The 72089-nt window shown below is 45.8% G+C and overlaps 1 protein-coding gene across 4 annotated transcripts; it reads right to left on the reverse strand.

Annotated features, from left to right (window-relative positions):
• Positions 1-915: 915 nt before the first annotated feature.
• Positions 916-49353, reverse strand: PPP4R1 (protein phosphatase 4 regulatory subunit 1). Of its 4 annotated transcripts, none has more exons than XM_070361780.1 (20): positions 49219-49353; positions 49082-49126; positions 30393-30477; positions 29465-29571; positions 25740-25882; positions 25146-25292; positions 22467-22574; positions 22274-22339; positions 21473-21631; positions 21002-21129; positions 13831-14342; positions 11173-11321; positions 10272-10370; positions 8707-8892; positions 7563-7724; positions 5266-5366; positions 3408-3528; positions 3189-3323; positions 2732-2873; positions 916-2011 (listed from the first exon to the last, which is right to left on the reverse strand). In XM_070361780.1, the coding sequence occupies exons 1-20, from the start codon at positions 49223-49225 to the stop codon at positions 1848-1850; spliced, it is 2766 nt and encodes a 921-aa protein (XP_070217881.1). In that variant the 5' UTR covers positions 49226-49353; the 3' UTR covers positions 916-1847. The 4 variants fall into 4 exon arrangements, with proteins under 4 accessions (XP_070217881.1, XP_070217880.1, XP_070217879.1 ...); XM_070361779.1 differs by having other exon boundaries at positions 13831-14339; positions 30393-30528; XM_070361778.1 differs by having other exon boundaries at positions 10272-10367; positions 30393-30528.
• Positions 49354-72089: the final 22736 nt, after the last annotated feature.

Below are 72089 nucleotides of genomic sequence, written 5' to 3' on the forward strand. Positions count from 1 at the left end.
GAGTCGGTGATGCCACCCAACCACTTCATCCTCTGTCGTCCCCTTCTCCTCCTGCCTTCAATCTTTCCCAGCATCAGGGTCTTTTCCAATGAGTCAGTTCTTTGCATCAGGTGGCCGATGTATTGGAGCTGTGGTTTCAGCATCAGTCCTTCCAATGAATATTCAGAGTCGATTTCCTTTAGGACTGACTGGTTTGATCTAGTGTAGAATTCTAATTAATTTACAGAACTGAAATGGGGGGGGAAGGGACAAAGTATATCTTTATAGCCTAATAGCAGAGAACATGCATCTCAGAAACTAGGCTGACATCAAGAGGCCTTACCTCCTTCCGTCTCTGCTCTTACACTGACTCACAGATGCATTCCCCTAACGCCTGCCCACCACCCCCATCACTTTTTACTCTGTGGCTCTGCCCTTATTACCTGCGTCACACATTACCTGTGTGTTTACTTTTTTGTTCGTCTCCGTGAATCTGTCCACACACGTTCCCAGAGCACAAACATCCGGTTATAACGAAGGAGGAGGAACCAGAGGCTCATCTGTAATGACAAGCGCAGGAAGCAGCCTGTGGATCCCTGAGGTCTGAGGTCACAGTGGGCTCATGACATGCCTGGGGAGTCCCCACCAGCTGAGAAGACAGAACCGAAACCACGGGAGTGCCGCAGCCACTTGAGTGAGCATCTCTCACAGCCTTCACGAAGCTTGTCCACGCGGCGTCTCACTTGCCAGACGCGGGGCGGGCAGGCTTCACCATCCCCTCGCACGCACAGACCTGGGCTCAGAGGCCTTTCCTGGGAGTGAAGACCCCCCCAGGTGGTGGGAGGGTGGGGACCGGGGTGCATACTCGCCTTCGGAGGGGGAGGCCCCGCTACCAGCCCAGGATGTGCACAAGTTTCAAAGAAGTTACCAAACTAGTTAAAAGACAAATATTTTAATCCAGTTTTCCCATTTTATACTAAAATCATTAATACAGGTCACAAATTGCATTTATTCTAGAAAGCAGTCAGAAGTGTGTCCGTTTCTGTATAGATCTTAGTAATAAATTTTATTTGGACAAGAGAACTTGTGCACAACAGTCCAAGAGCATGATTACAGACTGCGGCCCTCCCCGGGGGCACGGGGTATACAGTATGTGAGACAAGTTGCACCTCAGAGCCGATCATGATCAAGTTAAAAACACCTGACATACAGAATACGTGCTAATAAATTTCCTCCGGGTCATGACCAGCATGAAGAAACCAGGACACAGACGCTCGGCAGACTCTGTGAGTGTGCACAGCAATATGCTGCATTTAAGAGTCACAATCAGCTCCACGTAGTGTTAGCATTGAGCCCTCAGGAGAAATCCAAAAAATATCTCCTCCCCGTTTATGCACGGCTAAACTAGTCACACTTTGGGCTGGACGGGGCGGCGGCCACAGCCCCTGCAGGGCCCTGCCCGGGTGGACACGGCGAGGCCTGGTGCTGGCAGTCTCCACCTTCTGGCTGCGCTTCCGTCTCGCGGAGGTGAGATCAACCAGCGGGAAGCAAAGAGGCCTCGGCGTCGCATCCCTTCCAAGGAGAACGCTGGGCAATTCAAGTTTCGTTCAGTCAGGAAGACGGAAGGATTTAAGGCTTCGGTGACGATTATAATCCTCTGAGAAAAGTGTTTTCCCTTCAAGTCAAGACGAAACAACGGCGTTGACTGTACTTTCTCTTGACTCTGAGAATCCCTGGAATCGGTGTAGGCAACTTGCACCTGCAGCCGAGTGTCGTGGGAGGACGGGCCCCAAGGCTGTCCCGGCCACGCGTGGGCGCCAGTGGGACCTCGGCTCCCCGGGAGCGGGAGGCCCCCGGGACCACGCCAACTAGTAGGTGGAGGAGGCCGTGCTCAGGGCGTCTTCGGAGATCCTGGTGCTGGCCGGGTGGGTGCTGGCGAAGTACTTGACGTCACTGTCGCGGTCCATCTGCAGGGCCATGATGGTCTGCTCCACGGCTTCCTGGTGACAGCTGGCAGAGGTCAGGAAGTGCTCTGCAAACAGGAAGTGCAGACAATCAGAGTTAGCTTTGTTGGATGACCAACAGTGACCCAGACTGACTCAAGTTCTACAGAAGAAACCCGAATGTAAGAGAATCAAAAATTTACCTTGTTTTTGTAACAGACTAAATCTTTTGAGATCTAATGGCAGCAATGCTAATAAATATATTAAAACTGGTGCTTGTTACAGCCATTACTTGACTTAGGTAGAGAAAAAACTTTTCCAAATACAAACTACCTACACAAAGAGAACCAGAGTCTTCTCCAAGCATTCAGCGATGAATTCCCAAGGAGAGACAGGGAGCAGCGTACAGGCCCCTGTGTCCTATTTCAAAGTTTGTCTACGCAAAACTCTACCTGTCCCCGATCATGAATCCAAACGTTCAAGGGACAGTTACCAGGCCTTTGGGTGGGGGCAATCTAACAGCTTGAGTCTCGAGGGAGGAGCTTACAATCTGCAGCAAAGCAGACACTAAGGGCACGTCCTCCGCCTGACACACATGCGCCTCCAGCCCTGACGGTGAGATGGAGGTCAGGTGGGTGCCGAAGGCATGGTCCTCGCTGGGTACCCAACTGGCCACACTACTGAGTTCAAAGTATGAAGACAAAGTCACGTGGAACAAGCGGGTGAAAGTTCAGCGTCCCTCTCCTCGCCCCAACTCGGTGTCAGACTCTCCTACAGCCCCAGCCCTCCCGCTCAGGCTGCCGGCCCACCTTTCTCCAGCAGAGTCTGTCTCAGTGTCTTCGCGAGCAGCACGCGCACATTGGGAACCCTGTCATTCGCCAAGGTGAGCAGGTGTGGCATCAGCTGCACGGCAAACTGGTCCATGGGCAAGCAGTCATCCTCGATGACGGTCTGGGGACAGAGACCTGCGTCAGCTGCTGGCTCCATCGACCAGGCCGGAATGTCAGCCGGAGAAGCCCTTCAGAAACCGCTGAAGTGCCTCATAGTCCTGCGACTACCTTTAAACTAATACCCCGGGCACTCAGGAACTCGGCGTGACACAGTAAGTCCCCGGGAGATGCACAGCAGAGGCCTGGCGACATGTTCACCTTCACAGACCCGGGAACTCCACGCACCAATGGCCGCTACTGGGAGCTCGGGGGACAGGGAGCCCAGATAGCAAAGCTCTGCCCTCAGGGACAGGGCGGGAGTGAAGGGGGCCCTCACCTGGCAGACGAAGACGAAGGCCTGCCGCCCGGACCACCGCGGACAGCGGCCGAAGCTCTCCACCAGCTCCTGGATGAGGTCCGCCCCGAAGGTGGGCGGTGCTGCCCGGTGCAGCTTGCGCACCATCTCGCTGACCTGGGGGGACACGCGGGTGAGCCACACCGCTGTCCGACCTCACCGAGGCCGCTGCTCCAGGGCTGTAATAACGCGACCACCTACCAGCTTGTAGGAGATCCAGCGCACGGAGGACACCTTGTCCGCACAGAGGTTCAGGGCGATGGGGCGCAGGTAGTCGTACACATCCCGGGGGCTGTACAGCTCTAGGAGCAAGATGAGTTGTCTGCAGAGTGATGAGAGAGACAAAAACGTAGTCACAACCCCTCAGCCAGCACGAAAGACGGCTGCTCGCCTGCAGCACACGCCGTCCTGCTGGAGTCTGAGAGTGGAACGCACGGTGGGTCATGTGTGCAGTCAGGTAAACAACAAAGTGGCACGCAGACCCCGGGAGAGGTGCCCTGCAGACCCTGTCCAGCCTGGGAGAGTGGAGGAGGCCATGCCCTCGTGAGCAGAAGCCTCAAGCCCCCAACTCCATGGAAAGGCAGCAAAGCCTGTCAGCACCCCACCTGGAAGCTGGCCTGGAAGGCCAGATGGAGCCTCCTGAGCCGAGACCCCTTGTTGATGCCAAGCAAGAGTCTTGTCCTGCTGGAGCGCGGTGGGGAGCACTGCCCAGATGGAGCACAGATCCAGGCAGTGACACGGCCCCAGGGAGGGTGAGGCCTCCCCAGGACTGAGGCCCAACCAAGGGGGCAGAGGGCCTCCCTTTGCCCCGCACTGGGCAGCCTCCACCATGTAGGTGGCAACCCCAGCCCAGGGCTGGGAGAGCTCCAGGTAGAGCCCTCAGCAAAACGCAACGGCAGCCCATGCTGTGTAAAGTGCCCCGGGCACAAAGTTGACATGGAGACACCACCTGATGTGGCGCTGCTGCCTGGACGGACGCCCCGCGTCACACCAGCTGCAGAGGAGGAGGCCGGTGGGACAGAGCCCGGGTCAGTGACCCTGGAATGCGCTGAAATAAATACCCCAACCCCACACCCAGGCAAAGGTGTCTTCTGAAAATGCAGGTGATGCCCAGAATCCAGAATATTTAATAAAGACCTCTGACAATGCCCAGCTGAAAAACAAGCAATGGACTTGAAGAGACATCTCTCCAGAGAACAGGTACAAGTGGCCAACAGCATGTGAGAAGGTGAGCATCACTAATCACTGCGGAAACACACACCAAGGCCTACGGTGCTACTCTACACCTGCTGCGAAACTGGCTACAAGTAGAAAAAGAGGGAAGCGTGGAGAAATGCCCCCCTAACCCGGGCACACCCGTCACTGGTGGGGGTGCAAGAGCCGGCACCCGCTGTGGAAACAGCCACGCGGCTCCTCGATCAAATGAACACACAATCACTGGATGGCCCAGCATGTCCACCTCAAAAAACTGAAACCACCTCCTACCCACAGGTGTTCACAGCAGCAGCGCCCGCACCAGCTGAAACGCAGAACCCACTCAGGTGCAACGGGCTGACCGGTGGTGTGTTCACCAGAGCGGTGCACACGCGTCACAAGGAAGGTCATTCCGACAGCTGCCCCGCGATGAGCACGACAGCACGGCTGTGTGAAGGGGCTGCACACGCGCCTGCGGCTCACGCGGTGCCCCCTGGAGGAGATGCTCTCGAATGTACGGACACGGCGGACTGACTGGGCTGCGGGCGGGCGGAGGGTGGCCGGGCGTCCTTCTTGGATGAAGAGACGCTCTAAACGGGAGGGGGGAACACTGCGCCAGCGGCAAAGGTGCTTGAGTGTATTTTACCACAATTAAAAAACGAAGGTGACAGAGTCTTAAAAAAAAAATCTGTGAGAACCCACTGCCAGTCAGACCCCACATCACAAGCCGCATGAAAAGAGCTGGACACCAGACAGAAATGAAGATCCACGTGGTGACGAGGAAGTAAACCCACGGCAGGCAGAGGGGGAGCAACACCCCCACCCCCTCAAACACCCCAAGGGTCGTTCAGTCGTGAGGACTCACTCGGCCAGCTCGGCTCGGAAGCGCCAGTTTCTACTGTTGTCAGTCACCAAGAACTCCTGAAGCTGATACAGATACTCTCTTCTTTTGTCGATGTGAAGAAGCTGAAGAAACAAAATAAGCGCGTTCACGAGGACGAGGCAGAGACAGTTTCCCTCACCTGCTGCTGAGCAACTGTAAACCATGCGCCAGTCCTGGAGGAGGACAGATGCCGTCTCCAGCGCTGGCTGAGGCCCACCTCCCCTGATACGCCACCCACCATCAGGAGGCAGTCTCTGCTGCCTGGCCCAGCGTATGGCCTCCTTTGGCCTCCGCTGCGCGGTGCCCCCACCCCGCCCCCACCCCAGGGCCACCCCCGAGGAGGCACCGTGCTCCTGCTCACACATCTGTGCCCGGTGCATGGCACTGTAATGGCACACAGTAGGTGCTCATAAATACTTGAGTGAAAAAAATTAATTTATCCCAATAACTGTTCTGTAAATATTTGAAAGTAGCTTCATAGTAAATGAGGGGCAACCTCTAAAAGTTGATGTGTCTATTAGTCGTTCAGTTGTGCTCGACTCTTTGAGACCCCATGGACTGTAGCCCACCAGGCTCCTCTGTCCATGGGATTCTCCAGGCAAGAATGTTGGAGTGGGTTGTCATGCCCTCCTCCAGGGGATCTTCCTGACCCAGGGATCAAACCTGGGTCTCCTCCATTGCAGGCAGATTCTTTACCATCTGAGCCACAAAGAAACAGTCTAAGCTTAAACTCAGTATTCTGACTCTCTAGCTTCACGGAGTACATTCTAACGACAGTGTGCTAAAGGAAGTCCTGACCACTATGTGGCTGGTTTCATGTTGACTTATTATTGGAGCAATTCTGAAACTTTTTCATTTGCTCAACTAAATTAGCAAATGACTAAATATGGTAATGATGCTAAAAAACAGAGCTTTTACCACAAGAAAAAGTGTGAAGAAAGGAGAGGAAATGGTATTGGACTGGAAGTGAAGACACCATATAAACTAAATGCCTTTTCAAACCCCCTCCCCAAGCTCTTGTCCCCTAAGAACGAGGGCCTGGAGCTCAGCTCCAGATGCCCAGGCTCCCCAGAAAGGACCAGGGCTGCTGGGTAGACAGGAGAAGCCGGGCCTGAAAGTGAGACGTGCCTGGACATGAAGGGCAGAAAGGACAGAGGAGGTGGCTTCAAGGGCTTTCAGTTGCCAAATTCATGCTTCAAACAAACAACAGAAATGGATTATGTTACACAGAATAAAAAGGTAATTCTGGAGCCCACACTGATACTATTAAAAAAAAAAAAAAAAAACTTCCAAAAGGCAGAGGAAGAGAAGAAAAAGGTTATCTTTACAGGAAATACTAGTAAATACAGAAAGAGTTATAAAAATAGAACACTGGTATTTTACAATCCACACAGTCATAAGTGATTCGGGGGGAGCTGGGTACAGACGCACGAGTGCAGAAGCAGCGGGGAGAGACGCTCAGAGCCTGAACGCACTGCCCACTGAGGAGGCGCCGACCCATGACCAGGAGCCTGGACTCAGCACCACCGGGGCCCCAGGAGCCCACACCGTGTTACCCCTGAGAGGAGACCCGGGACCCATGCAGAGAGGCCGTGCCCCTGCACGCACCACCTGTGAAACTAAATCTGACTAGTTGACAGCGCTCAGACATTTCAAACTGGGGACATTTGGCAAGATCACCGGCCCAGTCTCTTCAAACAGGCCCAGGCCACTGAAGGTGGGCGTAAGGGAGGCTGATCTGAAGAGACACTTCAATTCAACGTGCGATTCCCCACTGGGGTCTGAGTCGAGGGGACAATCCAGGACAGTCTGAGAAACTGTGATTATAATTCTCCTGCACCTCAGACTTAGGACTACGGTAGCTGCCCAGGGCTGAACCATTTATGGTCAGTGCTCTCCTACTGGAGAGCACGGTCCACATCAGAGGGTGAGGACAAGGGGGCCTCTCGGAGTTCCCACACACCACAGAAGGCTGAACGTCTACGGGATTTTCTGTGTTCAGTTCGGTAATGTTTGAGAAAAAAATGTACTAATGTTTGTAACCATGATCTAACATCATTTCCAAAGGAAACTCAGTGTGATTTTTAAATTAAACACTAAAGTGACACCAGCAAAACTGATCAGAGTGGGACTATTTTCTCAGTCACCTTTTGCCATCAAGCTCATGGCGACATTTCTCACGGAACACACGGGAACCTATCTTGATGGCAGCGTGGAGTCAAAACTCTAAATCTACAGTGGAAGTCCAGTGTTTTACTGTAAAAGGACTTAAAAGTTACCTTCAGAAAGTCGTGCAAGTGCTTCAGGACACCTATCCTGACTTCATCGAGGTCTTTTAAAAATCCATTAAAAATTGGGACCAGGTCTGCAGCTGTGAGCTGGTCTCCCAGGATGACGGCGAGCTCGTGGATGGAGAAGGCTAACGTTCTTCGAACCTTCCACTGCACGAGTGAAGACAACGGCATTAGTGAGCTGAACACAAAGTCCTGGTGCTTTAGCGTCCGGACAATACACGAAGGCTAATTTATATCTGAACAGTGTTATTAACCTCAAGTGAAATCAAAATAAAATAGTAATAATAGATACCCAGTTTAAAATGCTCACTTTCTATCAAAAACTGGCAGAATAACATCAAGTCCCTCAGAGTATGTATCATTCCCATTTTCACTGAGGAAGGAATACAACGCTTGGCGAGCTCAGTGGAGGGGACCCGACTTCTCAGTGGTGTCCCCCTCCTGACTCCACACGGTCTACCCTGGATTAAAAACAGCCCTAAAACATATTCTTAAGGAACTGGCCATTAAAGAAACACAAGATTGGGGAAATCTCTTGAAGGCAGCCCTGGAAAAGAACCACTGAACAGGAATGCCCTATAGGCAACTTTATGTCAAAAACTTATTTCTCTTCATGTGATCTTAACTTAAAAATTTACTTTGTTATTTTGCTTAAAACTTTACTTGCTGAGAAGCTGGTTAGGACAAGGGGTTTATCCCCATTCCCAAACACCAGGACCTCTTCCTGAGATAGAACGCTGTGCCCACAGCAATGTGCCCCCAAGGAGGAGGACGGGGTGCTCGGAGGAGCCCCCGCCCTGCTCAGAGCCATCCCGTCACTGTCACCACAGCTACTAGAGGCCGGGGAACAAAGGCGGAGAACCGCTCAGACAGGGCCACCAGCCTCTGCTACTGTTTCTGCGGGAAGGGCCTCACTTTCTTAAGAATTAATCTGCACATACATTTCAGACCACAGCGCCAGCACCTCTGTGAGTTGGGGATGTCGGCAGTTCAAATGGGAGTCGGATTTTAGGGGTTTAGTCCAAAAGAAGGCGCGATGTGCGAGTGGAGGGAGAGCCTGGACCCGCAGGGAGACCCTCTGCATGCAGCCCCGCGCCCCGGCCCCCAGGTTTGGCCGGCGGCCCCGCACCTGCATGTCCGAGGCCAGCGTCTCGTAGGTCTCGCGCAGGCAGTGCCAGTTCTGGCGGCCAAGCGTCAGCGCCACGCCCGGCAGGCTGTAGGCACAGTGCTTGGCAATCTCGGTGTCCACGGTCTGTGCCCGCGAGGGGTCGGTCATGGACAGGTACTGGTCGAGCAGGGCCTGGGGCACCACGTCCTACACGAGACAGGGTGAGACTTTGTAGATTAGGTACGCTCATGTTAAATATCTGGATTTAATGCAGCATCTCATACAGCAGGAAAAACCTGTCTCCACGTCTCTAATAACTGAAAGATGAGAAAACACGCAAAGGGAAATACATGTATCAATGAATAAAAGTACCTCTAGGACAAAGACGACAAACAAGACCTTAAAACAGAAAACAGCTTAGACGACGATGAGAACTGTTGACTAAATTTACAAGATGCCAGAAACAAGAGCAGGTGGTTCAGTGCTGGCAGAGATTACAGAGTCTGGAGTGGCCCAGAGACCCAGAGGAAACGGGCCTGCTCCTGCGCCGTCACCAGCCAGCATCTTAAAACCACCACCACCACCTCCAGAGGGGAGTTTTAGCAAGTATGGAATTGCTTGAAGTGTGGAAGCAATTGGAAACTTGAAGTGTGCACACCTCTAACAACCTGTATGGATGATCTTGGGTGATACAACTTGGCAAGGAGCTGTAAGATAAAGGCACAACTGCTGCCTTGGGTGAAAAACCAAGTGGGTGCTGGAGATAACTGTGAAGGAAGCTCAGTTCTGAACTTTGTAAACCTATTCTCTACTTTTAAAAATAAAGTGGAAATTCATGGAACCAATGAGACAGTCTGTATGTACTGGCTTGGAAAGCGTGCTTTAAAACACTGTGAATGTGGACTCCGTTTTTAATCAACAGAACAAACAAAAATCAAGGATTTTCCCCCTCTGGCCCAGGCACCATCATGATGCATGGGCTTCACCTGTAATGTCATTGCACACCTGCACACCCGCCACAGCCCTGCCCACATTGGGGGGGCAGGGGGGGTTGTTGTGCTGGGGTTGGGGCGGAGGTGGATCTGTGTTCCTGTGCAAAAGAGCTCAAAGACACGATGTTTTTAAAACGAAAAGAAAAAAAGGCACCACCACACCCCAGCGGTCCCACACTTGAAGCCTCTGCCGCAGGTCACCCTGTGGCCGACGGCACCTCATGGCGGCTCTGGCCCTGTGTCCACGTTCTCCTCTCTGAAACCCAGCTCCACCTTATAAGCCACACAACCCAGGCATGAAGACCAGGCGTGAAAGCCTGTCTGTCTCTGAAAGACAAAGGTGCGCACACATGTGCTCATGTGCCCGCAGACACGCTCTAAGGAAACAGAAGGAGGGTGGCTGTGGTCACCCTGGGGGAAAGGGGTCATGGTGTGAGACCTCTGTCTCTGCTTGTCCTCCACTCCACTGCTTGAATCTTCTCATCAAAAATATGACACACAAGCACTCCTTTCCAAAACATTATCAGAAGGGCCAAATTCGGGGAGAAGTGGGTTGAAAAGCGGAGTGAAAGTAACATGTTTGGGGTCACTGACCTGGACTTTAGCTCTCCTTTCTTCATCGGGGCTGAAGCCACTGCTGGTGCCCGAGTCCGAGTCATTGTGAATGTAGTGGAGGGCAGAGTCCATGGTCTGCTGGGAGAAAAGTCACTTAGACAGCCACCCCTGTCAGGCAGCTCCCTGCTCTTACACCATCTAAACTGCTCACCTTTCATGACCTCCAAAAGACAGGAATGCATATAAAGTCTTCATGCTTTTCAACGTTTATTAACAGATGTAAGACCTCCTAAGAGTTCTCCTGCCTCAAGTCAAAACTTGCAGAATAGGCTACTTAAGGTTTAAAAATAAATTCCAGAAGAAATGTAATTGAAAAGCAAATTCAGAAGTAATTTTGAAAAGGCCCAAGTATCTAAAATTAGCAATCAATAAAAACAGTACTTAGACGTACTACAGTCGACTCTTCTACGGTATGTCATGTGCAGTTTTTCTTCTACTGTTTCTATTCCTGGCTATTTCTAATTTCACAAATATACCTTTTTTTCTTGTCACAGATGACACGGTAGCATGGGGAAAGCCAGTGCAGGACACAGGCTGGGGGCCAGCACAGCCCACACCCACTCCTGGCCTCAAGTCCCGATCTTCGCTCAACACCATGCTCGCTGCAGGGAGAGGCCGGTCAGAGACCCAGCGCCTCTCCAGAAAGACACGGGAGGAGTTCGTCACCCCTACAGAGAGCTCTGCCCCCTGCGGTGCCCTCACCTGGGCTGCGGTGGGCAGGTGGGGAGTACGGACCAACTGCTAACTCCAAGTACCAGCAGTGACCCTCGGGTGTCACAGAGATGGCACACGGTGACTTTATGAAGAAGGGGGGCACTAGATGGCCGGGATGAGCCCCATGGCCACCCGCGAACATGTGCCCGCCCTGCAGCACCCTCACCTCCTCACTGATCAAAGGCCCTGCGGCGTCATGGTCGAGCCGGCAGCTGGGGAGCTCGTCCTGGGGGGCCCTCAGGGGGGCCTCGCCAGCCTCGTCACCGGCGTCCAGGCTGGAGGCGCGCAGGGCAGCAGCCAAGACGTCCACCTGTGCTGTGGGCGGAAGGACAGCTGTGAGCAGGGCCGCTGTGCGGGACTCCCCCTGCGCGGACGCTGTTATGGGCTCAACGAGGCGCAGTGTTCTGGGGACACTACCCTCGAGAAGCTGGAGAGACCACTACTGTGGTCAATCATTAGTTTTCCCAGGGAAGAAGTAGAAAACTAATACGCTTTCATGAGATTAAAGTGTTTACCCGCTACTGTGCATTATTCTGCGTTAGTATGAGAAGAGGTGCTATCTAGTCAATTTCAAGGTCAGTGAACTATGTTTTGGGGACCATGAGCGGGACTGGCTTACTTACTAAGCCACCTTAGCAGGAGAGCAGTCACACAGACCCTGCCAACATAAAACACGGGAATTACAAAGACGTCTGTGGCAGTCACATTTAAACATCTCACATCTTACTCTGGTTTATTTATATTTTCCTCTAATATTTTTAAGTGAAATCGGTGACTTGCCCCAAACACAGGGATCCCAAACAAGCACTGTCTTGCTCTCGGGAAAGCAAAACAACAGATCACCCAGCAGCAGTGCTCAAGTCTGATACATAGCATTGTCTACAACTTTTGAGTTACATCTTCTGTATAATAATCCACTTGGATGCTCAAAACATAGGAATTTATAAAGTTTAACTGCAAATTTACTTAGTACAAAGATGAGAAAGCGGGCTCCTGCTCTACTTAAAGATGATTAAAAAGCAATCAGCATTTTTTAAGATAGCCTATTACCATGCTACAGCATTTATAAAATTTACTATAAAGTTTCCTGTAACTGGCAGCAGAGACACAGGAAATGTACAGGATGACGAGCTGACTGAACACATTACACTGAGGTGTCCAATCGTGAAAGCTTACTCGTGGACTGTATCCCCACTCTTCCAGGAATCTCAGCGGCTATTTTTACTAATCCTTTAGTCACTTCTGCTCCCCTTTTAGAATCCTCTGAGTTCCCACAAGGAAACCACTGCAGTAATAAAGGAGGCCAACTGTCCGGTCCATGCTCTGGACTGGGCAAGTGCTCTGTCCCCGGTAGACACGGCAGGGGGGGTCTGTGTCCCTGACCCCCGATGACCCTGTCCCAGGAAGCCTTTCACAGAGCATACCTCACACAGGCAGCCTGCTCCGCAGGGCGCTCTGTACACGCCTGCTAGTCAGCCAATTCTCTAACACCTAATAAACATTAATGGGAATATCGAATATGCTACTTTAAATGCTTTTTAAACAAATAAGCTAAAAGTAATCTGTGTAGTTTGCTTTTTGAAAAGAGCTATATGGACATATGAGTTTCATATGTGTGTTTCCCATCGTCAAACAGTGACTAACACTGTTTGACTTAAAATTTACAGCCTGTAATTGAGATTTTGGTACCAATACTATATTACGATTTATTTATTTCTCTAATTCAGCTCTTAAACCTGCTACAATTTAAATGTGTCATGCCATTCTTTCTGTCCGCAATGCTGATGTTTCATAACAGTCGTTCATCGACTAAATCATCCAGCATCCCTTACCCAGCACCTTGCATGTGCCAGGTGAGTCTTCCAGACAGTGACCATATAGTGACAACAGACGCCAAAGCCCAACGAAGACAACTGCTGACCTCACCTCCACTGGTGAAATTTCCCAAGTTTAAATGTAACTAGATTTTGTGTGTTTAGAAGGACACTGAAGGTATGGCTCTGTCTGCTGCAGGGATCTGCTAACACTGGGCAAACTGACAGTTTACAAAGAACAGAGAAGCCCACAGAAGATCTGGAGACTTGCAGCTTGGGGATTTTTCAAAACTGCTTTCTGTTTTACGGTGACATTCCAGATTGCCCTGATGGTTAGCGTGGTCAGGAACCCTGATGATGCTCTGATGTCACCGGCGTCAGATGCCCACGCTCAGACCGTAAACCACTCCCAGTACACACCCCCTGAATGGGGCAGCCTGGGCCCTCTCCCCACACCCCTATTCCACCATGTGAGAGCAGCTTGCTATTTTTACAGTCACACACAGCGACCTTCAAGGCTGCCTTTCACAATGGCAGAACCCAGGTGACACATGTGTAACCCACTGGGAACAAGGGCTGAACTGGGGCACGAAAACGCCAGGGTGACCCTCACCCATGAGCACCGCATCCTGCTTCACAGGAAGACGGGCATCTCATCCCCGCTAACAGGTCACGGGCCTTCCTACACAGTCCTCCTTCTGTAAAACAAAGCACTGTCTATTGAGACCCAGGGCAGATGAGTAGAGGCAGGACTCGAGGTTTAACCCGTAGACCAGTGAGTGTGTGTGAACACATCAGAGCGATCTGTGAACCAGGACACTGGAACCTGCTCCATTCAGACAATGACAAGGTCCTCTAAAATTTACTCCCTAAAATGCAGACCAATCATACTCAAGATAAGAATGCATGATGACAATGGTTGATAGCAATTTTTAAAAGGTAATCTTTCTGGCAGAAAAAAATCAGAAAGTAACATTTCATCAGAACAAAGAACCAACTCCCTCCCATACCTTTCACATCGGGGTCGTCAATGTGTGGCTCCAGGTTTTCTATCATCTCCTCCAGCTCCTTCCTGGTGGCCATGGTGATGCTGGCGGAGCCGGGGGCGGGCACTTCGGGCTCCACATCCAGCCCCTGTGGGCCAGGCTCGCTCCCGGAGCCCTGCTGCAGCTCCACGTCCAGGTCTATCTCAGGGAGAGGAGTCCTCCAGAAGTGGAAGGAGTTGTACAGCTCCTGGTCCAAGGGAGCTGAGTCCTGTGCACCGGTGCCCGCCTCTGGCTGGGACGCTAACCCGCAGGCGCAGGGCTCTCGCTCCTCCTCACTGCCAGCCGCGTCTGGGGGAGGCTCCGGGGACAACCGGAGAGGTGAGGAGCTCTCCGCGGGAGTGCTCAGTTCACCCGGCGGCTGCCTCAGGGTCTCAGCACCTTCCGCCAGTGTCTCTTCCAGGTGGACGCTGGAATCGCCCCCAGTGGGCCTGGCCTCTATGTCCTCTGGAGCATCTGCACCCCTGATCTTTTCACTGCTTCATTTGGGAAAAAGAGAGTCAAAGTATCAAGATAATTCCTGAAGAAAACCAATAAAAGATACTACTTAAAGCTTTTAGAGTTAAAATTAAATATTAAAGATTTTTATTTTTAAAAATATTAACTTTAAACATTAAATACTAAAGATTACAAATTATCCATACAAATTCAGCAGTTTGTGTATATCACTGATGATGCTTCTTTTTCCATCAGGTGTTCTGTGTTCAGAGAAGCAAACATCAGTTAAGTCTAGATATTAAACTACCAGGTATTAGTTGAAGAAGGTAATTAAGAACTGTGATGATACAATACCATGCTAATTTCAATAATAAACTAAAAAGGAACAGTAGGAAGATAAATTCCCACAGGGCATTTTAAGCTAAATACATCTTTTAAATTATCTGATTTTTAGGATTGTTCCAGTGACATACTGACAAGCTGAGAATTAAAACCGCCTTGCCCACACTGAAAAGAAACAAACCCCTCCATGCAGCACTAGAAAAGATCCTTATTTACTATCTTACAAAATACATTCAAGTCCACTTAAGTGTAAATACAGTTAATTCTACTTCTTCTGCACTTTCAGCTCTACTCCCAGATGTTTCCCCCAAGTAGGAGTCATGACCTAATTGGTAGAGAGATGGTACAAGCCACTAAACGTAAAGCTCATTAGTCACTACATCCATCACTGGAGTTAAGTTTATCCCCTAAAGTTTATTTGACTCAATTACATTTAACAAATGTGTACTGAGCACCTACTAGGAGCCAGGAGGTGACATTGTACTGAGGATCTGTGTGTGAATGAGACTCAGGTCCTGCTCCTGAGGTTGTAATTAGAGGCAAAGAGCAACAGAGCAGGTGACCACCGGCAAAGCAGTGCATACAGAAGCATACCCATGATCATAGGAGGCGGGGATGGGAGGAAGGCTTCAGTGGAAACAACAGGAATTGTGTCTGAAGAACCAGTCAGCGTCTGCGATGCTTGAGGGGAAGCGAGCTCAGACGCTTTCATAAAACAGAAATGCGAATGTGATGGCTGAGAGAGGAGACTCTGCCGTCTGCATGGGCCGAGTTGGGATCTACATGCAGTTCCGGGTGGTGACGCCCTGGGAGAGTGGTCAGACCCTGAGCCAGACCAGAGGGGACTCAGGAGGATGAGCGTGGGCTGGGCCTGCGTGTCCACACACCAGGCGTGCAGAGTAACCAAGAGTGCGGCATTCCTCTCGTACAAAAGGGTGCGTGAGGCGCAGGGAGAAAAGTCTGAAGAGATGAAGAACTGGAGATGCAGGAGGCTGATGGAATAGCTGGCAAAGCCACGTCTTTCTCGGGAGGACAGACGGGGGCTGAGAACACAGGCGGGCAGATGAGACAGGTGATGAGACACCTCTCTCTAAGAACCATGACAGGGAGGTGAGGATGGACACATGTCAGGTGAGTGTGTGGGGGAAAATTAAAGGTGCTCCCCTGAAACTCAGACCCTTGAATATACAGAATAAAAGACATTACACAGGAGGCTCCCCGGCCTGCACCCTGGCAGGTGACGGCACCACCTACGTGATACCCTGGCCACTGTGCGTGGTCTCGGGAGGTCACCTCTTCCCGGATTAGGTTTTGTCTTGTAGGAATGTTTACACTGTTTTCAGAAACGATTTTCTGAAAACAGCATGATTGTTTTACAAAGCGGTTTTAGATACAGATACAAACATTTTAAAAAGGCATCTGAAAACAGACCACACAGTGACAGCATTTAAAATTCTGGTGCTTCTCCTCCGTTCTGATAAACCATAAACCAGGCCACGTGTACATGCAAGCTGTGTGAGCGCGAGTCTCTCCCTGCACGCACACTGCGGGCTCCACGTGCACACCCTGCTCATAAGGCGAGGGGCTGGCTGTGAGGCCTACAGCACCTGGAGCTCCCCACCGTCCTCCAAGCCAGTGCTCCCATGTGTAACAAACGTCCTCCGTGTGCGTATGAATTGCATGACGTTTTTCCAACCATCTTCTCTATTAAAGATATTTTTTCTTTTGTTTTAAAAAATGATTGGGATAATTGGTAATATTTGAATGAAATCTCTAGATGACAGTATTGTATCTATTTTAACTTTTCAATTGTGGTAATGAGACTGTGGTTATGTGTTCACGTCTGTGTGTTTTGAGGAAATACAGAGTGAAATATTTAAGAAAGAATATCATGTCTAAAACTTATCTCAAAGAACTCAGAAAAATAATAAAGCAACTATGGTAAAATCTTAACATTTGAAGAAATCTAGAAGAAGGGTTTATGGGATTCTCTGTGCTATTTTACAGCTTTTTTGATATTATGCAAACTAAATTTTAAAAATCAAAGCAACAGAATGTTGCTTGGTGGGGGTGGGGAGCAAATGACTGAAACTTCAGACGTCATCTGTTATCTGAAGAACTTAATAAATTTCCATTTAAAATTCACAAACAGAACCCAATTCAAAGCCAATTAGTTTGGAACACTATTCCAAGGGCCTGAAGCTCCTTTATCACTGCCCCATCTTGGCATTAAAGTTAAATTTTAACATTCTCAGAAGGAAAAGCAGAGTCACCAGCCAAGTCACTCTATCTGCTAATGAAAAATTACTAATCTGTCCTGACTTCAAACTCCCGCTACAGTTTTCAAGAGAGAAAAACATCTTCCCTCACATGAAATTCTGCAAATTATTAAATTCTGTATGAATACCAGTTGACTCAAACTGTCAAAAATATAAATTCTCTAAATATGCTTTTTCCTGAAGCTGAGTAATAACCAGTGCACCATCAAGCTGCTGAAGATGGTCAGGATTCTGACCTTCCTAACAGTCTTGCAAACACTGCCATACATGCAAACGCCGTTCGGAGAAAGGAGGAGAGGGGTTGGCACAGTGAGCAGAGCACCCAGCTCCTCGGTGCCAGAGGGTCAGCCAGGAATGCGTCTCCACCAGCACCCACGTCCCCTCGGCATCTACACTGGCTGACAGTTAACATCCGTAGGGTCCAGGTGAGCCAAGACCCTGGCCTAGGAAAGTGACTGGGGAACCGCTGGTCCCAGAAGTGCATGGGCATGCGGGGCAACAGCAGACACGGACTCCACGTGCTCACTTAATGGAGTCTCAACATCAGTGAAATACTTCCAGATTTAAACCAATAACAATCAATTTTACTTACACAAAGTTAGCTTTACACTAAAGGGACAAAGACTACCAAAAACGATTCAGTTACTTAAGGCTTTTGGGATAAAATCCATTACTTTCTTACATTAACTCATTTGAGATTTATCACGTGCTGAGCGCATGCCAGGGCTGGTGATGGTGTGAGAACACAAGATAAACCCAGGCTACTGCGCAGGGGACCTGCAGTCTGTGGATGTTGTGTGCGAGCACAGGATGAGGAGACAGGCCCACATCAGCGCTTGTTCTCCAGCGCTCAAGACAGGATGAAAACGCTCTGGGTTTCCTCCAAGACACTGAGGTCGTCCGTCCAGACAGCTCTCTGTTAAATGAGGTGTGGGCAGAAGAAGATGGCATCCCAGACAGGAAGAGGGAGACCCAAAAGGCAGCAGCATGTGCAGAGAGTAATGTGATATTAATACCTGGTTTAGCTAAATGGAAGACAGGGTGCTCATTTCAGATAACAGTGCAAATCTCAACACTTAACCACTCTGGAAGCACCTTTCTCAACACCTTCAAAGAAGCCTGATCCAGGGAGAGTGAGAGAGAAACCTGGCATTTTATAAAGTCAGGGGTTTATAATCAATACATGCTTCAAAGAGTAGTAAGTGATATTAAGTATCTCCAGGATCAGATGAAACGATACAAACGAAATAAACAGCAGTGGGAATACATTGCCAAAAACTTGTTTTGTAAGACATCTGCTTGAGAAATCTGAATTCTAGGAAACTCAGAGGACCCTGAGAACAAGAACCAAGTCCTATGTATCTGGCTACAGTCACTGGTTCATAGTAGGTGTTCAATTAAGTTTTGCGAAATCAACCAATCAACCAACCTTAAAAAGCAAAACTAGACTTAAGGCAGCTCAACACGTATTTAAGAGTGGGCCATCCAGCTAATGGCTCTGAGATGAATAATACATGGAACTACATGACGGTTTACAATATCTAACAAAACTCTTTGCAGCCAGGAACTGCCTCCTCCCTCCACCAACGTCATTAACACAAGTCAACAAAGTCTAAAAATATAGCAGAAGTCCAATGCTACAATAGCACTGACCTGACACTAAGACAGACCTCATTACAATGGAAGGGGAGTTAAGGTTTGTAGCCAAAAGATAACTAACAGTCTTTAAACAGCTCTTCCAACAAGATCCTATAGAAGCAGTCCAGCAAAATCACCAGCCATGTTTGGCCACACCAATGTTTTTGTCAATAAAGTTTTATTGGAACACAGTTGAGCCCACACACCACGGACTGTCTGCAAAGACAAGGTGAGTAGTTCTGACAGAGACTTAAAGTATTTACTGCAGGTCTTTTACGGGAAGTCTACTCATCCTTGTCCTATACGATTCTCTGTAAATTTACATTATCATTTCCTAGACCTTTTCCAGATTCATAAATAAATAAAAGCTATGCAACAGTCTTTATACAATTAGTGCCACTAGCGAAAAGGTTGCTGATGTTAACACTGAAGAGTAGAAAACCCCCACCGCCCATCATCACTGAAAAACGTCCTGCAGCAATGGTTTTCAAAAGAAGTGACTTTCCTTGCTAGGAAGACAGCTTTAGGGTGATTTTTCTTCCTTCACAGAGAACAGTACCTTGGGTTTGTTTGACTATTTAGCAGGACAGGAGGAGAACGGGCAAAAAGGTAGAACAAGGCAGCAGAGAAGAAAGGAAGGAGTGCCAAGTCACAACATCAAGAGAGGAAATGCCACAGAACCAAGACCTACAGAAGAAAACGACCATTAGCATTGTGACAAGGGGGACGGGTGCCCAGGGAACTCGGCCCAAGGGCACACCTGTCAGAGTCTGTGTGTGTTTCCCGTGCACTAAGTTAAGTTAGGTCTGGGCTGTTTTCCCCCAAGGATATACTAAATCGTAAAAACTAAAACTCAATTTAAAATTAAATGCAAAAAAAAAAAAAACATTTTTAAGTAAAAATCAGAGGTGTCCTCTAAGCTTTAAAATTTGGTTGCCTTATTGTTGTCATTCAATCTCTAAGTCATGTCTGACTCTTTTCCATCCCATGGACTGCAGCATGCCAGGCTCTTCCCTGTCCTTCATCAACTCCCGGAGTTTGTCCAAACTCATGTCCATTGAGTTGGTGATGCCAGCCAACCGTCTCATCCTGTGTCCTCCCTTTCTCCTCCTGCCTTCAATCTTTCCCAGCATCAGGGTCTTTTCCAATCAGTCAGCTGTTTGCATCAGGTGGCCAAAGTACTGGAGTTTCAGCTTCAGCATCAGTTGTTTCAATGAATATTCAGGGTTGATTTCCTTTAAGATTGACTGGTTTGATCTCCTTGCTGTCCAAAGGACTCTCAAGAGTCTTCTCCAGCATGATCACTTGAAAGCATCAGTTCGGTGCTCAGCCTTCTTTAGGGTCCAACTCTCATATCCATACATGACTACTGGAAAAACCATAGCTCTGACTACATGGACCTTTGTCAGTAAAGTGGTGGTCTCTGCTTTTTAATATGCTGTCTAGATTTATCATAACTTTTGCTTCCAAGGAGCAAGCGTCTTTTAATTTCATGGCTGCAGTCACTGTTTGCAGTGATTTTAGAGCCCAAGAAAATAAAATCTGCCACTGTTTCCACTTTTTCCCTTTTATTTGCCATGAAGTGATGAGACCAGATGCCACGATCTTAGTTTTTTGTCTTATTAAATGCTCTTAAAAGTTGATATTTCAGTTAATAAGTACACCCGTGGTATGTGGTTTAGTGGCTAAGTCATGTCTGACTCATATGATCCCATGGACTGCAGCCTACCAGACTGCTTGTCCATGGGATTCTCCAGGCGAGAATACTGGAGTGGGTTGCCATTTCCTTCTCCAGAGAATCTTCCCAACCCAGGAATCAAACCCAGGTCTCCTGCATTGCAGGCAGATTCTTTACTGACTGAACTATAAGGGAAGCCCCAGTAAGTACACCAACTTAGAGCTTATCATTAAAATATTTCCCCCTCAATTGACAAATAATTATGATTACTGACATAGTCATTATTCTGCAGACAGAGAATTGAAGATCCAAAAGGAAATTGACTAAAGAGGAAAATAACGGTAAGAAACTGACTGTATAGTAACACATACTCCTAAATTAGGTTTTACTCCTTGAAAAACCAAACCCTTTAAATTGTATAACCATTACTTTATATTCTTTGTTAAGTGTTAACAGATGGTTTACTAGGTAAATTAATTATTAAATAAACTTACTCAAAAATTATCGACTATCACGACAGCTTTCTATGTGCCCAGCACCGAGCTAGTTGTTACATGCATCTTCATCTTCTCATTTCAATACACAATTACCCAAAGAGATGCTTAACAGATGTGTTTAAAATAAGATTCTATAAAAAAGTTACCAACTTTTATAATGAAGAGAAATAATAAACTCTCCAAAAAGAACATAATAAAAGTAGTGAAAATGAAAAAAATTTCTCACAAGCAGTAAAACTTGAAAGCAAAGTTTTTAAAGATCTTACCTATTTTTGTCTTCTACTGATGTATCTTCTGAGCTTTTGTTTTCTTCTTTAAAATACTGGCCCGAGCTAGATGGATTAGCGAACGTAGATATGAAAGGTCCCAGAGACTGGAAAGCTGCTTGCCGAACCTACGGAGGGAAGAAAGGACATGTGCAGACCCTTAGTCTATCCTCAGCTAGGAGTTACAATTCCCCTTCAGTCATTTTCTCCTTTTTACTTTTAAGCTTTTTAATCTTGGCTTGAATATCCAAACTGTGAGGATGTGAACATGAGACCCTACAAAATATTTGCATGGAATAGAAATTTTGTCCTGTTTAAAAAAAACAAAAGTTAATATAGTAGTCCATTGTCTACTCCCAGAAGTATCAGCAGTAACATAACTGATAAATTATTTCTTAAATTATGGGATTAAAATCGTATTTTCTATAACATGCACTGTTTTACAAAAATGATAATTAAACAAAGCCCTACCCAACGTGAAGGATCACTGATCAAATTAATAAAGAGCGCTGACAGTTTAGTCCGTCGAATCTCCTGACACGTGGCACATGAAACGGCCATGAAGCACTCCGCACAGGCCTTGCGGACACCCCACACGTTGTCCGAGCAGAGCTGGAAAAACCTGGGCAGCTGGGCGAGAGGGGCCCCGATCGTTAGGCAGACACACGCGGGTTTCAGTTGTTACTTTTACTTCATTTCTCACTTTCCCAGCATTTAAAACATTAGCTTTACAAAATTTAGAAGACTCATTTAATATTAGCTATTAGTAGCTTTAAATAAATCACACCCAATTCATTCCACTACTGACTGTGGAAAAGCAAAGACACTCCTGACAAATACAGCTCGAGTTTGTACTTAATGACTCTGCATAATAGGTGGTTTCCAAAACTCTTCGAGCACATTAACTTGTACTTTAAGCCCTTACATCCCATGAACTAACCATTTAAAAATCACCTGCTGTAAATCTAATTGGTCACTAAAATACTCTAGGATTGCAATAAAATGAAAGATTCATTTGAATAAGTAAGAACTGATTTTATAATAATGGAATTAAAAAGGGATTGATGGTTCTTAACATCTGCACTTTTAACAAACTGTCCTTAAACACAACACAATACAAACACCCAGGTTACAGAAACTTAAACTCTCAAAGTCATACTATCTTTCTGGAACTATGTTAATACAATTTGGGGGCCACTGCATGTATTTCAAACTTCAGGTGCTGCTCTGTGAAGCACTGCTTTCTCCTTGGTTTCTGTCTGCAGGCCTTACCAACATCTCCTCAGTCGCTTGCTGGCCGACGACGCTGCAAATATCTCCAAAATTGGCGGCACAGACCTGACAATGAAAGCATCATTGACATTTCAAAATATTACAGTGTTCTTTAAAAACAATCTTTTCAATTCCACAGATCATACAGTAGCCACGAGAAGAACCGCATATCCTACCACCGCCAGCACATTACCTTTCGAACATGAAACATCCTGCAGTCACAGCACATCTCACAAAACCGAGGGAGGATCAAACGCTCCGTGATGTCCTTGCCAACCATGGGGGCCATTTTGCACATTATCTAAAATAAATGAGAGTGCAGACATACTGAATGCACCTTCAAACCAAGACTTCTGCCAATTTATTAAAAGTATGTAACTTAAGAAGTATAAAAAATGACATGATGTCCTTATACATCACAGAAAAATTCATCCTATTTGTCCAAGCTGAAGACAGAAAAACAGGTATTAACTACTACCAACAGAATCAGCCCAATGATTATTAAGGTACAATAAACCCAGAGAAAATCCTAAAAATTGCATTTTTACCTATAGTTTCAACCTTATTAATCATTTTGCCCAATAAAAGTAAAAAAAGAAAAGAACTACATTTCCCTGATAAGAGAATAAATGGTGATTGCTCAAAGGAAAGACTATCCACCCACAAGAAGGGTCTGGACGCAGGGCACTGTCACTGCTAAGGAAAGCCTGCACACAGCCAGCCCTCATTGTGCAAAGCACCCACTGTCTCTGAAACTCGCAAACGGGAAGACCACACACTTACTCTGCAACACCAGGGCTCCAGGAAGGCATGGACAGAGGTCTGAGATGCACAGGAATTGGATAACACCATTCCAGGCAAAGTGAGGACTGTTTGAAAACCAGCTCAATGCATTTGAATACCTCCCCCCCAGAGTTAAAATATAAGGAAACCTGACGGTCTGTCGTCATTATATATTACGTCCACCCCCGGCCCAGGCAAATACTAGGAGGACAGGCAACTGACTGGATAGAAAGGGGACTCTACCCATATGTGCATGACTGTCTACAGACCACACAGCGAGGAACCTACCAAGAAGCCACTGCAACAAACAAGTGAGCTTAAGGAGGTTTGCAGGACATAGGACAGAATGAAAAAAAAAAATGTATTTCTATAAATTATCAATGAACAACCGAAAATGTATAACATTCACAATAATGAAAAACAAACAAACATGAAATTTAACACAGTACATACATGATCTATTGAAAACTACCAAACAATGAGGAGATGAGGGAAAGACCTAAACAAATGGCGAGATCTCTGTGCCCACAGTCAGTCAGGCTGGCCCATCCCTATCAGACCCACGACCCTCAGAGTGGGGCGGGGGGCGGGGCACACTGACACCCCCCATCCCCTAAAGCAGCGTGGTTTCTTGACTCCAGACTGTTTCCAGGCATCTCCAAGCCCGAGCTAATGATGCAAAGATACACAGCATCACCAATCTGGCATAATTAAATTCTTAGGATGAATTATTCCCAAAACAAAACAACCGGGAAGATAGGGAATGCAAAACATAATGGAATAAACGCAAACCACTTGTGAGAGGAGCACACGCTTCTCACTAGCACTGGGTGTAGCCCTGTTATAATTACAATGTTTTACTATTCCATAATCACATCAAAAATTACAACACAGCAAGTTAAACTCTGCTCAATATAAACCAACAGTTACACCAAAATCGATTTCTTTTTTCTTGAGAAGTTTGTGAAATTAAAAAAAAAAAAATCTATGATTTGGAACTTGACAGAGGTGATACAACACAATGAATGTACTAAATGCTTCTCAATTGTGAACTTTAACATGATTGATTTTATGTTATGTGAATTTCACTCCAATAAAAATGCAATTACTGGAAACTATCTAAATTCATTATTAACTGGTACCTAAGTATCTAAAAATAAAATAATGGAACTTCCAATGAAAGGCACTAGAGAGAAAATATAATTCGTCCTACAAAAGACCCAGAAGCACTATTAAATTATTTCTAGTGTAATTTTATTTCATATCAACACAAACGCCATTGTATTAGGTTTAAACAGCAAATTCTCACTACCTAAATAATTTAAATTAGTTTTCAGATGGATTGATCACTTTTCTATTTTAAGAATTCTTACTTTCTAAACTGAGGAACCACAGATGTGAATGATAAACTGAGGAAACACAGATGTGAATGACAACATACTACCCATGTAACTCAAGCCCAACTTGAGATGGCTCTCAAGTAATCAAACTATTTGCTAACCATGTCCAAAAACCAGAAAACTCACCATATTTGACTTTATTATGTGCATGACGACTTAATCTGTGTGTTTTTCTAGTAATTGTAACATATCATATATTACTCCCTGCAAAGAGCATGCCATCAAGGACAGGAGCAACAGGCAGCATCACTCTCTTTTCTTACTGCGCACTCACAGTGCCTAGAAAAGTGCTCAACAGCAACTCAAGGAGCTCAAATGCGTCTTCATTCAATACAGCGTTTTTAAAAGGATCCTGGCTATCTTTGCCATCTTACTTTTTCCTTTTGATGAGATGAATTCACAGCTGATTCACTATTTTCTTGCCGTGCATCCTGGCCTCTCTGAGCCTAGCAAGGATCATCATCCCAGGAGCTCCACGCGGCACAAGCCCTCCAGGAAAGACACCTCTGCCCTCCAAAGCCTCTGTCCACTCCAAGCCCAGCATTTATGTTTCAAATTCCATGACCCGTGGCTACTCTGATACCCAACACGTACCCACCCTACCACAAGTAATATGGCATCGTGTCTAACGTCACCTATGGTCACACACTAGTTCATCTCCCTGAACTGAAAAACTGAGCTCTACTTACGGCCACAGCCTCCGTCTTCACGTCATCGTTGCTGTCGGGGGCTGTCAGCTCCACGAGGACGGGGCACACCTTGGTCTCCACATCGACGCGCTCGATCAGCTCCTGCTCCAGCAGGGCCAGCAAAGCTGCCTGGCTCGTTTTTCTTACCTGGGAAAAAACAAACACATCAATGAGGCACACACACAGTATGATGAAACCCTAAGGCATGAAGTTCACAACTGTGGAGACTCCTCATCCAACCAAAGGTTCACAACTGGCACAACTTTGCAGACAAAAACTGGTGGCTGCTCTGCAAAGACAGAACTTGGCAGACTGCGTCGTAACAGATCAAGGGGAACAGAAAAGCCACTCCTGGAAAAGAGGTCTCCCTGTGACAAACTTCTGGGGGCCGCCTGGAAGGGTGGCAGATGAGCAGCAGCCACTGGCGCTGTCTGTTGCGGCACTAAAGCGATCTCCTAGGCTCTCCCCATCTTCTCTGAGATGTCATTTTGTCATTCTGAGAAACCAAATGACCAGGTCTAAGTGGAAGGAACACTCTAAGCAGACCACCAGATGGCACACATTTCTGTGGGAACGTGGACAGGGCCCTCCTACCTGGTTATTCTGATCTGCGAGATAGCGAACCACAATGGGCAGCAAGTACTTTGAAAAGGCGTACGGGATTGCTGGCCGGTTTTCTTGGCAGAACAAGGCAATGTGAGGCACCTGCTCCATCAGCTCTGCCCTCACGGTCGGCTCTGCGGGAACGACAGGAAGGCTGAGTGGATGTGTCCTCCCCGCACAGGGTTCTCGCCAGGCGGGCAGTCAGGAGGGCCCCCAGAAGAGCCCCAGACTCTCCTCCCGGCATTGTGAGCACTCAGGGAACGTGCTCCGCTCTGTGATGCTCTTCACAGACACGGCAAGGTCACCCCCTCCCAGATTCTGTCTTCAGAGCCTGCCTGGAGCCTACGGTCACTCCCTGTGAGGACTTCCACCTGAGTTCAGGTCAACTGTATACGGCATCACCCACAAACTCTGCTCTCTCAGAGCCCCCAGACAGGCTATAAGGACTGGCTCCTCACCTGAATGCAGCCAGTGAGTGCAGAGTTTGTAGTCAGACTTAACTATGACGATAGAGGGTCAGCAAATGCTAAAGGACTGACAGATTAAAAATAACAAGAAAAAAAGGAAAAAAAATAAAAATAAAAATAACAAGAAAAAAAATCTGAAAAGACCCAAGTGCATATGGCAAATTTAAATGTGACAGCATTTCAAAAAGACCAACTGTCCCCTAAGTAACGGTAAGAAAGCAAGCTGGTTATATGAGGGAAAAAGGTAAGACTCCTACACTGCTCTCTCAATATAAATTCTAGGTGAATCAGAGATCCAAATTAAAAAAAAAAAAAAAAAGATCAAAAGCACTAAAAGACAAGATTTTAAGGGATTTTCCTGGTGGTCCAGAGATTAGGAGTACTCACTTCCACTGCAGAGGGGCACAGGTTCAATCCCTGATTGGGGAAATAAGATCTTGTAAGCTGTAGGGCAAGGTCAAAAAAAAAAAGTTGAATCTTGAGGTGGGAAGCCCTTCAAGGCAAATAAAACCCCCAAACGAAGACCAGCTAATTTCACTTTACAAAGACTTCATTAGGGACAAAAGATGTATCTAACAGGAGTTCTGTATTTTGAACCATGTATAAATGTATAAAACATTTTGCTGACAAAGGTCCATATAGTTAAAGCTCTGGTTTTTCCAGTCGTCATGTACGGATGTGAGAGCTGGACTATAAAGAAAGCTGAGCGCTGAAAAATTGATGCTTTTGAACTGTGGTGTTGGAGAAGACTCTTGAGAGTCCCTTGGACTGCAAGGAGATCCAACCAGTCCATCCTAAAGGAAATCAGTCCTGAATATTCATTGGAAGGACTGAAGCTGAAACTCCAATACTCTGGACACCTGATGCAAAGAACTGACTAATTTGAAAAGACCCTGATGCTGGGAAAGATTGAGAGCAGGAGAAGGGGATGACAGAGGATGAGATGGTTGGATGGCATCACTGACTCAACAGACATGAGTTTGAGCAAGCTCTGGGAGATGGTAAAGGACAGGGAAGCCTGGTGTGCTGCAGTCCATGGGGTCACAAAGAGCCAGACACGACTGAGCAACTGAACATCAACAATAAAACATCTACTTAAACAAAAGAAAACTTAAAAAAAATAGGAGTCTGAGGTAGAGGAAACGTAACATTAAGAATATTAAGACCAAAACTTCCTGACATCTGACAGAGAGACTAGAACCCTCAAACTCAAGGAGGCTGCGATAGCGTGGCTCTGACAACCCTCTGACCCTGACACTGCTCCCAGACGACTCCTAACAGTCAGAGGAGCTGCCCAGTAGGCCTTCCTGCCAACCCAGCTTCTCCTCAAGTCAACGCTCTCTGCATTACTGTTTCAAATCACAAGCAGTGTGAACTCTCAGGCCCAAAACAGTATAAATGTTTACAATCTAGCCCTCAGCCCCCTCGCTTAAGCCTAGTTTTTCTAAACTGCAGGATGAGTAAACCCACTGTTGACCAAATGGGCCAGTGTCCTAAATTCCCCAGACCCCTATACCTCTCCTTTCCTCTCCCCTCTGTACCATCAGACCCAGCTCAGATGCCACCAGCTGTCGGAAGCCAGCCCCAATCCTCCCTGTTACGGCTTACTGTTAGTACGTCAGCTGCACTCACTCAACTGTTAATTTAATGAAAGGAATTCTTATTTATCTTGGTAATGGCTCTAACATTCAATCTAGAACCTGGCATAGAGTATATACTGTTTACACGTATCCAAAGTATAAATGTCAGCAGAGATATTCAGCAGGAACTCAACAACTTGAGATACATTTTAGAACACATACAGGAGAAGGGAATGGCTAGCCACTCCAGTATTCTTGCCTGTGAAATTCCATGAACAGAGGAGCCTGGCGGGCTCTAGTCCATGGGGTTGCAAAGGGTCGGATACGACTGAGCAACTAACACTTTCACTTTCACATATTAAAAAATAGCAGTGCAGTTGGTAAACAGGCAGAAGAAATACAAATTCTGCCTTAACAAATATTTAGGTCTCTACTAAGAAAGGAATAAATACAATGGAATGCAACAGTACCAAAATTTTAAGTTAAATTGTTTATCTCTGCCAAATCAAAAATAAACTTAAGTAAAAATAATGATGAAGCTAAGCTAAGTCGCTTCAGTCGTGTCCGACTCTGTGTCACCCCATAGACGTCTGGCAGCCCACCAGGCTCCACTGTCCCTAGGATTGTCCAGGCAAGAATACTGGAGTGGGTTGCCATTTCCTTCTCCAATGCATGAAAGAGAAAAGTGAAAGTGAAGTCGCTCAGTCGTGTCCGACTCTTAGCGACCCCATGGACTGCAGCCTACCAGGCTCCTCTGTCCATGGATTTTCCAGGCAAGAGTACTGGAGTGGGTGCCAGCGATGACACTCGCCTAAAACCACTTTGGAACAGGCATATACATGAGCAATTACACAGAACATCATATGAGATAGTAATAGAATATTAGCGAGCTTACTAACTTTTTTTTCTACAGGAAAATGAAACTATCTAAGTAAGGCTAATGTGAACAGTAAACATATTCCCATAAAAAGAGACGCTCACCAAAAAATGAGCTCATCTAAAAATTAAAGGATGAGAATGCTGACATGCCAGAAAGTTTGACAGAAATGGAAAAATAACCCACTTCAATAAAGAGATCATGGATTTAAGAAAAAATTTTATTTCTGAATTGTTTCTAAAATCAAATATAGGAATATGCTCAAAGCAATATTAGGTTAAAATGGTATATTTTATGTATGTTTTGCCTCAGTGAAAAGTATTTTTTAAAAACGTAATAAACTGTATTCTAAGTCTCAAAACAAGTTTACCTTTTAAGCAGACTCTCCTCCTATCTGCACTTTAGAGACAAACAGCTTTAGTTTTACAATGAATAACATTTTTTAAGTAAGAATGCATTTTTTGACAAAAAAGTTTTACACCCCACTCCATCCCTTTTTACTTATTCAAAAAAGCTTACAATTTTTATTACAGTAATGAGTTATTCTGAATGTACATGATGCAAAACAATGTTCTTAGATTCTTCTGAAAAATTTCCAAAGTCAAACTAAATGGGCCTGGTATATAAAATGTCTGGATCTTAGTAACAGGTTTTTTATTTTCTTGTTACTCCTGGGTTAGATAATTTACTTAGGAAATATTTCCAAGAAACCTCATGTTACACTTAAGTTTTTCATTAGTTTTTAGAAACTTAAATTTGATAAAAGAAACCTTCCCCTGCGTAAACACACACCTGAGTCATCAGCTAATCTGCTGATTCTCTCCAGAACGGCAATGCACTCTCTTTCATCATCGCACACTTCCCTCAGCGTGTCCAGCAGACTCCGGGCCACCATCTGTCTGCACAGAAGAAGATTATACCACGGTCAGTGGCATCCAACAGTTAGTATTCAGAATTTGAAAGCCAGAATCCATACAGATTTCAAAAGTTTTTCTTAACACATCTTATAAGTGACAATTTTCTAAGTGACAAATGCTGGTATGGATTTTATTTTAATTAAGATGAGACTGAACATTTATCAGAATGTTTCACCTTTATCAGACAAATTCCTAAGGTCACTGAAAATTTGTTTCAAGTAATTGTTAATACCTTCAATTATCATAGATAGGGGAAAAGTATCATTTTTTATATAAAATGTTATCTTTACATATTTGATTAAATGAGTTTCATACATATACACTCAGAAGATGCTAGAAAGACTTTCCAATTTCCCAGAGAAACTGGGAATTTCCCAGGTGGTCTGGGGGCTGCAGGTGGAGAAACAGTGCAACTGGGGAGAGAGAGCGCACGTCCCTGCCATGCCCCATGCCCCCGCCAGCCAGCACCTGGTCCACGGCAGGGACACACCGCCCCCTGCTGGAGGAATAACAGATTCCTCAGTAGCCACTTCACATGAACGGCAAAATGATGCTTAACAGCAAAAAAGAAGTGGGGTTTTTTGGTTGCTTTTTGCCAAAAAGCCAAGAAAGAGCGCGTTTTCTTACAGGACAGAGGAGTAACGAGTGTAAGGGCGGCCACAGCTGTGACCAGCAGTGAAGCTGGGTGACTCTCACTGCCCGTGGCAGTGACACCTGCTCTAAACTGGGTACTTCTGTGAACTGAAATTCGTGCAATAAAAGCCACCCTCCCGCCTCCCCCAGTGGAGAGCATGTGCACGTACCTGTTAAATACGTTCTCACTCGCAGCATACTTGTCCAGTCTCCCCAGCGGCGTCAGCATGTCATCTTGTGAGACAAAGTCCAGGGCTGAAGGTACAACAATCACATCAGACTCTGAGCTGCAGTCATCCACACCAACTATCAGAGACATGAGAACACTCCTCATACAACTGCGCACGGAGAGGCGCCCGGGCCTCCCAGGCAGCACAGGTCAGCCCGCCCCTCACTGCATCTGGAGGACAAACAGCCACAGGAGAAGCTGGGTCGGAGGCCACGGATGACGAGGGGCTTCCTCTCCTCCTTTGATGGGTGCGTTCTAACCGCCCCAAGAAGCACAGGGGTCAGAGGCTGCAGATGCTCAGTCGTGTGACCAACGAACAAGAGTGACCAGAAAGGAGTGATCCCACAGACCTGAGAACCCACACGTTCAACCAGATCACTGACAACGTGTAAATAAATGAAGTGTCAGATACCGACAGGGTTAATTCTGCCAGGCAGTCAGAGAACTCACACTACATAGAGAAGAACAAAGACTAGAACTACAGCATCCTTCTCATCAGGAAGAACACAAGCCGGAGACAGCAGAGCAGGTCTGAAGGGATTGAAAGCGGAAAAGCCAACCTACACCTCTAGACCTATTAAACAGAAATCATTCAGATATCTTTGAAATTCATGTCTCTTGAACATAAAGAGCCTCTTGATGAAAGTGAAAGAAGAAAGTGAAAAAGCTGGCTTAAAGCTCAACATTCAGAAAACTAAGATCATGGCATCCGGTCCCATCACTTCATGGCAAATAGATGGGGAAACTGTGGAAACAGTGGCTGACTTTATTTTTCTGGGCTCCAAAATCACTGCAGATGGTGATTTTACGCTTACTCCTTGGAAGGAAAGTTATGACCAACCTAGACAGCATATTAAAAAGCAGAGACATTACTTTGCCAACAAAGGTCCATCTAGTCAAGGCTATGGTTTTTCCAGTGGTCATGTATGGATGTGAGAGTTGGACTGAGAAGAAAGCTGAGTGCCGAAGAATTGATGCTTTTGAACTGTGGTGTTGGAGAAGACTCTTGAGAATCCCTTGGACTGCAAAGAGATCCAACCAGTCCATCCTAAAGGAGATCAGTCCTGGGTGTTCATTGGTAGGTCTGATGTTGAAGCTGAGACTCCAGTACTTTGGCCACCTGATGCAAAGAGCTGACTCATTTGAAAAGACCCTGATGCTGGGAAAAATTGAGGGCAGGAGGAGACGGGGACGACAGATGGTTGGATGGCATCGCCGACTAAATGGACATGGGTTTGGGTGAACTCCAGGAGTTGGTGATGGACAGGGAGGCCTGGCATGCTGTGGTTAACGGGTTGCAAAGAGTTGGACACGACTGAGTGACTGAACTGAACTGAACATAAAGGTGAAATAAAGACTTTTTCTGACATACAAAAGCTGACAGGCATCAGTATCAGCAAACTTACAAGAAATACTGGAAGTCCTTGAAGCAAAAAGAAAATTACACCAGATGGAAATCTGAACCTACACAAATGAATGAAGACTATCAGAAACGGTGAATATGTGGGCAAATACAAACGCCTCTTCTTCTTGGAAAAAAAAACACACTCTTTAAAGATAATTGCTTAGGGAAAAACTACGCACTGTAAAATAAAGAGAAAAAATTTACTGTGAAGTTTATAATATGTGTAGAAGTAAAATATATGACTATGTGTACTCAGTTGCTAAGTTGTGTCTGACTCTTTTGTGACCACATGGACTGTAGCCCACCAGGCTCCTCTGTCCACAGAATTTTCCAGGCAAGAATATTGGAGCGGGTTGCCATTTCCTCCTCCAGGGGATCGTCCTGACCCAGGGGCTGAACGCAGGTCTCCTGCATCTGCAGCACTGGCAGGCAGATTCTTTACCACTGAGCCACCTGGGAAGCCCAAAACATGATTACAACAGCACAAAGGCAGAAAGAGAGTGAGGTATACTGTATACATATACATGAAGCCCGACGGTAATGAGTCAGAGGATCACACTAATTATAAACTTTGCAGCAGCTATTAAACACCAAAAAACCCCACCTGAAACATACAGCAAGTAAGCCAATAAATGTCATTAAATGGAATCACAGAAAATACTCAGACAAAAAAGAGGATGAAAGGAAGAAAAAATACATGGGACAAACAGGAAACAGCAATATGAGAGGAAAATCAAACCGTATCAGTAATCACAGTAAGTGCAAACACTCTAAACACCCCCAATTAAAAGGTAGACACTCAAACTGGACTGAAAATAACACAGAATCTTCTTACACACAGAAAGATTTTACCAGGTTATTCTGATCTACGAGTTACAGCAAAGTACCTCACGCGTTATGAATCAGTTGTAAAACCACCCAGACACTATCATTTGGCCTGTTTCCTCCTCTAGGATTGTTGGCTGGCATGACTTGGAAGGTGCCTTTATGCAGGCTCTAGAATTCTATGACTATGACCAAACTGTTTCATCAGTTGCACACCTGTCAATCTTAAAGATAAACATGAACATTGCAGGTTCTGGTCCCTAAAAAGGCAGGGGCTGTTGGGAAAAGTGCCAGAACTGTGATAGTCACGCATGGCTGTGTTTAGGACAAGCCTGGAGAGCTCACCCTAAAAGGCAGACCCCCCACATCTCATACTCAGACCCTGATTGTGCAGGTGTGGAGTGAGACTCAGAAGCGATCGTTTTTAATAAATACCCCCAACAGGCTTAAACACAGATTGTTGAACAACTATATTTGAGAAACACCAAGAGGGTAATAAACCATATTCTTCCTCCACTTGTATTTCTGCCTATCTTCACATCATGGTTGAGGATCGTCTCTACGTGGAAGGGAGTGCTGTGCCCCAGCAGGGCGCTGGGGCAGACGTACACTCCCCAGCGCTGCAGCCTCCTGCCAGCGCTGGTGGACGCCCCCTGCCTGAACATCCTCTCCAGGGTCAGGACTTCCTCATCAACTCCTGACTGGACTAAGTGGCTCTGGGTCTCCTCTTTATGGAGGCAGCAATGATCTAATTACTGTGGCTACAGACTGCATACTTCAGTCTTTACCTAGCCATCCTGCAAACGCCTGCGCGGGTGACAAGTAGGAGAAGCACACAGATAATCAATAAAGCTTTCACCACTAAAGAGAAATCCTGCAGCATAAACGACGGTACAGTCAATAGCATCCTAGATAAAAAAGACAGAACACAGAGCGTGAACGCACCTATACTGCTACAGGACTGTGAATAGCTTATGCAAAGCAGTACATTAATTTTAAATAGATTATGGTAGATTAAAGATGCCAATTACAATCCTTAGGAGCCCTGGCTCAGACAGTAAAGAGTCTGCCTCCAATGCAGGAAACCTGGGTTTAATCCCTGGGTCAGGAAGATCCCCTGGAGAAGGGAATGGCTACCCACTCCAGTATTCTTGCCTGGAGAATTCCAGGGACACAGGAGCTTAGTGGGCTACAGTCCACGGGGTTGCAAAGAGTCAGACACAACTGTGCGACTAATATTTCCAATTCCAATGTGAAACATGCAAGAAAGGATGGCTAGAAAGCCAACTGGGAATTAAAACAGAATACTAAAAAATACTGAGTTAATATCCCCAAAGAAACTCACAAAAGGAGCAAAAGAGAAAAAAAGACATGAAGAGAAATACGCAATCAGATCAATAATTACATTACTTATAAATAGACTAAACATAAGTCAAAAGGTAGAGAATCACAAACTACTAACAAGGTAAAAACTACAGATGTTACTCAACTATAGTCTGTCTATTGGAAATGTATTTTTAAAGTCCAAATTTCAACCCATGGGTTGAAAAGAAAAGGATTAAGAAAAAAAGACATAAAACATGACACAGCACAAGAAAGCCAGAGTGGCCGTTTTAATTATCAGACAAAACAGACAAGGAGCATCTCAGGAGAGGAGAAGGATCTTTCATTGCCTGACCTGTGCTCCAAGGCTGCCCCTCCTTTCTGGATCACTTCCTTGATTCCGGATTCTTGGACATTACACAGTAAGAGCCCCTTACAGTGCTCACTGCTTTAAACATCCAACTTCCTCCACTGATGAAGTGAAAAAATCATGTTGGCTTTTAATGTCATTTGAAATTTCAAAATGACTGAAAAGCAATGAAAACAATAATCATTCTGAAATGTTTTTTCAAACTGTATCTATACTCCCCAAATCCCAAGGCTCCTCTTCCCCTGTAAACCCATCCTGGGCAGCTGAAAGGGGACCAGCATGGAAAGGAAAAACGATGACCTGAATGGTCAACATGAGGCAGAATTCCTACACTTGTGCAGGAAACCTTCATTTCTCAAAATTTAATATTTAATTATAAAATAAAGCTTCCATGAAGAAGCTAAATGATACAAGTGTCAACAAAAACTTGTGTTTCTTAGTGAATTCTAACAGAATTCCTTACGGGAAAAGAAACCTCGGATATGAACTGAAGCCCTATCCTTAAGCGTTAGTGCATCTTGCCTCAAGTCAGAGTCAACAGATCCTTCTAGTTCAAATCAGACCAGAATCAAATGTGTTACAGTGTAAACAAAGAGAACATCCAGGAAAGGGGGGCAAGAGAAAGAAGCGCTAAGACAAGGGCCTTCATCTTGTTACTTATAAAAGTGAATCGCTCCCCGTGTGTGAATCTAAGGGGCCACACAGCAGAGGTGGCCGTCAACACCCCTGCAGGACAGGAAGGCTCCGTCTGCTCAGGCCCCACTCGGGCACCAGCAGAAACCCAAACCACAGGAACCAACACCCAACTTCCAGCCGTTTTTAAATTCAAGGAAAATGACGTCTTAAAACTTAAAAATTTTAAAGCTTGACCCATTTGAAATGTTAAAGATGATTAGTCCCTACATGGTTACAGCGAGAGTGATGTGACAAGGACAGAGGCTCTTAAAAGTTAAGACAAATCTGAGTCCAAATCTCAGGTCCTGCTCCTCGTGAACTCTGCCTGTGAACTTGTGCAGGTCATTCACAACTTGGCTGCATTTCCTCACACAAACACGTGTTTGTTGTCAAGACTTTCAGACACACAAAGATAACATCTATCATGCATCTAACACAGTGTCAAGCTGCTGCTGCTGCTAAGTTGCTTCAGTCGTGTCCGACTCTGTGCGACCCCATAGACAGAAGCCCACCAGGCTCCCCCATCCCTGGGATTCTCCAGGGAAGAACACTGGAGTGGGCTGCCATTTCCTTCTCCAATGCAGGAAAGTGAAGAGTGAAAGGGAAGTCGTTCAGTCGTGTCCGACTCTCAGTGACCCCATGGACTACAGCCTACCAGGCTCCTCCGTCCATGGGATTTTCCAGGCAAGCGTACTGGAGTGGGGTGCCATTGCCTTCTCCGAGTGTCAAGCTAGGACATCAATATTCCCTCAAAGCTACAATTCACATGTTTCTGAGACAACCTCAGCATGGTTTCCCTGAGTTTTAAATGTCTTCACTCATCTCATTCAACCAGTAAGCAGGACGCTGTCTCCTGTTTACTTTGAGTGTCAGGCACTCAACAGAGAACACAGATACAAAACCTAAACAGAGTGTGTACAAACAGAAGTGTCTATGAGCACAGGTGTGCACAGACACGGACAAAAACATGCTACAAAGAACACACACACAACGTCCTCCTCACTTTACACTGCTAGGTGTGCCCGGAGAACAAGTCCTGGGAGGACACGGGGCTGCCCCACAGGACAGAGGGTGGAAGAGTGGCCTAAGCCAAGAAGCCTGGGGACAGGGTGTCAAGGAAAACCAAGTCACCTCAAGACAGATGAGAAGACCTTCAGGGCACAGGGTTCACACAGAAGTGAGGCGGGAGGAAGTGGGGGCCTGGATCAACCTGGCCTTCTACATTTCAAAGACTGCAAAATCTTCCTACCTGGCTGGAAAACCTGCCTATGAGATTTTCTAAGCAACAACATAGTTAAATTCAACCATTACCTCCTTTGAGCAGTGGACATATTCAACTATATGAATAAGTGATTTAAATGTGATTTTAAATGATCAATTGTTAATTAAAACCATCTTTTTCATTTGGAAAGAAGCAAAGCTCAGGGTATTCTGAGAGCACCAGAGCCTGAAGACAAAGAAAATCCCTGCTGAAAGGCTGGCGTTAGATGATTGGTTGGGGGCACTGTAGGCTGTTCACTGGAGTGGGCATCTTTGCCTAGCTGGGAGTCAGGAAGTTTTGTTGGTGATCATCAGGGGCTTTTGGCAACAGTTACAAAGAGGCTCAGCCAGCTTGAAGGTGACCTTGCTTCTGGGCTCTGATTCTGTGGCCTTGGGGCGAGGCCTCCCACCTGCGGCCTGGGGGCAGGACTCAACATCCCTCATCCCGACAGCCTCCTCTCTAGTTCTTAAGATTCTCTGGGAGTACGTACTCCACCTTGAGTATTTCCCACCTTCCTAGACCATCCTTGCTTCTTTCACAACCTTTTGTGTAAGTGGTTTCTCTCCCCCTACTCTGTCCTCATACGGATGCTGTTCACACACACGCCTCTCCTCCCCTGGATAACCCGCAGCTTCAACCACACTCGCAATGCAGAGGACCCCAACGTTCTCCTGTTCTGATCCCTGTGTCCAGGGCTGCAGGTCCTTCAGGGTCTCCGCCTCCATGTCATGTGTTTTCTGAAAACCCAACTGTCCAAATTAGTCTTATACAAAACCAGCTTCTCCTGCAGACTCGCTAATGAACTTCCCCAGGAACCTGAGTTCTCAGGCATGAGGCCTGCAGGTGCTTTTCAAAGCCCTTTCCTGCCCCCATTATCTAATCGGTCGCTAAGAACTGTGAATTCGACTTCTAAAAAGTCTTCTGTATTCCCATACCTCTCAGTTTCCAATACCCTAACCCAGAGGCTCTGATACCGTCTGCCTCGAACAGACTGAGGTATCTGAACCCCGTAAGGTGAAAGAGGGCTTCCCAGGTGGCACTAGTGGTAAAGAACCTGCCTGCCAATGCAGCAGACTTAAAAGACATGGGTTCGATCCCTGGGTCGGGAAGATTCTCTGGAGAAGGAAATGGCAACCCACTCCAGTATTCTTGCCTGGAGAATCCCACGGACAGAGAAGCCTGGCAGGCTACAGTCCACGTGGTCACAAAGAGTCGGACACTACTGAAGCGAGTGAGCACACATACACGAGAGGTACATGAAGTTTTCCCGAGGAGCAAGGCAAGCAGGTAACTTTAAGGGCTATTCCAGACCTATTTCCAGGAATGCTCCATCACAGATATGCACCGAGGGTGTGGACCCACGGTGTTCCCATCCACAATCTCCCACCTCCCTGAGCTCAAGACTGCATGGCCCCCAAGCAAAAACCCTCCACTGCAACCCTCTGACACATGGACGAAAGCATTAAGATACCACCTCTCTGAAGGCTGCAATATCTACTTTCACAAGTCAGGTATTTGTTCCACAATTCTTTACTTTAAAAATAACTGAATGATTGATAGCTCATTAAAAATAATTTTCAGATTTTTGACATGTAAGTTGGAAGAAATTCAAGAAAATTAGTGGCACTACTAGCGAAACTCTTTCCATCCATTTATCTACATCAACAAAATTTCTCTGTGCTTACAGCTCTGAAAATCAAAAGTAAAACTTATGCTAAATATAGTTTCATTCAAGCAATAAATTATATTCACCCATGAATACATAAGTTATTTTTTAAAAGTTCCACTTTATTGATACGCTTATTCAATAAAATTTTGTTTACCAAGTGTTTATTATAATTTGTAATACATTCTGGTGGATCAACTATTAATAACAAAAACAAAGTTTTAAAGATTTTTATGCCCACAGGAAATTAAAAATTTAAATTTTTCCTTATATCTTTGGTGCCAAAAAAATGTGACAGGGTAATAAAACTTTCAAGCATAAAAATATATTAAGGTAAAATTTTGTTAAGGAAATAGATCAAAGAACAATGGAAAATCCGCAATTTGAAGAGTTTATTCTTGGATTTTTGAAAATGGCTAATAGTGTATGTAAGTGCTATATTATTTAAATTCCATTTTTAACAGTGATATGACAGTTTCATTTTGAAAATACCTTTAAACTTAAAAAATGTGAGTTTTCTAAATTATTTTTAGAAGATATCCAGTAGTTAAGTGTGAAGACCACTGCCCTCCACCATCACAATGGTCAACTGTCTACTCGTCTCCTCATTCTAACCAGGCTACCCGGCCTCCCCTCCCCCACCCACCTGGATGCACCCCACCCCCCACAGCCCACGCTGGGGGCTCTTTTCTGCAGGTGCCACAAGCTCTACCGTCCTGAGCTGCTTGCTCCTCATCTGCCCTCTTTTTCCTCATCGCAGTTGAAACTCACCTACTCACAAATACCGTCCAGGAAGTACTTCCTACTCCTTCTGATAAAGATCTCTTCCTCCCATGAACTGCCCCCAGTCTTGGGGGAGCCAGTGCTTTTCTCCACCAGCAGTTGCAGTGTTTCATTTCCTCTTTTTTTCCTTTTGCCCTCCAAACCAAACACAGATAAAGTCCCAGAAGACAAAGCCTGTTTGCTAATCTTTTTGTTAACAAACAAACTCAGATGATGGAGTCTCATGCTCCTGAAGAATGCCTGTTCACTCATAACTGTTCATGAGGAGGTGGTCCGGACACCCGTGAGGGGACAAGGGTCCTTTAAGAGCACTTTACCCCGCCCCCCACACACACATTCCCAACATCATTAGCCTATCAGCACCTCTGAGAAGCTTGGCACCTGAAACAGCTGATACCTGTATACACCCTAACTTTCTCCAAGCTTCATCAAACACATCCTTCTATCCCCACACAGCCTCTAGGAAGAGCTGCTAAAACAGGAAAAAGCCAATGGTCTGTTCCCCTTCCATCTTCCCCTTGATAATGCTAAGGCCACAATAAACTTGCCCAATTTTGTTGTTTCCCAAGTCCTTTATATCAGAAAATGGATATACAAGACAAACCATATATATAACAAGACAAACCATACAGATTTAATCATTTTTATAAGAGCTACCTTAACATTTGGGGTTTTACACATTTTAACAAATAGACAGAGAGGAAGGGAAAAATCTTCTGAAAAGCAGGAAGCTAGCGAGGAAACGTAACTGATTCAGGTGAGAGTCATCAACACACACTAATGCCAAGAGGTGTGTACAGCTTGCCTGGGAATGGAAAATCCCTGGAGTCAAATCACTGCCCTTACCAGCAACACAAGGAAAAGGAAAGAATCTTAAAGTAGAGAAAGCTGGCAGGCATCACACTTTAACTGAGAGCAGAGAACTGACATCGGGTGCCTTCTGAGACAAGCACTGGGAAAACCAGGGAATTACTTAACATAGCATCCCTGGAAGGGGAGGGAGGGAGGAAGAAGCAAGCAAAACCTGAATTAAATCATGAGGAAACAGAAAACCAAGTTGACTCCTCAAAACTCTCTATAATGAATGATAAAGGCTGAGAATTTTTTCCAAATTAAAGAGACAAGACAACTAAATGCAGCGCAGGGGCCTGGAAGGCAAGACAGTTGCTGTAACTAGTATTATTGGACGACTGGTGAGATCCGACAATGAACTACATATTACATAACTGATCAGTGTCAAAGTTACTCTTTCTGAACTTGCTGTCAGAGGAGCCTGGCCTTGCTCTCAGGAGATACAGCCTAATGATTAGGTCTAGACATGGGTGAACTCTGTGAGCTGGTGATGGACAGGGAGGCCTGTCGTGCTGCGATTCATGGGGTTGCAAAGAGTCAGACACGACTGAACAACTGAACTGAACTGAGACAACTTCATCTTAAAAGACGCAACAAAGAAGGTTAAGTATATATTAAAGTTGTGTATCTAATTACAACTGTAGAGAGAAAAAGAAGAGCAAATTGCTCTTTTAACAATGCTGAATGGAGGTGAAGAGTTAAGGAATTAACTCAGTTAATTCCTCACTTAAAGGTGAGGAATTATCTGTGACATCTGTGCAACTTTCGTGTAAATCTGAAAGTTCTCAAAGTAACAAGTAATTGATTTAAAAATAAACCATTTCATTATTTTAGTGCAAGTTAGCTTTACGGCCTTATTCAGCTTGACCAGAAAAATCACGATTTATCTCAGCAAGTGTATACTGAAGTCCTATGGTGTGGTGGGTGCTCTGCGATGGGTGAAGAATTAAAGGCTCCAGATGTAGCTCCTTGAGCACCTGCTATATCCAGTTTCAATTTCTGACACTATAATGCTTATCAGAAATCTTTTCTTTGAATATTAAAGTTCTTAGAAATGATCTTTACTCCTAAGAATAAATCTGTCCTAGAGCATATTTAATTTAACAATTGAATTTAAGCTGGAATAATGTGCTAAAATCAATCCTGAATATTGACTGGAAGGAATGATGCTGAAGCTCCAATACTTTGGCCACATGATGTGAAGAGCCGATTCTCTGGAAAAGACCCTGTGCTGGGAAAGACTGAAGGCAGGAGGAGAAGGGGACAACAGAGGATGAAATGGTTGGATGGTATCACCGACTCAATGGACATGAGTTTGAGCAAGCTCCAGGAGATGGTGATGGACAGGGAAGCCTGGGGTGCTGCAGTCCGTGGGGTGGCAAAGAGTCGGACATGACTCAACGACAACACTGAGCTAAAGTTCAATCTATGAATATTTCAAAAAAACATTTCCCTAAGGTATGCACATAAAAGAGGCAGGGGCGTGTCTACCTGCTCTCCAATTAGGTACCAAAACCTCGCTGTCTGTGCAGCATCTGCAGGTCAGAGACGTGGCACTCGGAGGGCTCACAGGGGTGGACTCGCATACGTTATAGATGGGGGTTTGTTCCTCCAGGAGCAAACGTGTCACCTGCAGTCGTGCTAACCCAATTACTCGATTAGTGATACTTTTTTTCTGTATGTAATCCAAATGCAAAAGTCGAGCTAATCCAGGGCCAGACTGCCACCAACCCCCAGAAATGAAGCGCTGAATCTACCTGAGTCTTGAAGTTTATTTCCACCAAAAACTAACTTGATAGATGTAAATGTAAAAATAATTTATATCAAATCTGACTCTGAATACAACTTCCAAGCTGTGTACAAATTTCAATATAAATCCAGCCACAAGAGTTTGGACTGATTGCTTTGATAACCAGACACATCAGATCACACAGCACTCTTCCCACCTCTGCTCCAACGACTGGCTCCCTTACACACGAGTGGGTTAAAATACAAAGAAAAAGGGTATACTGTGCCTCCAATATGCCCATGACAGACAGGTGCTACTTGGACAAAAATGATTTTACCCACCAAATACTTGGAACGTGCTATGACCTTCACATCCTCCAGAACCTTCAGGAGGGCAGACGACCTAAATTAGTGATAAATGAAGGGCAGTCACAGCTGGCAGGCAGGAAAGGTACAGTAATAAGGAGTAACACAATAATAAAGACTGTCGGGGTTTAGGAAGATGGGGGGATGGTGAATGGAGAGTAGCATGGAAATATATACACGAACACATGTAAAACAGATAGCCAGTGGGAATTTGCTATATGACTCAGGGCACTCAAACTGGTGCTCTGTGACAACTTAGTGGGGTGGGATGGGGCAGGAGGTGGGAAGGAGGTTCAAGAGGGAGGGGACATGTATACCCATGCCTGATCCATGTTGATGTATAGCAGAAACCAAGACAATATTTTAATTATCCTTCCACTGAAAATAAAGAAAGAAAAAAAGGCATTTGGTGATTGAAAGCAAGATACAACTGCCCTGTGACAAAAAAAAAAAAAAAGACTGTCGGCCAGCTGTAGATGGGCCCTAACACTGTCAAGGCAGGTGACTGAGCAAATCACTTAACTGTTCAGATGAGCCTCATCAGGTGCCACTTCCATGGTTAATAATTTGTGGGGCTGCACACCTCACAGGTGGAGTGTCAGCAAGGTTACACCACAATGCCCAACACACAATACGACAATACGTGGTGATTTTAAAAATGAACAAAATCCAGAAATTTCTCCCACCTCCCTTCTGCAGCAAGTTAAAGAGCTATGTCAGTGTTATGAGGCAGCTTGGATGGGAGGGGAGTTTGGGGGAGAATGGACATGTGTATGGCTGAGCCCCTTTGCTATGTACCAGAAACTATCACAACATTGCTCATCAGCTCTATGTTAAAAAAAAAAAAAAATTAAACAGCTATGTTAGATGATATTTAGGAAAAGAACTTTTAAAACCTACAAGGTCTGAATTGTAGCTGAAGCTCCAATACTCTGGCCACCTGATGTGAAGAGCTGACTCACTGGAAAAGACCCTGATGCTGGGAAAGATTGCGGGTAGGAGGAGAAGGGGGCGACAGAAGATGAGATGGTTGGATGGCATCATGGACTCAATGGACATGAATCTGAGCAAACTCCGGGAGACAGTGAAGGACAGGGGAGCCTGGCGCGCAGCAGTCCATGGGGTCGCAAAGAGTGGGACGCGACTTATCGACTGAAAGACAACAAAGTCTGCCTCCACACCATCTCTATCTGCAAGAGCTTGGGTCTACACTTTTTCATGCTTGACATGAAAAGAATGAACACACAATCTGCCCTCTAGCTCCTGGTTTCTATAACCCTGGAACCACTGGCTCAGGAGACACACAGCACAACTCACGTCCATGTGATCCTCTGAATGATACTGCAAACCAATTTAAAACATGAAGTTTTACAATATTCTTGTTACCATTGAGGCTGACCCCAAACAGCGAAATGTGCTTATTAGCAAGATAAAAACAAGCAAACAAGCAAGATGTTGCTTCTTTTAATCTGGTAGTCAGTATTTAGATGAAAGTGAATTTAGTAGTTATACAGATGAGCTTTATTACAGTAGGACATGCAAAGAAAATGTGTTAAGAATTTAACCACTTAAACTTTCATAAATTATCACACCTCACTGCACCCTTAGATGTCATTCTGTCCACAGATTAGAACATCAGACTTGTGAAAGATTTACAGTTATAATAAACGACACCTGGGATGGCCTTAAAGCACTCTACTGCCTCCCCCACAAAAGTTCAGGTGTTAGAGGGTGGATAAGTGAAAGCTGAGTGGTGGGTTTATGATGGTTCATTTGCTTTTGTGTATTTTTTAAATATCCCGTTAAAAATATTAACATACTTACTTTAAAAAAATGCAATTCATCATATTAAAAGACTACAGAAAAAATCATAAATGCAGAACAAGCATCTGAAAAAATCCAACATTCAATTCTAATTTCCAAAAAAGTCTCAGGAGACTCAGGGGACTTTCTCAACCTGATAAAGGGCATTTGTGAAAAAATAATACACTGAACATCAAGATTCAAAACTTCCGCTCTTCAAAACACACTGTTAGGACAATGAAAGGAAAATCAAAGAATGGGAAATGGCATTTGCAAATCGCGTATCTGAGAAAGGATCTGTCTGGAATATACAAAGAACTCTCAAAACTTAGAAAACAAATAACCCAATAAATAAACGAGCAAAAGATCTGAACAGACACTTCACCAAAAAAGACAGATGCTGAAAGTGCCATGAAAAAAATGAGCACTATCAGACTTGACAGAGATGCAAATTCAAACTGCAAAGAAGTACCAGCGAGGGTGCGGGGCACCTGGGTTCTCCCACACACCGGGGCTGAGGGGAGTGGTGAGGAGACTGCACAGCCGCTCTAGAAAATGGGCTGGCAGCTTTTTATAAAGTTCAGCAGCCAAACCACCCCCAGGTACATACCCGAGAGAAGGAACGGGTATGTCCACAGAGAGACTTGCTCCTGAGTGCTCAGAGCAGCGTGGCGGAGCCAGCCCAAAGCCCAGCAACATTGTGAAGACAGAACACAGCTGAGGAAAGCAGGTGCCCGCTCCAGACGGTATGGACAGTGATACAGCGGGTGAAGGTCCCCGGCTGCAGCTGGAGTTGGCTCTGAGCTTTACGATGCCCGGTACTTCTTACCCTACATTCAACTCTAAGCACAGCATGATAAATGCTCAAAGACTACCCACACTGGTACCAATCAGGCAGGAAAACGAGTCTGCCCCTAGGTCTGGGGAGAAGGGGTCTAAAAAGACCAACTCAGGAGGGGAGGACTGTGGGGAGGTGGCCTGGGGGCCTGTGCTCAAGTCCCCTCTTACAGGCTCCAGGGAGCGCGGGCCTTTCCACCACCTTCCCCAAGGTGCAAGGATGTGTCACCTGCTCTTCTCTCAAAACATTAAAACAGCTGTATGTTCAGATGCAACTTCAAAGCCCAACAACCCCCCAATTCAAGGGTAGGAACTGCCCACCGTATCCTGTAGCTGACAGCAAACATTCTCTGTCATCAGGAGAGAGAAATCCGAAATTCCAAAATATAAGGCACATGTCGTGAAGTAACGACAGTTCAATAAACAAATACAACACCTTTGTTTGGATGAGAGGAAGAAACAAGGCACACGCAGAAGAACAAACAGAAATCCCCGCGTTCAGCTGTCTGGGTCCCCTAATCCTGCAGCCACCAGCCCAAGAGGCCGACACGACACGTGTAGTTACAGAAGACAAAGATGACTCTCCCAAGAGGACTCTTTCTTTGAGAAATTCCACAAGCGGGATCATGATGCAAGGCATCATTAACTGATTCCATACGCGCATGGGTGCCACTAACCCCATGTTTAAGCCCCTTTTCTAGGACACCAACTGTATTATCTCCAAATAGAGACTTCTCCTGTCCAGTCTTGTTGGTAGCAGTCGAAACATGCTACAACTCTCATGACTCACTCTCCCAAATCCCCATTTAACAACTCTTCTAAACATTACGGTTTTCAAGGACGCCTTCCTTGGGGTTTGCGACCCACTGGCCGGCCACCTGGGAACACACACTCGGAACTTCCCCAGGTGGTATGACTCCCAAGAAGCTCATCAATCCCAGTCTCCCTAAGTAGCCGTGGGCACAGAGGCTCCGAAAGGAGTGAGGCAGGGTAGTTACACCCCGTCAGCCCTGGTTCGATCACTAACTGCTTCAAACCGGAAAAACAGCATTGGGGAACAGGATTCCAAAACTTCAACAGGAAAAAGTCATGCTATGGCATATTCCAGAACACAGCTCCAAGGCCCATCCAAGGCGCGCTAGTCATAGCTGAGAGAAAGTAACACGAAGACTAGATTAGCTGTATTATGCATGAGCCTCATTCGAATCACCCCTCCCTACCAGGTTAAATTAAACCTTAGGCAGCATGCTACATGTACCTTCAAGGGTATTATTCTAAGTACAGGTTCAAACAAACTGCCTATACTAGCTGGGGCTGCTCGATGGTGCAAACTCAGGAATCTAAAGGAAAAATGGTCTTTAATATAAAAATACTCTAAATATTAGAATCAGGAGATTTGGCTTAAATTCTGGCTGGTACTTAGAGGAGTTTTGTCCCCTGAGAGAATCATTAAGTTTCTATGCATATCAGTTAACTTCTTTATTAGTATCAGAACACCAGAGTCTACAAGTCCCATCGATTCTAGGAAGAACTCATGTACGAGAGCAACTGGAAACCACTAACCTGATGTCATCTTTCTTTTAGAATAATATTCTTCAACATATTACTTGAACCAAAATTTAAATTTTAATCAAACTCCTTCAGTGAAATTATTTTTACAAACACTAACTCATCAAATCCTACTGTATCTGAAGTCCCATCTCACCTACCCTAGAAATCCAGCAACTTAACTGTACACCAGGATTGCGCCTGTGAAGAACTGATGACAGAAACTTAAAATCTCCTCCTCCGAGAGTCCATCTGTAACTCCACACTGGTACCCATCATCCCAGGAACACAAAGGGTTCACCCAGCTTGGAAGTCGCTCTGCTTTCTCTTTGAAATTCAAAGTGCGTCTCATCAGACGGTTAAGTACTGGAAGTATCACTTTTAAGCAAACTGAGTTTTTCAATGGGCTATTCTCCTAAACTTAATAGTACCGTACAAAGATGTTATTTATTTACCGCTGATAAGGAGTCTGCCTGCAATGCAGGAGATTCTGGTTCGATCCCTGGATTGGGAAGATCCCCTGGAGAAAGAACTGGCAACCCACTCCAGTATTCTTGCCTGGAAAATACCACGGACAGAGGAGCCTTGGCCGGCCAGAGTTCATGGCATTGCCAAGGGTCACACACAACTAACAGACTCCACTTCTCTCTCTTCTCTATGACCCTTTGAGGTGTACATACAAGGCACCATTTTTCACACATTAGGGTTTTTTCCCCTCCGAGAGTATCAGTTAAGTCCATCTCTGACCAACCCTTTCCTATTCTACTCACGTTTCTACTGATTCTACACAGAGACTAGAGGCTTAAAATGAAACAAATCAATGAACGACCTGAGACTCTCATCTCAGGATCTGGTGATGGCCCCTTTTCAAGATCTGGATCTCACCTGGGGCCTCCCCCGGGCTCCCCAGCGGCTCATTACTTGTACAACAGCACTGACTCTCTTCTGTCTTAGTCTTAGAAAGGCCACCAAGAATCTGGAGCTCAAGCAGCTGACTCAGCCCTTGGTGCAGCTGAAGGGGCAAGCCCCAAGACAGCCTCCGCCAGCACTGCCCGGGGCAGAAGACCTAGCTCGGAGACATAGTCCAACTGTGCAGGCAGCCCAACCTCCACCTCCTCCACCCCAACATCTCTGGTCCACTCCCTTGTCCAGGACATGCCCAGCCTCTCCATTTCCTCCCCAGCCATCTCACCCTGGACCAAGGCCCCAAGGCTGGCTTCCCCTCTCACCGCCCCCCTCCCTTCACAACAGACCCTGAGGGGTCCTTTAACTGGCCATAGGTAGGTTCCAAAATGGCTTGTTCCTGAATATTCTGGGTAAAGGCATCACCTGTAGAAACTGCAGCCACTAAGAAAAATAAGCAATTATTCCAGCAAAGACTTCCACCAAACTATAAATATGCAAACAAGCTACCTGTACCTTCTAAGGTCGAACATTTTATCCTAAATTGAAACACACTCGACAGCACTGTAAATCAACTGTTCTTCAATAAAGCACACACAGAGGGAACAAACAGGATCTTAAAAAAGTTAAGAGCACCAGCAGCACCTGTAAATATGTAAATTCTGTGGCGTAATGTTCAACATCAGTATCCCCTCCCTGCACTTTCTTTCCAGCTTCCCTTGTAACACCACCACCACATCGTAGTCACTATTTACCAGATATTATTCTAAGTGTTTTGTGTGAATTAATTTATGAAAGGCTCTAACAGCTCTCTAAGGTAGCTAACGTTTTTTACACCTATTTACAAATGACCACATTTGGCACTGAGAAGTTCAAGTGAGTTGCAGTCTGCTCAAACTGAGGACGCCAAGGCTGGAACTAAGCAGTCCTGCTCCTAAGCCCAGTGTGTCCACGACTGTATTGGGATGCCCGGACACCTCACTGTCACACTTACATCATCAAAGCTGCTTGGGAACCGCTAGAGGGGCACGGAGGGTGACCGCCCCTGCTGCTCTACCCTCAGCAGTCTGGAGAGTCCTAAAGAAATCAGGCCGAGTTCCACACTGGTGGGCTGCCCCTTCCAGACCGTGCTCCTTAAGGGTGAAGGAGAAAACTGCAGCTCATCTCATAGGCTTTGATTGCCCAGGGCAGCCAAGTGACAGTAAATGAATGAGACAGTCCTCAACACCTGCTGCAGAGGGGCGTCTTCCACCGAGAAAAAGCCTTGGACCTAAACACACGCCTGAGAAGGCCCCGCATGGGGACAGTCCTTAGTCAACTCTCCAACGCTAACCCTGCAGGAGCCCCAGAGCTGCGGTAACCGACACCTGAAACTTATCAGCAGGTGCGCGCGTCCTAGCGGACAGCAGGAAAGGAGATGGGAGAGCCGGCCTTCACTACATGAGCACCGCTGCCTACAGGGAGCCTTTTTACTGAAGAAAAAAAAAAAAGCACGTAAACCCAGACTGCACCAAACACGAGTTTACGTATGGTTCATTCACTTTAGAAATATTTTTTTCTAAAAGCTCCTTATAAAGAGTCAATTTCCCTCACGTCACTCAAAACACCCAGTAATTTAAAAACTGAGCTTAATTTGGGCAAGGAAACCACATTAGACAACGCTAGGGATCAGCTCCCGGCACCTACAGGAGCGACGCCCAGATACAGCCCCCGGGGGACCCCCGAGGCGGTCCGGACCACCTCACGGTTCCCGGAACCCCCACGTCCCCGTAAGCCGCCCCCGCCGGAGCCGCCTCCCAGCTCCCTTCCGACTCCGGAGCAGAGCACGCGAGCGGGACGCCTCCTTCCCGACGCTCCTCCGGGAACAATGTCAAACTTTTTGTTTTTCCTGAAGCACAAGATTCCTCCACTCGGAAACTTCACGGTCCCCAGGAAGCCAGGCGTGGAGGCGCGGGAAGGCCCGGCCGAGCCGCCAGCCTTTGCACCGAAGAAAGGCGGTCGATGCTTGCGGGCCTGTCCCGCCTGGGCCGCCCCTTCCGCCTCCGCGGCCCCGGGCCCCCCGGACCCCGCAGCCCGGGCTCCGGACCCGGGCCGGCGGCCTCGGCAGGGCTCCGGGCGGCGGGCGGTGCCCCAACCCCTGACTGCCGCGGCCCCGGCTCCACCGACCAGCCGCCGCGTTCCCGCTTCCGCCGCCGCGGCTCCGCCCGAACGGCAGCCCCGAGCCGCCGAGGCCTGGGCTCCCCGCCGCCCGCGCCCTGCCTCCCGCCCGCCCGGCCGGCACTCACATCCGTCCGCGTCCTCCGGCAGGTCCTCCTGCAGCAGCGACAGGTCTGCGCCGAGGGAGACAAGAAAGGTCGTGAGCCCGCCGCCCGCCGCCCCGCGCCCTCGCGTCCCCGCCCGCCGCCCGCCGCGGGGCCCGTACCCGCCATCTTGCGGCGCCCCCTCCTCCGCCGTCGCCCGGGGACCCGGGGCTCCAGGGGCGGCGCGCGCGGCGGCCGGTGGACGCGCGCGGGGGGCGGTGCCGCGGGGACGCGCGGGGCGGGCCGAGGGCGGCGGGCCGGGGGCGGCTCCGGACGCCGGGCGGACCCGGCCCGCCCCGCCCACCTGCGCGCCGCTCCGCCTCCCGCCTCGCTCGCTCCGCCCGCCGGCGCGCTCTCGGCTCGGCCGGCCCCTTGGTGAGCCGAGTCCGAGGCGCGGCTGCTACTGTCGCCATAGCCGGGGCTCCGCGCCGTGTGCCGGGCTCGCCGGGCGGGGCCTCCCGCGCGCTTTGTTGGGTCACTGGCGCCGCCCGTCGGCCCGCGGGCCCCGGTCCCGGCACCTGCCCGCCCGTCTGCTCGGCCGCGCGCCGGGGCCACCTCCGGGCGTGAAGCGCCGCCTCCGCGCCGGCCGCCGGGTGCGGCGAACAAAGCCGCGGGGACGGCCCGCTCCCGCGCTGACCCCGGCCCGGCGGTGGGCGTGCCGCCCGGTTGCAGGAGGACCAACGAACCTCGCCCCCGGGATCGTTGGGACTAAGGAAGAACGACAGGAACCGAGCACCGAGTACTGGGCATCCCGCAGGTGCTGGGGAACGGCGCCTCGCCTTAGCTTTTGTCTGTAAATAATTTGAATAATTGTGGTAGCACTCGAGGCGCTGGGCTGAAATTTGCAGCACGCGTTCTGTTACTTTCCACAAGTGCTCAGGGATGCACGCAACCGCCCAGTATGGAGTTGGGGCTCAGCCCCAGTTCCCTGGCCCACTGGCCTCTGTCCAGGACTCAAGCCCACCTCCCGGTCCCCCAAGGCCTCCAGGATGGTCATGTCCTGAATGACCATTACACAGGGACGTGTGTAAGTGATGCCACTTTGGGGGGGTCTGGCCTCGGGGGAGGAGACGGAATTCCAAATGGTCTGCACGATGATCTTAACCAAGGACAGTGTATTACATTTAATGCCGTGAAAGAGTCAGAGCCTCTGAAATACGTAATTCTGGATAATAAAATGGGTCCCACGTAGCTATTCAAAATACTTCTCTCTCAGATGTTACAGGTTGCAATGAGGATTTCATGAAGTCAAAGTCGCTCAGTCCTGACTCGACTCTTTGCAACCCCATGGACTGTAGCCTGCCAGGGTCCTCTGTCCATGGAAATCTCCAGGCCAGAATACTGGAGTGGGTTCCTCCTTCTCTTCTCCAGGGGATCTTCCCAACCCAGGAATCAAACCCAGGTCTCCTGCATTGCAGGCGGATTCTTTACGGATTCTTTACCGTCTGAACCACTGGGGAAGCATGCATTCCATAGTATGTATTATTAATGTTTTCTGAGAGTGAGAAAAACTGGAATAGCATCTCTAACTCTAGTGTCTAGTTTTCTAGTGTGTCTAGTTTAACAAAATAATTAAAAGCCAAATGGCCACCATCTAGTTCTCTCCTTTCTTGCAGAACACTCTTATGTGAATTCAGCTGATACTCACTCTCAAAATGACAAGGAGTTAGAAATTCACAACTGTCACTTGACTCAGTCCATGAGAGCTTTGCCCTGCTAATGCTACCACTTTAGTAATCCTGGGTGGACAGGGGAGGGCAGGGCACTGGGGTCTTTCCACTAGCTTGGGGTTTCCCTGCAGCAGCACAGAATCTAATGCCAGCTAGGCTTTGGCCCTCAGTCACACATGGAGGTGAAGGGGACCATCTAGGCGATCCACCCACTAGAGTAAGACTCAGTGATGGTGATAAAACAGATGTTATGTTACAAATACTTTGGCCACCTGATGCGAAGAGCCGACTCATTGGAAGACACCCTGATGCTGGGAAGGATTGAGGGCAGGAGGAGAAGGGGATGACAGGATGAGATGGTTGGATGGCATCACTGACTCAATGGACATGATTTTGAGCAAACTCCGAGAGACAGAGTGAAGGACAGAGGAGCCTGGCGTGCTGCAGTCCATGTCAGCAAAGAGTCGGACTTGACTGAGCAAGTGAACAACACCCAAATGCTAGCCTGGGATATATAGGTCTACTAAACCTCTGCCTTGGGTAAGCAAGGCTGCACAGTGAGTTTTATCTCACTCCCCCTGGGAAGGCAGCCAAGGAGGAGGGGCTGTGTAACTGTATCCATATTGTTCAGGAGCTGTGCATTTGATCATCGTCTTACCTGCATCCCACTTTACGGCAGGTCCCTGGAGGCAGCTCAGTGCTTAGACATTTCAGTGAGGACGTTCTTACTCATGGGTTAGCACAAGCACGTTTTTTACATGTGATTTTTCTCTCACTCTCTAGTCTTGCTCAAAGATACAGTAAATGGTTTTTACACCAGTATTTGTAAAGGGTGCTGTGCTTCCTCCTCATAGTAAATGACATTTAAAGAACAGTCACCGTTGTGCTATGGCCTTACCCAAACTGCACTTACAGGGTATTCGGTGGAGGCCAAGCTGTGTGCCTGGAGGTCAGAGCACAACCCAGAGTCTGCGTCCTTCACCTGCTCTGCCCCTAAAATCTGCAAAACAGGGGGAATTCACATGTCACTGCTTTCAAAAGTATTATCCAATCATGGCTACTAAGGCCTGGATTTTTCAGAAGAACTCCTCCAAATGATAGTGAAGATGTTATGAGTAGCCAAGGAGCCTTGGAAATTGATAAACTTGGCTCTTGAAACAACTTAATAAGTATGTTTATTATTGCAGACATAAGTATCATGGGAAAATATTGCTAATAAAAAACCTACCTGACATTGCTTGCTATGTCATTTATTAATTTTTGAATTGGTAATTGAACGGTTTACTTTTTCTTCAGGATGGTCCTTCCTAAAATGGAAAGTATGTAAAAGGCAGATCTTTTAGTTATTGTTTTGAATAATAATAAATGAATCAATCAGATAACGGAGACATGCTTTTACAATAAAAATGGTTTTTAAATAAAATTTTTAACCTTTATTTTCATTCATCTTTTTTTTTTTTTTTAAGCCAGGTTTATATAATGCTCAAAATTCTCCAAGCCAGGCTTCAGCAATGCGTGAACCGTGAACTTCCTGATGTTCAAGCTGTTTTAGAAAAGGCAGAGGAACCAGAGATCAAATTGCCAACATCTGCTGGATCATGGAAAAAGCAAGAGAGTTCCAGAAAAACATCTATTTCTGCTTTATTGACTATGCCAAAGCCTTTGACTGTGTGGATCACAATAAACTGTGGAAAATTCTGAAAGAGATGGGAATACCAGACCACCTGATCTGCCTCTTGAGAAATCTGTATGCAGGTCAGGAAGCAACAGTTAGGACTGGACATGGAACAACAGACTGGTTCCAAATAGGAAAAGGAGTACATCAAGGCTGTATATTGTCACCTTGCTTATTTAACTTCTACGCAGAGTACATCATGAGAAACGCTGGGCTGCAAGAAGCACAAGATGGAATCAAGATTGCCGGGACAAATATCAATAACCTCAGATATGCAGATGACACCACCCTTATGGCAGAAAGTGAAGAGGAACTCAAAAGCCTCTTGATGAAAGTGAAAGTGGAGAGTGAAAAAGTTGGCTTAAAACTCAACATTCAGAAAACGAAGATCATGGCATCCGGTCCCATCACTTCATGGGAAATAGATGGGGAAACAGTGGAAACAGTGTCAGACTTTATTTTTTGGGGCTCCAAAATCACTGCAGATGGTGATTGCAGCCGTGAAATTAAAAGACACTCCTTGGAAGGAAAGTTATGACCAACCTAGATAGCATATTCAAAAGTAGAGACATTACTTTGCCAACAAAGGTCCATCTAGTCAAGGCTATGGTTTTTCCTGTGGTCATGTATGGATATGAGAGTTGGACTGTGAAGAAGGCTGAGCGCTGAAGAATTGATGCTTTTGAACTGTGGCATTGGAGAAGACTTTTGAGAGTCTCTTGGACTGCAAGGAGATCCAACCAGTCCATTCTGAAGGAGATCAGCCCTGGGATTTCTTTGGAAGGAATGATGCTAAAGCTGAAACTCCAGTACTTTGGCCACGTCATGCGAAGAGTTGACTCATTGGAAAAGACTCTGATGCTGGGAGGGATTGGGGGCAGGAGGAGAAGGGGACGACAGAGGATGAGATGGCTGGATGGCATCACTGACTCGATGGACGTGAGTCTGGGTGAACTCCGGGAGTTGGTGATGGACAGGGAGGCCTGGCGTGCTTCGATTCATGGGGTCGCAAAGAGTCGGACACGACTGAGTGACTGAACTGAACTGAACTGATTCTTCAAAAACTATTTGAAGAACAAATATTTTCCTTTTTTTTTTTTTTTTTTGATTAATTTCTAATCTTTTACCCAAAGCCTCCTATACATATTTTGGCAAATTGTATAAAGATAAGTGTTTGTGTGAAGTTTCTGTTATCTTTCTTTTCTATGCTTCTTTTAAGTCCCATTTAAGCTCTGTGTCAAGATGAAATTCAAAATTGTGAGTTCTTAGTTTTTCCTAGAGCTTTCATAGTTTGGTTTTGTTTTTAAAAGACACTGGTCTCTTTTTATTCACATTTTTTCACACCACCTTAGGAAAAGAAAGAATAAAGAAGAGAGGGAGGAGACAGCTACAAAACTGAGCCAGAGTTCTCTCTACTCAGGCTGTCCTTTCTCTGTCTATAGGGGTCCGAGGCTGCCCTGAGATGCACAGAACTTCAGCTCTGTCCACGGTCACCAGGCCGCAGGTTTCCCAGCCTAGGGTTGTTCTGAGCAGAACAGTGCAACCTGGAACCACCACTGTAACCAAGTAGAAAGGAAAGTAAACCCTGTTTCTCATCCACCATGTTAAGAACACCATTTCTTTCACCACACTCCAGATGAACAAAACCAAAAGGATTCTGCATCAAGGAATTCTGTAGTTATTCCAGTCAAGGAATGGCACCTGTCCAGTTTGTTCCACACGTTAATTTCATTAGGAAAGCTAAGATGTGAAATAGCCAACGTTAATGGCAGTATTGGTTTTCTTTATGCCTTTTTCTCAAAATGCGCAAAGCACCAGTGGCAATCAAGCTCAAAGCAACGTGGAAGAGCCTGTCCTTGGTGTCTGGTGGAGTACGTGCTTGAGGAAATGTTGATTATTCTGAATCTGGATGGATGAGTCACGTTGAAGCAGGAAAAAACCATAAGCAAACCACATACTCAAACCCAGATAAGCTCAGTAATTAAACTATGTCTTGATTCTAAAGTCTTTCTCATACTATGGCTGCCCCCTGGTTCTGTGATTCAGAGGAAAGAGTTTCCATTCCAATTTGACTTCTGTGTAACTGTCTGTAACAAAATTCCTCTGTTCCTGGTCACTGGTTCATTTATTTGATTGAAAAATAAATATATATATATTGGCACCATACACAAGAGAAGACTCTACACATGGACATCACCAGATGGTCGACACCGAAATCAGACTGATCATATTCTTTGCAGCCAATGATGAAGAAGCTCTATATAGTCAGCAAAAACAAGACCGGGAGCTGACTGTGCCTTGGATTATGAACTCCTTATTGCCAAATTCAGACTGAAATTATGAAGAAAGTGGAGAAAACAACTAGACCCCTCAGGTATGACCTAAATCAAATCCCTTATGACTATTCAGTGGAAGTGAGAAATAGATTTAAGAGACTAGATCTGATAGAGTGCCTGATGAACTATGGATGGAGGTACGTGACATTATACAGGAGACAGGGATCAAGACCATCCCCCCCCCCAAAAAAAAAAAAAAGACCATCCCCAAGAAAAAGAAATGCAAAAAAGCAAAATGGCTGTCTGAGGAGGCCTTACAAATAGTTGAGAGAAGAAGGGAAGTGAAAAGCAAAGGCAAAAAGGAAAGATACACCCATTTGAATGCAGAGTTCCAAAGAATATCAAGGAGAGATAAGAAAGCCTTCCTCAGCGATCAATGCAAAGATATAGAGGAAAACAACAGAATGGGAAAGACTAGAGATCTCTTCAAGAAAATTAGAGATACCAAGGGAACATTTCATGCAAAGATGGGCTCAGTAAAGGACAGATATGGTAGGGACCTAACAGAAGCAGAAGATATTAAGAAGAGGTGGCAAGAATACACAGAAGAACTGTACAAAAAAGATCTTCACGACCTAGATAATCACGATGGTGTGATCACTGACCTAGAGCCAGACATCCTGGAATGTGCAGTCAAGTGGGCCTTAGGAAGCGTCACTACGAACAAAGCTAGTGGAGGTGATGGAATTCCAGTTGAGCTATTTCAAATCCTGAAAGATGATGCTGTGAAAGGGCTGCATTCAATATGCCAGCAAATTTGGAAAACTCATCTGTGGCCACAGGCCTGGAAAAGGTCAATTTTCATTCCAGTTCCAAAGAAAGGCAATGCCAAAGAATGCTCAAACTATTGCACAATTGCACTCATCTCACACGCTAGTAAAATAATGCTTAAAATTCTCCAAGCCGGGCTTCAGCAACACGCGAATTGTGAAATTCCAGATGTTCAAGCTGGTTTTAGAAAAGGCAGGGGAACCAGAGATCAAATTGCCAACATCTGCTGGATCATTGAAAAAGCAAGAGAGTTCCAGAAAAACATCTATTTCTGCTTTATTGACTATGCCAAAGCCTTTGACTGTGTGGATCACAATAAACTGTGGAAAATTCTGAAAGAGATGGGAATACCAGACCACCTGATCTGCCTCTTGAGAAATCTGTATGCAGGTCAGGAAGCAACAGTTAGAACTGGACATGAACAACAGACTGGTTCCAAATAGGAAAAGGAGTACGTCAAGGCTGTATATTTTCACCCTGCTTGTTTAACTTATATGCAGAGTACATCATGAGAAACCCTGGGCTGGAGGAAGCACAAGCTGGAATCAAGATTGCCGGAAGAAATATCAATAACCTCAGATATGCAGATGACACCACCCTTATGGCAGAAAGTGAAGAAGAACTAGAGCCTCTTGATGAAAGTGAAAGAGGAGAGTGAAAAAGTTGGCTTACAGCTCAGCATTCAGAAAACGAAGATCATGGCATCCGGTCCCATGCCAGAGGTCATGGCAAAGAGATAGGGAAACAGTGGAAACAGTGGCTGACTTTATTTTTCTGGGCTCCAAGATTGCTGCAGATGGTGATTGCAGCCATGATATTGAAAGACGCTTACTCCTTGGAAGGAAAGTTATGACCAACCTAGACAGCATATTCAAAAGCAGAGACATTACTTTGCCAACAAAGGTCCATCTAGTCAAGGCTATGGTTTTTCCAGTAGTCATGTATGGATGTGAGAGTTGGACTGTGAAGAAAGCTGAGCACTGAAGAATTGATGCTTTTGAACTGCGGTGTTGGAGAAGACTCTTGAGAGTCCCTTGGACTGCAAGGAGATCCAACCAGTCCATCCTAAAGGAGATCAGTCCTGGGTGTTCACTGGAAGGACTGAATTTGAAGCTGAAACTCCAATACTTTGGCCACCTGATGCGAAGAGCTGACTCATTTGAAAAGACCATGATGCTGGGAAAGGTTGAGGGCAGGAGGAGAAGGGGATGACAGAGGATGAGATGGTTGGATGGCATCGCCGACTCGATGGACATGGGTTTGGGTAGACTCCGGGAGTTGGTGATGGACAGGGCGGCCTGGTGTGCTACGGTTCATGGGGTCGCAAAGAGTCAGACACGACTTAGCAACTGAACAGAGAGAGAAGTGAAGTTACTCAGTTGTGTCCAACTCTGCGACCCCATGAATTGTAGCCTGTAAGGTTCCTCTGTCAATGGGATTTACGAGGCACGAATACTGGAGTGAGTTACCATTTCCTTCTCCAGAGGATCTTCCCAACCCAGGGACTGAACCCAGGTCTCCTGCATTGCAGGCAGACTCCTTACTGGCTGAGCCAGGAGGGAAGTCCACTGGCGCCATAACACAATGCAAATCATACAAAAGTTAGCTACTCCACTTTTTAACTTTTTATTTTGAAATAATTACAGATTCATAGGAAGTTGCAAAAAATGTACAGGATGGTCCTGTGTACCCTTTACCCAGCTTCCCCCAATGGTAATAAGTACATCTTAAAACATTCTTGAGATATATGTACTAGGTATTATGCTAAGTGCTTCTTAGATTTAACCCTCAAAACAACTCTATGACGTAGGTATTGATATTTACCTATTTTACATTTTATTTATTTTTTTTCCTATTTTACATTTTAAAAATCAAAGCTCAAAGAGGTTAAAATTTTATGAAAGTCAGATAGAAAATAGCAGAGTTGGAATTCAAATGTTGGAATCTTAATTCTAAATGATGCTAATAGGATCTGTATGTCATCATGTTCATGACTTTTCCGTCAAATTTGTCTCTCAGCCAGCTTCTCTGGCCGAGAAAGAGAAGGAAAAGGAAAGCCTCGGGAAAGCCTCTGTCGTTTCACATGTACAGTCTTGGGATCATCTTAACTCCAGTTGGGTCATCTCTCTGTCCCCTGCGGATTTTGACCACTGAAACATTTTAGGAGTCACTCTTTCCCTTTGTTCTCACCTAACACCCTAACCAAGGGATAAGCTGCTTGAAAACCATACTAGCAACTTCCTAACTAGCCTTTTACGATTTCTTCTGGCCAAGGATGCAAAAAATTATCTTTTTTATGTAATCTTTTGCTTGTATCAGTTCTGTGCCTTAGTAGTGAGCCTCCACCAGATGTCCCATGTTTCATTAGAGGCTGGGCTTCTCTGGTGATTCAGCTGGTAAAGAATCCGCCTGCAATGCAGGAGACCTGGGTTTGATCCCTGGGTTGGGAAGACTGCCTAGAGAAGGGACCAGCTACCCTCTCTAGTATTCTGGCCTGGAGAATTCTGGGTGGCAAGGAGTTGGACACAACTGAACGACTTTCACTCACCATCTTTTCACTTTTTTTTTTGGCCCTGCCCTTTAGCTTGAAGGATCTTAGTTTTCCCACCAGGGATGGAACCTGTGCCCTGTGCAGTGGGTCCACGTGTGTGGATGCCTGATAACAGTGGTGATCTAAGGTAGTAAGAGAAAGACAAAAGCAGAACAGCAGAGCTGGGAGCCGTGTTTCCACGTATTGGTAATATTCCATTTCTTAGACTGCATGGAGGTTGCCTGTGCATGAATGCTTTGTGATCATTTTTCATGCTGTGTCTTATGATTTGGGCCATTTTTTTCTGGATGCATGTTTTACTTTTAAGCTTACTAAGCACACTGAACTCTTCAGAACCGTAAACTTAAAAATGGTTAAGATGGTAAATTTAACGTTATATATCTTCCCCTTACACACAATTTTTTAAAATGTTATTAAAGAATTTGCCTCTTCCTGAGAAATTTGGGTCACAAAATCTAACCCAGCACCTAAGAATTTTAAATATTCTCAGTTTTTCTCTGTATCATCTTTAGGCAGAAATTAAGTAGTGGAGGGGAGGGAGAGAAAGGAAGGAAACGGGGAGGAAGTGGGGAAGAGGCGGGGAGGAGGAGGAAAACTAGGAAGAAGGGGGGCGAGGGCGGGGAAAGTGAAAGAGGAAGCTTATACCTGATGTAATTTGATTATTCTTGCTACTTTTGATTTTGAAGCCGTGTTTCCCAGGCAGGTGAGAGGCACCGCGTGCGCCCCTAGTTTCTCCCCTCCCCTCCAGACCCTCAGCCGCCCGTTAGGATGCTCAGCCCCCGCCCCCGCCCCCGCTTCCCCCGCTCCTCCCCCACAAGCCCTTCGGGTGAGAGTCAGCGAGCCTTGAACTGGAGAGAGAAAGAGGCGCGCGCCTCTACCCTGAGGCCGGGGCTCCGCGTCCTGGGTCGGTGGAGGTGGATCGGTCGCTTCACCCCTTTCCGATGTGGCTCCCAGGTTTGCGAAGTGCAAGTGGTAACCGTGCAAGTGCCTTTCCCGCGGGCTATTGTGAGGGTCTCAGCAGGGAATCCCTGTAAAGCGCGGAGACCTCGTCTACACGTGGTGAGACGCACAGAGAGCCTCTGGGTCCCCGTCGCCGCCGTCGGGGGCACCGAGGGTACCCAGGGGAGCGCCAGGGCTTCCTTTCTGCAGATGTCACTGCGCGTACGCAATCGGAAAGGACGCTTAGCCCCCAATTTAACGCAGCTCGGGACAGCACAGCTCTCACTTCTATCTTTCTGCCGGTTTAGACATAAATGAAGCGTATCTTGGGGAGGTCATGGCGTCTGACTCCAGCCTTGGTGCTGTTTAACTTAAGCTTGCTTGCAGCGGGGGGGGGGGTGGGTGGGGGGGGTGGGCAACCCTCGCTGCTCCTACGTCATTTCCGGCATCCCCGAGCTGCGCTGCTCAGTGACCACGTGTGCACCTCCAATCGGGTGTGACGTTGTCAATAATGGGAATAACGGTGACCTGGTTTTGTTATTATTATCAGAAGATGCCGTTTCAAATATAATTAAGCAGTCTAAACATGGAGGGAAATCTCCTTATATGCTTCTTCTGTTGAAATTCTGTCAAATAGCTCTTAATGCATACGTTTATAACTGCCAGAGTCAGTGCTGCAATGTTAATAAATATTGTGAAAGCTGTTATTTAATAAAGACTGTTTTAGGTAGTTAATTTGAGAAAGAACATCATATATTTTTGAAGCCAACAAATTTTTATAAACATTTGATTACTAATACAGGGTAGTAGTGATGATACAGCGATTCCAAACTTTTCAGAGTTTCCTTGGTGTCCGACTCTTTGCGACCCCATGGACTGCAGGAGGCCAGGCTTCCCTGACCATCACCAACTCCAGAAGCTTGCTCAAACTCATGTCTATGGAGTCAGTGAGGCCATCCAACCATCTTATCCTCTGTCATCCCCTTTTCCTGCCTTCAATCTGCCCCAGCATCAGGTCTTTTCCAATGAGTCAGTTCTTTGCATCAGGTGGCTAAAGTATTGGAGTTTCAGCTTCAGCATCAGTCCTTCCAGTGAATATTCAGGACTGATTTCCTTTAGGATTGGCTGGTTGGATCTCCTTGCAGTCCAAGGGACTCTCAAGAGTCTTCTCCAACACCACAGTTCAAAAGCATCAATTCTTCAGCGCTCAGCTTTCCTTATAGACCAACTCTCACATCCATACATGACTACTGGAAATAGCTTTGATTAGACGGACCTTTGTTGGCAAAGTAATGTCTCTGCTTTTTAATATGCTGTCTAGGTTTGTAATAGCTTTTCTTTCAAGGAGCAAGCGTCTTTTCATTTCATGGCTGCGTGAAATTGTTTCTTCTAATAAACTTAAAAATAGATGCTACAAGACTCTTCCAAGAATTCTTGGAAGTATTCCAACAATTCCTTATAGATTTAAGCCTATAGAAACTACACATTAAAACAAAAAGCCTATCAAAATATTCGCTATGGTGTGCCAGCCATTTTTTTTGTAATTGAAAATATAAGGTAGTTTTAAGATTTTCCTAGGTAGTCAATACCTTCAAGCAAATATGTCGCTGAAAACCATTTTCCTGAAATAATTCTGTTATGCACAAAGATTGGATTTCCTACGTGGCGCAGTGGTAAAGAATCTGTCTGCCAGTGCAGAAGACGCAGGTTCAGTCCCTGGATCGGAAAGATTCCTTGGAGTGGGAAATGGCAACCCACTCTAGTATTCTTGCCTGGAGAATCCCACGGCTGAGCGACTGAGCACAGGCACGCATGCACAAAGAGTAGTGCTGTCTCATAAATGTGCTGCAGAGTGACTATGAAAGTGACTTTGCAGATGACGACACTGACAAGTTTTGTTTCTACACTGAAATGTCAAACTTTAAAATACAGGTTACTAAAATATTTAAGGATAAAACTATAATCCTAATTAAATTTCTTATAACATGTCATTTATTTTTGTATTTCAGAAACTCAATCTGTGATGGTGATATTCATCTTCTGGCATTAGGGCTTCTCTGTTGGCTCAGACATAAAAGAATCTGCCTGCAATGCAGGAGATCTGGGTTCAGTCCCTGGGTCGGGAAGAGCCTCTGGAGAAGGGAATGGCTACCCACTCCAGTATTATTCTTGCCTGGAGAATTCCATGGACAGAGGAGCCTGGTGGGCTGTAGTCCATGGGATTGCAAATAGTCGGACATGACTGAACAATTAACATTTGAGTGAAGTTGGAGTTCCCCTACCTTTGGTTAAATGTTGTTTTTAAGATTTGGTCATTAGGTATTTGACCATGATATATATTCAGGAGATTGTTCAAATGTACACACACACACCACGTTTATTCATAATGTACATTTGAACAATCTCCTGAGTATATATCATGGTCAAATACCTATGGGAGCTGATTTAAGGAGAGTGAAATTCACCGAGGGCCTGGTTCTCTGTCTGTTTATAGGTTTGCCTCCAGGGAAAGCTAGTTTGGCAGGATGAAGAGATTCCTTATCAGCATATTTTGGTTAATCTGTGATCACTGACCGAAGTAAAAACCTGTTGTGACAAATGTATTCAAACGACACAGCGGACATTTGTCTGCAGGTCTGGCCACGCAGTAAAAGGGTTCCTGGCTGTGTTTCTGTGTCCTGTCCTCTCATCTGCCAGCCACGCTACTGCATCTGTCTTGAACCAGAGGACCAGCACCAGGAGGTGTGAGCGATTTCTGTATCGTAGTTATTTAAGTTGTTTTGTTGACTAAGTTTAGTTCAGTCGCTCAGTCATGTCCAACTCTTTGTGACCCCATGGACTGCAGCAGGCCAGGCTTCCCTGTCCATCACCAATTCCAGAAGCTTGCTCAAACTCATGTGCATGGAGTCAGTGATGCCATCCAACCATCTCATCCTCTGTCATCCCCTTCTCCTGCCTTCAGTCTTTCCCAGCATCAGAGGTCTTTTGCAATGAGTCAGTTCTTTGAATCAGGTGGCCAAAGTATTGGAGGTACAGCTTCAGCATCAGTCCTTCAGCAGCATTTAGTCCCTCTTTGTTGACTTAAGAGATGATTATTTAAGGACATTAGCTATTTTGACAAGTATCATATTGAGTAGAGTACACAACTGACATGTTTGGGTTTACAGGAATTCTCGCTCAGGTTAAGGAGCCCTGCTGCCTGCTGAGTGCCTTTTGTGGTTCTTTAGTCAGTGGCCTTGCCCTGTAACTTCTAAGAATCCCCTGGAGGGCTGGTCAAAGCTCAGAGTGCTCTGCTCCACCCCAGAGTTTCTGAGTCAGTAGGTCTGTGGTGGGGCCTGAGGATGTGCATTTCTGACACCTGCCGACACTGCTGGTCTAGAGGCCACACTTAGAGGACCCATGACACACAGAAAGCTTGTGGTGAAAGTGTGGATTCATCTCACAAGTTTGCATTAAAAGCCGTGGCTTCTTTACAGATTTTCAAACTTCCTCTGCTGAGCACATACTACTGTGCAGTGAAAAAGTTTAAACATAGGAGGGGCACCTTGAGATTTTCACAACTTCATGTCATAAGAATGTATGCTTGTTTCCATAGGAGACACCTTTGAGTTCAAGAAAAGGGACAACAAACCGTAAGGCCCGTGAACTGAATCCTTTCAGACCCAGCTCTGCAGCCCTGGGGCGAGAAAGGCTGGGAGAGGCTGCAGGTCTAGATCAGAACCAAGGGTCCAAGTCCTTCTTCCCTATCTCACAGCAGGGTTTATACCCTTATGTTAAGAACAGAAAAGTATAAACAACAAGGACCTACTGTATTGCACAGTATGTTGCTATACTCAATGTCCTATGATACACCATAATGGAAAAGAATAGGAAACAGAACACATATATATTTACAACTGAATCACTTTGCTGTACGGTAGAAACTAACACAACATTGTAAGCCAACCATACTTGAATAAAATAAATTTTTTAAAAAAGAATGCAGATGAAAAATACAGCAAATGAAAGATGCATAATTAACCCTTCTCAAAAAGCATCTTTAAAAAATAAAAAGCATCTGTACCTGTGGGGATGCTGAGGTGATATCTAGGATTTGGCCTTTCTCACCTCCCCTGCAAGGCAGGGGAGAAGCAGATAAATCTGCTTTTGCAAATTAAAGAACAATGCTATTGCTCTTTCTGGTAAGATTCATATATGAGACATAGTGTCTGAATCGAATCCATCAATCATGGGGCATAATCTCAAGTCAAAGGAGAAGAAAATTCCCTAGAAGATCCCCAATGTTACTGGTCTCACCCTGGATTAAAAGCCTTCCTTTGAGTCCTACACATCAAGGAATGGGGCTGAGCTACTTGCTGTTTAAATACCACAGGCAACCTGCTGTGACCATATATAATCAACACACGAAACTTGGGCTTGAAAGAACAGCGGGGCCCTAACCCTATCTGCCACCTGTCAGCTTTGTTGTTGTTCAGTCGCCCAGTCGTGTCTGACTCTGCGACCCCATGGACTGCAGCATGCCAGGCCTCTCTGTCCCACACCATTTCCCGAAGTTGGCCCAAGTTTATGTCCACTGAATCAGTGATGCCATCCAGCCATCTCATTCTCTGACCCCCTCTTCTCCTTCTGCCATCAATCTTTCCCAGCGTCAGGGACTTGTCAGCTGTGTGACCTTAATTCACCTGTTGGTTAACTGAGAAAACATGTCATTATTAAGGACTTATAATGGCAACCCACTCCAGTACTCTTGCCAGGAAAATCCCATGGACGGAGGAGCCTGGTAGGCTGCAGTCCATGAGGTAACTAAGAGTCGGACACGACTGAGTGACTTCACTTTCACTTTTCACTTTCATGCATTGGAGAAGGAAATGGCAACCCACTCCAGTGTTCTTGCCTGGAGAATCCCAGGGACAGTGGATCCTGGTGGGCTGCTGTCTATGGGGTCGCACAGAGTTGGACACGACTGAAGCTACTTAGCAGCAGCAGCAGCAGCAGCATTAAGGACTTGTATCTGCCAGGCACATCGTTTACAAAAGGTACTTAACAAGCTTTCTTTGTGAAATAAGGATCATGATGCCCCTGCTGTCCGGGACCAAGTTCTGGAAACCTCCAGGGTCTCTGGATCCATGTGCTCTTCTCCCTATGCCCCCTGATGAAGAGCCACCCCATGACTGTGACCTCCCGCAGCGTGGCCCTCTGAACTTTAGGTGTTTGGGGAGCCCAGTGAGATACAAAGCTGTGAAAGCATCTGGGAATGGCTTCCCCGGGTACCAGACATCAGCTCACAAAGCCACTTGAAAGAACTTCCTGCATGAAACACACCCCAGCAGTGTTGGGCAGGGCATCCTGTCCTCCATGGTTGGCCGCAGGCATGATTACAAAAGGAAGGCCTTCCTGCAGTCCCCACAAAGCCCCTGATGAACTAACTACCTCACACTTTGGGGGCACTCTACTGTTTACTGACTCAAACTCAGCGCCCTCAGATCTAACACTTTCAGGCAGCTATTGTCCAAAGGAATTTGCAACTGTTTTTAAAGAAGGTACATATTAGTTTTCTCTCCTGTGGCCTAGTCTCCCCCAATATTTGAAACAAGCAAAAATGTCTCTTGAGTTAAGCATGGAATGAACATTTTCCATCTCATGCTGACTCAGTCTTTAGAAGTAAAATTACAATTTATTTCCATAGAAAAGAAAATATTGATAGAGGTACAATTAAGGAGGTGCTTCCCAGGTGGTGCTAGTGGTAAAGAACCTGCCTACCAATGCTGGAGACATAAGAGACAGGTTTGTACCCTGAGTTGGGAAGATCCCCTGGAGGAGGGCATGGCAACCCACTCTAATATTCTTGCCTAGAGAATCCCAGTGACAGAGGAGCCCAGTGGCTACAGTCCTTAGGGTTGCACAGAGTCGGACACAACTGAAGCGACTCAACACACACATACAATTAAGGAGAAAGAGGTGAAAGGTAAAGTCCTTAAACTCCAGAAATCCTATCTTTTTAGTAAATTCTTTTGCAAATAGCGGTCAATTCAGCTGATTGGTCAATTCACCTTATAATAGAGCCAGACCACAAGTATATCCCTACCTGGGGTCTGTGGATTCGAATCTGCAGCCACAAGGGCTCCTTCATCCCAGGCAGCTAGCTGTCTGTCACTGCTTCCTCTGGGAATGTCTGGGAAAAGTCTGGCTGGCAGACTAGTAGCACTTAGTTTGTATTCTCATAAGTGGAGCCTCATTCGTGTATTATACAAAGTGATTAGGATCTGAGTGGTTTTCAGTCAATAGGTGACCTAGCAGAAGGTAGAAACCCTTCTGATGTGAACCTGCATGAGCACTGGACATGCCAGAGTCACCCAACGCCTTCACTAAGAATGTATTTCCTGGTTTCTCCACTTCCCTAAAAGTCACTGACAAAGCTAAATGTCTCATTAGTGTGGGTAACACTTTTCTGTAGAAAAATCAGGGTGACATAATAGAACAAGAAGGTGTTTAACCTAAATATAATCAAATATTAACATCTAACTTCTAGATTACTGGAAATACAGGGAATGAAGGAGCAGGTTACCCAGCCTCTGGAGAAAGCTGAATTCTAGAAAGCGGAAGATTTAAATGGGGCAGCAGTTCATACCAACGGCTGAATGTCATGGTTAAGAGCAGGGAGATGAATACTGTTCTAGATTAAAGGGAATTTAAAAAAATTTTTTGAGCAACCAAATGTAAGGTTCAGTTAAGTTCAGTTCAGTCGCTCAGTCATGTCCGACTCTTTGCGACCCCATGAATCCCAGCATGCCAGGCCTCCCTGTCCATCACCAATTCCCGGAGTTCACTCAAACTCACATCCATCGAGTCCGTGATGCCATCCAGCCATCTCATCCTCTGTCGTCCCCTTCTCTTCTTGCCCCCAATCCCTCCCAGCATCAGGGTCTTTTCCAATGAGTCAACTCTTTGCATGAGGTGGCCAAAGTACTGGAGTTTCAGCTTTAGCATCATTCCTGCCAAAGAAATCCCAGGGCTGATCTCCTTCAGAATGGACTGGTTGGATCTCCTTGCAGTCCAAGGGACTCTCAAGAGTCTTCTCCAACACCACAGCTCAAAAGCATCAATTCTTCAGCGCTCAGCTTTCTTTATAGTCTCTCACATCCATACATGACCACTGGAAAACACCATAGCCTTGACTAGACGGACCTTTGTTGGCAAAGTAATGTCTCTGCTTTTCAATATGCTATCTAGGTTGGTCATAACTTTCCTTCCTAGGAGTAAGAGTCTTTTAATTTCATGGCTGCAGTCACCATCTGCAGTGTAGGTATGACCTCAGTTGGAGTTTGGTTTGAATAAATCAGCTGTCAAAGACAATTTGGTGCAATTGTAGAAATTTGATTATAGGTTGAGTATTAGTGGGTCAGAGGAGAATTATTGCTAATTAGGTTTGGTGTAAGAATGCTGCTACAGTCAAGTAAGAAAAACTTCTTTTTTTTTTTTTTTATTAGCTTCTTGGTATGTCCACCTGCATCCTTGGAGCTTTCTTAGCAGTTGAGATAAAGTTCCACTTCACTGTCCTTCAGAATCTTGTAAGGCTTATTCACAGCTTGCTTGGTGGAGGCAATCAAGAAAAACTTCTTAAAAAAAAAAATCTTTGGCTGAACTGTGTGGCATATGGGATCTTAGTTCCCCAACCAGGGATTGAACCCATGCCCCCTGCATTGAAAGTATGGAGTCTTAACCACTGGACTGCTGGGAAAGTCCCCAAAAGTCCTTATTTTTCAGAAGTACATTCTAGGTATCTGAAGGTGAAATGACACATCTATAAAAAAAGAAAACTTTCCTACAAAAAAGAAAAAGATGCAGCAAGCGTATTGAATTGTTTTTAGTCGCCCAGTCGTGTCCGACTCTTTGCGACCCCATGGACTACAGCATGGACCCCATAGACTGGCTTCCCTGTCCCTCACCATCTTCCAAAGTTAGCCCAAGCTCACGTCCATTGCATTGGTGATCCCATCCAGCCATCTCATCCTCTGACATCCTCTTCTCCTTCTGTCCTTAATCTTTCCCAGCATCAGGGACTTTTCCAATGAGTCAGCTGTTCACATCAGGTGACCAAAACGTATTGAATATTAATTGTTAAATCTAGGTAATGTGTAGATTGCATTATATTCTTCTCTGCACTTTTCTGATGTTAGAAATTTTCTCAAAAGGTTAAAAACATACTAGATTTCATATTTTGTTTAGTTTCCTAGCTTTCTGATACATTAGCCATATAAGCCTACACAAGTTATGTAAATTCTCTGAGCCTCTGGTCCCTCATTAGAAAATTGGTGATAAAGAGAAATTCAGGCGGGCTTGGGCGTGGGTGGGGCGGGCAGAGGCCCGGGCTGCGCGCGCAGGGGGAGGTCGCCCAAAAAATTAAAAAAAAAAAAAAAGAGAGAAATTCAAAGTTGCATGAAGATTTAATTGTACGTATGTAAAAATGCTCCATAAATGGGCAAAGCTCACAAATTTTACTCCTTCTTTTTTATGCACTTGGCTTTTTAAAGTCTTGAAATAAACTCTGGATTGCAAAGGACTCAGCATCTCTCAAAGTGATGCAGGTGCTTGCATTAACCAGGTTCTCTAGAGAAAGAGAACCAATAGGACCATCCTGAAGGAGAACAGCCCTGGGATTTCTTTGGAAGGAATGATGCTAAAGCTGAAACTCCAGTACTTTGGCCACCTCATGCTAAGAGTTGACTCATTGGAAAAGACTCTGATGCTGAGAGGGATTGGGGGCAGGAGGAGAAGGGGACAACAGAGTATGAGATGGCTGGATGGCATCACTGACTCGATGGACATGAGTCTGAGTGAACTCCGGGAGTTGGTGATGGACAGGGAGGACTGGCGTGCTGTGATTCATGGGGTCGCAAAGAGTCGGACACGACTGAGCGACTGATCTGATCTGATCTGATCTGATCATTCGTTGATCGGTCAGTCAATCTACCTGTCTATCTATTTACCCATCCATCCATCCATCTATCTATCTATCCTTCTATCTATCTATGGAGACCAAGAGAAATCAAAAGAAAAACAAATAGACAGAGGAAGAGAGAGATTTTACGGAATTGGCTGCTATGGAGCCAGCAAGCCCATATCTGCAGGGCTGGCAGGCTGCACTGCAGTAGGAGATGGTCCTGCAGGTGGAAAGCCATGACTAGCAGGATCCCCTCGTCTCTGCAAGACCTCAGTTTTTGTTCTGAAAAGGCCTTCAACTAGTTGGATGAGCCCCAACCACATTTTGGAGAGTCATTTACTCTACTCCACCTACTGATTTAAACATCAACCTTGCCTAAAAAATACCTCCACAGCAACATCTATAATAATGTTTGACTAAATATCTGGGTACGGGGGCCTAACTAGGTTGACACATAAAATTAACCATTGCCATGTTTCAAAAACAATTGATTAAAGAGATAGCTAGTGTTTTGCTCTGTACAATTCTGTGCAGTTGCCTAAAATTGGCCTACTGTTGTGCCATTCTGAGTCATTCAATGTTGTACCTTTCCAACCTGCAAGAAATATTTAGGGGTTAAAAAAATACACCTAAATTTAATTGTCACCTTTCCTGTAAATTCCCTTGTGGCTCAGCTGGTAAAGAATCTGCCTGCAATGTAGGAGACCTAGGTTCAATCCCTGGGTTGGAAAGATCCCCTAGAGAAGGGAAAGGCCATCCACTCCAGTATTCTGGCCTGGAGAGTTCCATGGACTCTATAGTCCATGGGGTCGCAAAGAGTCGGACACGACTGAGCAACTTTCACTTTCACTTCCTGTAGCTTCTTATCTAAAATTTATCCTTAAACAGAATATAGTAAATTCCTTGTTTTCCAAGATGAGAATGTAAGACCCATGAGAACAAGGGTCCTTCTGTCCCCATACTGTTGTAACCGTGGTAACTGTAGCCTTGGTAACAAGGGCAGTGCCTGACAGAGGAAGTGCTCTCCACAGACTATAATGAAGGAATCCATGATGAGAGGACTAAGCAGGTATCAGAAGAGCAGTTAGTAAAGTGTGATCAGGATATTGCATGGATAGCTTCTAGGATCAAATTTGGCTGCAGTCCACATGCATAGAAGAAATTCCATTTCAGTTTAATCTGAAACATTTTACTGCTTGCCCAAACATTGGAGACCAGGGGTTATTGAGGTAGCAATTGTTAAGTAAAATATGAAGATCCCATTCAAGTATGTTCTGCATGGAATCTTTCACATGGATGGAATGACATGCCAATCATTGATATAATCTAACTGTCTTCAGTGAGAATTCTCAGAGCTAGCCCTTGGACTTTCTAGTGGGCAACTGTAGAGGGTGTGGAGCTGACTTTCCCAAAATAGCTCCCTGTCATCTCAGGGCATAGAATTCCTGAAGGGCCACCATTTGGGGCATATTCCTTAAATCTTGAGAAGGTTTAACTTTCTAGCATGCTCAATCAAGATGCAAATGCTTCACTAGGATAATATGTGAAAACTGTCAAGTTAGTCCTTCAGCAGGGATCCACTCAGTCTATTAATTGACTCAGCAGTTAGTAGATGTCTCACATTTGTTTCCTTAGTGATGACTTTTCTCAGTTTTGGCAATTCAGAAATATCCATAATCAATTCTGCCCTTGTAGCTGTTGAGTTGTGTTGTTCCTCTCTCAGTTGTGTCCGACTCTTTGTGACTCCATGGACTCTAGCCCACCCTCTGTCCATGGGATTTGCCAGGCAAGAATACTGGAATGGGTCGCCATTCCCTTCTCCAGAGGATCTTCCCGAGCCGGGGATCAAACCCATGCCTCCTGCGTCTTCTGTCTTGACAAGTTGATTCCTTACCGTCTGAGCCACCAGGGAAGCCTGTTGTAACTGTAGAGGAATCGAATTCCATGGAAGCCACAGAGTTTGTGTTTAGTGTCTCTCTTTTCCTTTACACAATTGGTTAGATGCACATTAGAAATAGTCTAATTGTTTCCACTTTCATGAAGAGGAAGGGCAGTGTTCCGGGCTCCCGCTTAGGGAGGGTTCTGGCCTGTGGAATGCTGTCGGATGACTCTCCGCTGACGTGTCTGTGGTGGTTGCCAGGGTGTCGCCCATATGTTTAAACACTTATATAAAAATGACCTAAGGGATGAAGAATGAGCAGCAGCACTTCAGCATTTGGAATCATTTCCATAAACCTATTAGATTTCTCTTTCATCAATCCTTCCAAAGTAAAAAACCATACATTGTACAGAAATCTACTTTTTCACTGAGTTACAACATATACTGCTGCTGCTAAGTCATGTCAGTCGTGTCCGACTCTGTGGGACTCCAGAGATGGCAGCCCACCAGGCTCCTCTGTCCCTGGTATTCTCCAGGCAAGAACACTGGAGTGGGTTGCTATTTCCTTCTCCAATGCATGAAAGTGAAAAGTGAAAATGAAGTCGCTCAGTCGTGTCTGACTCTCAGTGACCCCATGGACTGCAGCCTACCAGGCTCCTCCGTCCATGGGATTTTCCAGGCAAGAGTACTGGAGTGGGGTGCCATCGCCTTCTCCGGATATGACACTAGGAAGTATCATTTCAAATATAAGTGTCATTTTAAAAATAAATAAGCCGCAAACCTGTAGGAAAAATTTAATGTTTTCCAATTGGATGTGAAGGTCTATTATGAATGTCTCTGTCTCATAATATCCATCATTTAAGTTACAACCTCAAGCTGACATATAAGTTGCATTTTGACTAGAAAAACTCCTCTTTGGTTCCCTTTCTTGGACAAAATTTTACCATATTACACTACTTTTCAAAATCACTCAAGATATAAATGGTTTACCAGTCATATTCTCTGAGAAGAGAATTTCATGCCCTATTTCTATTTTTTGGTAACAGAGACACTAGGAGTTGATAGAAAGAGCACGTTATCTCTGCTGCAACCAGCAGCAGCACAACGTCACGTTTTCTGGGACAGCTCCTGATCGCACAGCTCCTGGAATCATGATGAAAATTAAGTGGAACAAAGTGTCCAAGTTCTCAGCCAAAGGTCTGGCATATTTCACACTCACATCTCTGTTTCTCTTGCTTATCCTAAAGGATCTGAAATTCTTATATGGAAGACCTGAAAATGCTTATATAGACGGGGATCTGTACGAAGCAGGCAAAATTCTGCTATTACAGGTCATGTACTTTTTGTGTGTTTGTATTTTATATTAAATCTATCAAAACATTTTCTATGAAGAGATTGAAATCCTTTCCCTTCTTCTTCTAAGAAGGCCAACCTCTTCCAAGAAAGTATCCATCCAATATTGTCACATTAATGTCACATATGTATGTATTGCTGCCTTTTTGTCAAAGTAAAGAACATATCACATGCTACAAGTTCAAAGGTGCATCTATAAAGCAAATGTGCTTGTAATCGGTATGACAAACATTATTTGTAGGCAGAAACTTGGGGGAAATGATGCCTTTTAGACATCTAATAAATCACTCGCAGAATTATGTATCCATACGTTGACAGGTCAGCACACTTCCCTTTAAAAATTTAAAACCATCTTCGAGTAGAAGGACAGACTTCCCTGTTACTACTGATACTCACACAAAGCCACACGAATTGAAGGAAAATCTCTCACCTTTTGCAGCCTCCTTCTCACACTTCCTTTTATACTAAAGGTTTGCTGCGGCTCTGTTCTGATGGACATACGTGTGTGCACGCTCAGTCAGTTAGTCGTGTCCAACTCTTTGCGACCCCATGGACTATAGCCCATGAGGCTCCTCTGTCCATGGAATTTTCCAGGCAAGAACACTGGAGCAGGTTGCCATTTCCTACTCCAGGGGGTCTTCCTGACCCAGGGATTGAACTCTAGTCTCTTGCATCTCCTGCATTGGCAGGCAGATTCTTTATCATTGATCCACCTGGGAAACCCATCTGACAGATGTATAATCTCTTAAAAACGTATTCTGTGCTTTTTAACGGTTCATTTCACGGAATAAAGATTTGAAACCTTACTGGATGACATGGTGTTGCCTCTCGTTATAAAGATTCTGAGTTATCAGCTCCCTTTCTCCACAAATGACTGT

This window comes from Bos mutus, chromosome 24 (assembly GCF_027580195.1).
Source record: "Bos mutus isolate GX-2022 chromosome 24, NWIPB_WYAK_1.1, whole genome shotgun sequence".
NCBI lineage: Eukaryota > Metazoa > Chordata > Mammalia > Artiodactyla > Bovidae > Bos > Bos mutus.

What these genes read in the sequence shown, in the direction of transcription:
- PPP4R1 (XM_070361777.1), bottom strand. An exon ending in AAGCGACTGAGGAGATGTTG is followed by an intron (nt 21,632 to 22,273) that starts GTAAGGCCTGCA and finishes CCTCTCGCCCAG; the next exon opens with CTGCCCAGGTTTTTCCAGCT. An exon ending in CGCTGGCCTCGGACATGCAG is followed by an intron (nt 7,725 to 8,706) that starts GTGCGGGGCCGC and finishes TCACTCGTGCAG; the next exon opens with TGGAAGGTTCGAAGAACGTT.